At 35.4% G+C, this 72,089-nt stretch overlaps 4 protein-coding genes and 1 pseudogene across 5 annotated transcripts; 3 read left to right on the top strand and 2 right to left on the bottom strand.

Moving 5' to 3' along the window:
• Window positions 1–21,554: 21,554 nt before the first annotated feature.
• Window positions 21,555–22,031, top strand: LOC113750641. The gene has a single exon (XM_027294597.1). It carries the CDS (start codon window positions 21,555–21,557, stop codon window positions 22,029–22,031), a length of 477 nt encoding a protein of 158 aa, XP_027150398.1.
• Window positions 22,032–27,791: 5,760 nt separating this feature from the next.
• On the top strand, window positions 27,792–32,787 carry LOC113750186 (gamma-glutamylcyclotransferase 2-3). Of its 2 annotated transcripts, none has more exons than XM_027294148.1 (8): window positions 27,792–27,979; window positions 28,059–28,129; window positions 28,697–28,750; window positions 30,716–30,772; window positions 30,902–30,942; window positions 31,040–31,111; window positions 31,762–31,841; window positions 32,338–32,787. In XM_027294148.1, the coding sequence occupies exons 1-8, from the start codon at window positions 27,871–27,873 to the stop codon at window positions 32,403–32,405; spliced, it is 552 nt and encodes a 183-aa protein (XP_027149949.1). In that variant the 5' UTR covers window positions 27,792–27,870; the 3' UTR covers window positions 32,406–32,787. The 2 variants fall into 2 exon arrangements, with proteins under 2 accessions (XP_027149949.1, XP_027149948.1); XM_027294147.1 differs by having other exon boundaries at window positions 28,059–28,135.
• Window positions 32,788–44,541: 11,754 nt separating this feature from the next.
• LOC113749735 (kunitz trypsin inhibitor 2-like) lies at window positions 44,542–45,271 on the bottom strand. Its single transcript, XM_027293562.1, has one exon. The coding sequence runs from the start codon at window positions 45,182–45,184 to the stop codon at window positions 44,570–44,572; it is 615 nt and encodes a 204-aa protein (XP_027149363.1). The 5' UTR covers window positions 45,185–45,271; the 3' UTR covers window positions 44,542–44,569.
• Window positions 45,272–48,518: 3,247 nt separating this feature from the next.
• LOC113748728 lies at window positions 48,519–49,120 on the bottom strand (annotated as a pseudogene).
• Window positions 49,121–51,234: 2,114 nt separating this feature from the next.
• LOC113750639 lies at window positions 51,235–51,756 on the top strand. Its single transcript, XM_027294596.1, has one exon. It carries the CDS (start codon window positions 51,235–51,237, stop codon window positions 51,754–51,756), a length of 522 nt encoding a protein of 173 aa, XP_027150397.1.
• The last annotated feature ends 20,333 nt before the right edge of the window (window positions 51,757–72,089 follow it).

Here is a 72,089-nt window from a genome sequence, read left to right as displayed (position 1 = left end):
GGCAGAAATATCTTTTCAAAATTTGATTGGTGCAAATCACATTAATTGTGATGCCCACGAGTGACTCTTTGAAGAGGTCACAAATATGTCCCAAATATGGGATTTAAAGAAAAGAAAAGAAAAGAAAATAATAATATACAAATACACATGAATTAAAGGAATGCATCATAACGAGTGCGGGGAACCAAGATTCGTGACTAGATTTTTCTTTTTATAGAAGAAAATACGAGCGTGCTAAGGCCAAAAGGCCATACTCGTCCATATCCTATATTTGAAGGATTAATCTCCTAATTTTTAGTCAAACGAATGAACTAACATATGTCTAATTTCCTAAATTGAATGCAAGCCTAAATGTCATGTTTCACACATAGGGACCTATAGGAGAAATATTATGCAAAAATGGTAAAGATCCTAAAAAAAATAGAAAATATGCATGAAATGTAGTTATTGCTACACAAACATGATCTAGCGCGTAGACGGTCCCTAAGGGTCTAGCATTGGACTAACCCATGCCTACAAGTTCTCACTAACATTGGACTAGCAAGAAATCGAGAAAATAGGGCCACAACTAGCGTTGGACTAGTGTGGTGACGTCATGCATTTATTATAATCACATAAATCATATAAATATAATAAAAGCAAGTAAACACATAAATCACGTAGAACACATAGCACGTAAGCATAATACCTAGATGCAATGACCCTAAAAAAGTGAGTAAACACATAAACACACAAGCATGCAAGCACACACAAGCAAATAAAAGTCAAATAGAGAACTAACTATTACATTTGGGGGCCCTAACTACAATCTAAGGGGAGGAAAGACTAAAATAATAAAATAACTACCTAACTATTACATATTCTATCTAAATACGTGTCTTGAACCCCCTAACTATTACAATTTGGCATTTAAATGCCTCTCAAATAATCAACAATTAAATTAAATATACACAAAAACAAATAAATGAATAAATAAATAAAATAAAAACATACAATTACACACATAAAAACACATAGGAACACATAAAAGATTTTAAATAATAAAAGAAAATACCCCCCTTGAAGTAGTAGCTAATTGGGCTTGGATTTACCCTACTTAAAACTTCAAAATCAACAAAGTAGTCAATGTACCAATTTAATTAACAAATAAAAGCAATAATATGTAAAAAAAAAGGGAAAAACTCATGAGATTGAACAATTAAAGCATTTAAATGAAAGTAAATAACCTATATTCAAGAATTTAAAAACAAACAAAGACGTAATTGAAAAAATTATAAAAGTTTTAGGGCCATAGTGAATTTTTTAAAAAATACAAAGGTTAAAGTGCAATTTTTGGAACTTTCATGCAAGTACCGAAGAAGAGTTTCTGCAACTTTTCTTATGCTTTGAAACTTCAACAATCTCATGCGCTAATTCTAACAACCATCTCAAACAAGAATTCAACCTCAAGTTCTTATTAAGCTCATCATCCCAATATCTTATTATACATACAAGAGAACGGAAAAACTAGAATGGGGAAAGTTTGTAAATTCCAAGTTCATTCAAAAGATTTCCACTAGTTCTGGGTTTTCCCATGGAAGTTCACTTAACCAATTAACATTCATACGAATTTTGCATCATGAAAAAGAGAGCAGCAGTTAAAATCTTACTTCATGAAATAAATCAATCCAGAATCTCTCCAAAACAAAACTCTGAGCAACATCAACAAAGCTCCACAGAGAGACAAGAAAACAGCTTCTTGAGCAAATGAAAGAACAGGAAAAAAAGAAAAATGGAGACAACAAAAGGCAACAAGCATGCATAACTACAGGAACCTAAATCTTGTCAAATTTCTCATGCAAGCATCGAACAACAATTTCTGCAACTGGAAGCTTTTCCTAAACCATATCCGCAGAAACCTCGGGCCAAACAATCATCAAAGCTCATCATCATATCTTGCATGAAGAATGAAAATGAAACCTTTTCTCTATGGCACACCAAGGCTAAACCAAATATGACAATCACTAAACCAGAGATTCAAAGCTCATCACCTAAACACGTAACTCAGGTTTCAAACAAGAGAAACTACAAGATGATGAGGCAGCAAAATGAAGATCTTGATTCATTGTTGTAAGATTAGCTATTCCTTCATTTCCTTTCTCAAACTCATCAAAGACTAACAAAACGCAACAACTAATGCAAAGACCAGCGTTCAACTAGTGTACATGAAGATCTAAATGATAAAAACACAGTCACGGCTATCAAACATTGACAACAGCAAAACCACTCAAGATTCTTAGCGTATGAACTTGGATTCTCGCGAAAAATGGTGTAAAAACAATAAAAGAAGAAGTTAAGGTTACCTTGGAACCTTTGCAGAGTAGAACGAATGTGAAAATTACCCCAGAGATAACGCCAATCTGGAAACGAAGTTCAAGAGGGTTTGAGAGGGTTGGAGACATTTTTTCCTGATGATTTCTTAACAAGAATTGTTCATGGGTAACCAGAAATGGTGTAGAAAAACAAAACTTGCTCAAACTACCAGAAATCGAGTCGGAAATTGATTTGCAAGGAAGCTGATTGATCAGCCTGGTACCCGAAATTTTTCCAACAGAAAATTTTTCCTTCCCTCGTTGATTTCCTCTCACTTTTCTTTCTTTTGCCTTTCGTTTTCCTTTCTAATCTCTCCCAGGTTTCCCCCTAGATCCTCTCTTTCTCCCCTCTTTTTCTCTTCTCCCTTTCTTTCTTTCTTTCTTTTTTCCACCTGTCTAAAAGCTCTCTTTCTTTTCCTCCCTAGTTTCTTCCTTTTTCTGGTTTCTTTCTCTTCTTTTCTGTTGTTTCCTCCTCCTCCCTTGCTTGCTCTCTTGATCCTTAGCCGTCACCTTCTCTCCATCTTCCCTCTTTCTCTCGGTTTCTTGTTTTTTTTTTTCTCCCTCTCCCGAAACCCTTTTTTTTTTCTTCCTTTTTGCTCTGCCCGAACCTCTTCCTTGTTTCTTCCTAATTTCCTAGATTTTTCCCAATTCAACATGTGTCCTAACCACCTAATCTAGCAAGTGTTGTGGTGTGCAAAAAATCAGAAACACATGGCTCACTTGCATGCATTCCACCTAATCATCTTGCATGCATTCCACCTATTTTTTTATTTTTTTTGTTTTTTAAAACAAATTTAGGGTAAACAAAAATGCTAAATTCTTATTTGAAATTGCCTTGCAAATTTTCATTTATTTTGTAGAAATTAAATTTGAAAAAAATTAAAAACAAATTTTTGTAAGACTTTTCTGTTTTCAGAAATTATTTAAAAAGAAAATAAACCCTAATTCAATAAAAATAGCTAACTATCATTTTGCGACTTTTTGGTTAAATAAAAATAAGAATAAGAATAAAATTAAGAATAAAATTAAAATTAAATTAAATTAAATAAAACTGAAATTTTGGTGTCTACAACTTGCCCCTTTTTGTCTAAATTTCGAAAAAACTCGAAACAAAGACGTAAACACCAAATATTTACCTGTAGTTATTCTGCTGCGAACTGAAACAAGCAAACATATAAAGGTCAATGGGATAAAACTCAAGCCTGCCATAATATCGGTCAGTGGGATAAAAATCCCAACCTGCTGTAAAATTAGTCAGTGGGATAAAACTCGAGCCTATCATAACATCGGTCAGCGAGATAAAAATCCGAGCCTGCCGTAAAATTAGTCAGTGGAATAAAACCCGAACCTGCCATAAATTATTACAAAATGCCTTTTGTAGATGTTCGAAAATAGAGACAGATGAATTTCTTCTAAAAAGATTTGCCCCACTGTGATGTCATTGAACCTTTGGACTTGCAAAAGGGGAATAATTATAATGATAGGATAATGCCACCACTATCCGATCAATCTCACTTTCGAGAAATGTGTAAATATGAGTATTTGAACGTTCTTTCGCGATATAGTGAAAACTCAACTTTGCTCTGCGAACTGTATCAAGTTTTCTTAACTTCCAATGCTAATCAAATATGACATTTGGTATCCATATACTTTCAATAAAATACAGGGATTGCCATTTGATAAGTCCAAAAAGATAAATGAGACCACGAAACACAAGAAAAAATATTCTACTTACACAACAATGATGAAAATTCTGGTAACATGAAAACAATCATTTACCTTTATTGAAAGAAAATTGACTTTAGAGAAATGGACATGTGCACTCAAAAGTTTATGTTTGATGAACCAAAACACTTTGATTCTCGAACAAAATGCCACGTTTGACACTTTGGATATAATTTCTTCGGAGTTCAATGTTTGGCAACAGAACCACAATGTAAAGAGAAATTCCTATGAACTGAATTATCAGCCTTTCAAATCCAAACTCACTTTTCCTCATAAAATCCTACCTTAACGCACTTTCGGGTTTTCACTAATGCTAACCCCCACCTTTTTATTTTCTTTTTTCTTTTATTTTCATTTTCCTTTTTTCTTTTTCCTTTTCTTCTTCTCCTTCTTTTCCTTCTTCTTTTTTCTTCTTTTTTTTTCTTCTTCTTTTTTCTTTTTTTTCTTCTTTTCTTTTTATTTTCTTTCTTTTTTTTTAAAAAAAAATGCCCTTTCAGGTTTTCACCGAATAAACAAATCTTACTGATAGCCTTTATCAACTCTAAAATATGTTTTAAGAAATGATGGCATCAGTACGACAATCCTCTCCTTACAAAATTGGTTAAGATGTATTGATATCATTTGCCATGTAATTAGAAAATTTCCTAAAAGAAGTGATGCAAAGAATGGAAGTCAGGACTTTCAGTTTTTCGTAATGTGGTTCGATGAGGTGCTAAGAAAAAGTTAAAACTCGAATGCAGATTTTATAAGTGTTTAAATCACCTGAGGTCGCACCTTCATATTTACCCTACTTAGGATAAAACTAAAATTGCCCTGATTTATTCTCAACCAAGGTTCTTTTCTTTAATTTTCTTTTCTTTTTGTTTCTCTATCACTTTACATCTCTTGAGCCTTTTCTTTTTTTTTCATCTCTCTTCTTTTTTTCTTTTCAGCTCAAACTTGCTCCAGTGTGGGGTTTGCGATTCTCAGGGGTTACCAAACGAAATAATTTATTCTAAAGATTCAAAAGGGATAATTAGCGATAGAATGTTTGATTGGAAAGGAAGACAGCTTGACTTTCATTCCATTTTTCTCATTAACCCTGAAAGAAAACTCCTATTTATCAGATGAAGAATTTTTTACACATTCGAATTGATCGGTTGAGAGAAAACTTGTCCATCCATTTCTGCGAGAACAAGTGCTCCACTAGGCAATACCTTCTTGACGATAAAAGGGCTCTATCAATTTGGTGCAAACTTGCATTTGGCCTCCTCTTGCACTGGCAAAATATGTTTCAACACTTTGTCTCCTTCTTCGAATAGTCGCGGTTTGACCTTCTTGTTATAAGCACGGGTCTTTCTCTTTTTCTGTTTTTTATTCAAATGAATGTTAATTTTTATCTCCTTGACCTCGATCTCAGTGCCAATATTTATGATTTCTATTTTTTCTAAGTTCGATTTGAATTTCTCTTCATATTGTTCAAGATTCTTCCTCGTTATCGCTTTCGTTTTGAATTACTGATTCCATAATTTTGAATTCGTGATGGATATCGAGATTGCAATCATCAAATTCAAGAATAGTAATATCCAAAGGGTCAATGTGTTTTATTTTTGGTCATCTGGAAAAAGAATGAGATAGATACAACAATGCGTAAGTAAAACAATTGGAAAATGAGCACTGTGCATTTCATTGAATTTCAAATAAAGAACATAAACATCATAATATACTATTTAACATAAGACTTGTATTGAAAAGACATTTGATTCAAAACTATTTACTAAAAGGTAAAAGATGATCAATGCAAATGATTTCTTTCATAGTTCTCAATCAAAAGCAATCCCCTAGATTTACCGAAATTCCCTTCAGGAGGGAATATGATTTGCAGTCTAGTTTTGGATGGCTCTTTCGAGCACAAAAAGCTTCTAGACTATTCTGATTACTTCATTCTCCCCCACAATGTATTTGGCAAGCTCTTCAAAACTCCTCGTCAGCGGTAATGAACCCTAAAGTATTTTTATGCTCAGGAGAGGGCTTTTGCTGGCATTCGACCCTGACTCACCTCTTTTCCTTAAAACTATGTCTCTGGTGTCAATCATGCCTTGGATCTTATACTTTAGTACCCAACAATTGCCAGTAGAGTGACCAAGACTTCCAGAGTGATATGCACAAATGGCTTGAGGATCATAACTAGCAGGAATGCCCTTAGGGTAGGTTTTAGGAGGCACCACGCCAATTTACTAGCAGCCTTAAGTTGCTCGTATAATTGGTCGAGGTGTCAACCTAAATTGGTAAATGTACAGTATTGGATTTGGTTTTGAGTTTCATTAGTTTGAGGATAATTACAAGTTTGGTTATTTGGCTGATCAGGTTTGGCATTAAAAGAAAGTCGAGATCGAGTTTACAAACTTGGTTGAGAAATTTGAAAAGGTGGTACAAGGATGTTTGTTGGATCGGGTGAGGATGGTTGACAGTAGTGTGATAGAAAGGACGGGAGTTTGAGTAATACGGGTAGGAGGATGAGTACGTGAGTCGATTCTGAACTCTGGATCTAGTCGGGAGATCTTGATCCCAAACGAAAGCATTTTCTTCTTCCTTCTTCTTGAACTGAGGCTTCTTGCCACTACTACTCTGGCCTTGTTAAGCTTCCAATTGCAATTTTAAAGTCGACACGTTGACTATTTTTCCAGTTTTGACGAATTCGTCAAATTCCTCTAACTTGTTTACAATAGCTGTAAACGAGCATCCAGTCATTTGAAAAAAATTTTCAAAATAAGGTGGGTCATGAGTTTTGATAAATATTCGAACAATTTCGTCCTCCGTCATCGGGGGTTCCACTTTGGCAGCTATTTTCCTCCAATGCTTGGCATACGTCTTATGATCCTCTGACGGTTTCCTCTTGGTCCCCTCAAGTATGGTCCTCATCGGAGCAAACTCGCAATTGTACTCATATTGTCTTACAAAAGCGGTTGACAAATCCAACTATGTCCTCATCTCATCAGGCTTCAAATTGGAGTACCAATCCAGTGCATCTCCTTCTAAACTTTCGGGAAACAATCGAACTGGCAAATTCTCGTCATCAGTTAGCTTGCCTAATTTGTTTGCAAACATTCAGAGATGCGTCTTAGGATTGCCCATTAAGTTATACTTGCTAAATTTGGGTGCTTTAAAACCTACAGGCAGTTGCATATCAGGAAACAGACACAATTCATTATAGTCCAAACCTCTTTGTTTGCTCAAACCTTGGCTCTTCCTCATGAATTCTTCAAACCGATCCAATCTTTTTAACATATTTTTATCAATTGGCGCGGAGGATTCCCCTACTTCAACTTTTTCTTGTGCAACGGTGTCTAGCGTGAATGGTTCCGCAGTGGAATAATAATATGTTTCTTGAGGTTCATGTGGCATGTTTAGACTAACAGGTGGATAATTTGGAGGAACTTGAGGGTGAGGAGGATTGATCTGGATATTAGATGCATAGGTATGTGGGAGGCCATCAGTGGGATAGGTGAAAACTTCCTCAGGTGGATTTACGACATATGGAGCGAAAGAGGTTTGAGTATAGGGTAAGGGTAGTGGTTGCGGTTCAGGTTGACCAGTAGGTAAGAGATCTTGCTGGATGCCACCGCTGCTGCCAACAACCAACTGATCAATCATGCGCCGTTGTGTGGCCATCTCCATGCTTAATTCACTGAATTTGTTTAATACTTCGCTCAATTGAGCTCCCAAATTTGCAAGGTAGGGTGATGGCGTTGTTGCAGGCCTATCGGATGATTCAGGATGCGTACTCATGTTTACTCTGTTTCTCGAAACTCGCCTACGCGATCGTGTAATGATGGGATTTCTTCGTGTAGTTATATTTGCAATTACCTGAAAATTTAGGAAAAATTCTATTTAGATTCCCCTCTTGATTAACTGCTGACAAAAGAGAGAAAAAGAAAAAGACTCGAGTTAGTAAAAATTAAAGTAATTCGGATACATGTCCTATTGGGAAGCCCTTTTTATGTCAAGGATAGGTCTAACATGATGCAACACCTTCAAAGTGGGACCCGTTTATCAAATCTGTTTTTGACCACCGTTTTGCACAAAAGAAAAGTCATTTCAAGTTTCCAAATTTTTACTTTTATAAACATTATTTACATCATTTCTCGGAGACAGTCTCGTACAAAGTTATTAAACCTTTCAACCTATCTATTACAACATTTTTGGATTCCTAGTATAGGGATTGCTCATGTGTTCTACTTGATCGTACAGTTCTCAACATTGTCTTTTCAATTGTTGGTGTTTTTCTCGCATCTTTTCATATGCCTCCTTATGCTTCTCTGCCATCTCTTTGCTAGTTTTGATGGTCTCTTTTAGTTGCAAATTTTCTTTGTCCTTAGCTTCAATAATGGCCATCAATCTCTTGACCTCCTCGGATGGTTCATCTTGTGATTCTTGAGTACCAAAACCCTTAAACCAATCCTCATACTGCGGAGTTACTAAACCCTTTTGTTTGAGTTTCGGAATGTACTTGACGTGCTCGTCGTCAGACAATGTCCCATAGGTCTCAATAATAGGAATCTTTATCAGAATTTCACTTGGACACATCCCTTTGTAAAAAACAATGGTGAATTCGGTTAAATCAAATTTATATGGCAATTCTTGGATATGGCCCAACTGTCGGAGAAACCTCTTCGGATCATAAGCCATGATACCCTAGGTGCCTAACAATGAAATGAACTCTGATGCTTTGGTGCGAAATACTGATTTAACACAATTGGTCCAATCTAAAACCCATCTGACATTTTGATCAGGCAAGTTTCTTAAGAAATCCACATACTCAGATGCATTACTTGGTAAACCATTTCCATTAACCCTCTTGTGATGCGTGACTTTCCAATTTTACCCAAATATCGGCAAACTATCAGGAATAGGTAATCGCCTCATAAAGTGCTCCATATCCCATATATGAAGAATTAAATTTGATCCATGAAAGAATTTTTCACCCTTTTGACAAGTAGTGCAACCTACAAAGATATCGGTTAAGATAGTCGGAACAATAGAGCATTGCCTATCTTTATCCCTAGAAACAAATCAAACATGACTTTGGTAAGTTTAAAAGCTATCTTCTTGTCTTTCCTCGGGAAAAGGTAAGTTCCGGCCATAACCAATCCGTACACCCATAGTCTTTTACGCTCCCACATTGTTTTGGATGTAAATAAAAAATCTCCTAAGTGTCTCTCGAACCCATCTCTTAACACAAATCAGTCGAATAGAAATTTCACATCTATGCCTTGATCAAACCCTTGTATTACGGATTCCTTTAACCCAGTAAAATGACAGAACTCAGATTTGCTAGACACAAACAGAAATATTACTGTGGTACAATGAGTTAATAAATTAAGGAGGCCAGATATCTCCTTAATTGTCACGGTCATCTTTTTCTTGCCTAGTTTAAATGCGGAGCAAAAAAAGTCCTACAAATGTACCAAAGCCTCTATTAAGTAGCCGTCTGATTTGATATCTTTAAAATCTCCGATTGGTCCTAAGTGGGAGGCTATTTGTTTAATTTCACTAGGTAAAAGCAATGCGAGCCACCTCTGTACCTCAACCGGTGCTACTAATATTTGCTGGACTCGTCGAGGGCGTTCCCTCTAGAGACAAGAAATTGGTGTCAAGTATCTTATCTAATGGTCCCATTTTTCCGGTTAAACTGGAATTTAAACGTGAAAATTCCAAAATAGGGTTAAATACCCATGGGAATATAGGGTTGGTGTGAGAACCCTAAAATTTTCACATATTCTCAGCATTTTTGATTTAATTTCACTTTCCTTCTTAAAATGAAAACATTTTGCTATCCATTTCTAAGGAGGGTTTTCATTGTAAATGTGAGCGTGTGGTTGTGTATATTAAGTGTATTTGTGTGAGATTATATATATATATATCTTTGTTGGAAGTACGGACGAACGCGGCATGTGAACTTGGAAAGAAAAATTTCTGCTGAAAATGTTTTGTACCAAATCCGGCCGCAAATCCGGCCAGTTCTTGGCCGGATTGCGTGAGGGATTTGAAAAAAATTTGATCCGCCACTGCCTTGAATTCGGCCTGGAATTCGGCCAGAAACCGGCCTGATTGTGACGTGGCAGGTCCGGCAGCCAGGTTTGACCAGCTGTTTTCTTCTTTCTTATCCTACTTTTGGCTGAAATATCTTCATTTTTGCTCCTTGCTTGACCGGCTATCTTGAGAGAAAAACCAAGAAAGCTCTTCATTTTCTAGTTTCAATTTTTGCTCAAATCTTGAGTTTTAACTGGTGGAATTACAAACTACTCCGTACAAGTGCTAGCTACGAAAGATTAAAGGTCTTGGTGGAGTTGTTTTTGAAAGGGAAGCTCTAAGTTGCTAGCTTTCTAGAGTTTGAGGTAAGTTGGATAAGAATAAGAAAGTATCTCTTGCTTTAATAATGGTTAATTGGTGGTTGTTAGAGGTTAGTTAGGCTATTTTGTAAAAGATTTCATGATTGTAAGTAAAGTTGGATCAATTTCTGATTTATTGGGGAATTTTCTGATTTTATATGATTATTGTTAGTTGGTCATGGAATGATAACTTGATATGGTATAAAATGAAGCTTGTGCATATTAATTGTGGTTATTTGCGAAAAATTTTCGCAGTTGTGTGGAAATTGCAGTGTTAGGGTTTTAATTTAGGGGCTTTCTCATGGTTGGTTCTTGAGATTCCAATTGGTTGTACTTTAAGGGGGTTTAAGAGCCTCCAATATATTATATGTGATTATGATTAATTGCTATGAGAATTGGTATTTGATGGTAGGGTGAAAGTGAAGTGATTAAAGGGGAAATGTTGTCCGTTTATTTTCTTGTAATTTGAGTGAGTTAGAGTGGAGTTGGAAATGTGATTTTTGTGTCGAGTTGGTCGTACTTCATTGAAAACTACATCGGTTCTCTCGAAGGGGGTTCGAGGAGCTACATCTCTATTTGAACTTATATATTTTCGCTTGGCGAATATCATAACCGTTTTACTATTTGAAAACATGGTACCTCTTCAGTTTGAAACTTCAAATGTTTACTTACTCCATACCAAAATAAAGAGGTATGAATTAGGATTTTCTCGGCCACGGGAAAACTACTTTCAAGTGAGGTTTTAAGTGTGAAATTAAGGTATTTTGTCCTCCTTTTTCACATGATTTTCATCAATACATTTGTTATATAATATCTACTTAAATATATGTTGATTTTGAGCCACATAAACGATTCAAAAAATATTTCTTTAACCTATCTAACTGGATTCTAATTTGTCTTCGGTCCAAGTGTTTTCCGTTGGAATTTTCTATAACCCTTTTTAGTTTAGTTTTGTGTTTGATTTGTGAAACCCTTAGTTATTCCCATCCTTAGGTCCAAATGCCCTCTTTTCACTTTTAAAGTCATCTTTATACGTTCTTCGCATCGTTAGTCAGATTTTATTTGATTTCACCTAATTATTTTTGCTAGATGAACTGTAATATTCTCTCTCGCTTAATCCTAGGTTTCATCGGTGACTGAGAGTATTATCCGAGGGATATTTTGGGCGTTATTTTGCGTAAATAGGTGAGTGTTCTTATTTGTTTTGTTTCTCTTGACTATGTGGCTTGTTATGGATGTTTGATAACATGTTAAATGCTTTCAATGATTGTTTAAAATGAGTTTTCTAGGCGAGTGTGTACTTTATCGCACTCGACCTAAATGAATGTGAAATTGACAATGATTGAATGATTATATGTGCATGAATGTAAGCCTTTTGGTTGAACTGGGCCCTGCTCTTCGTTACCGATCGACTCGAGCCAGAAGCGGACTCGGTCGGGCGATTTGGTGACCCTGGGTGAATGTTTGGTATACTCGAGTATTACCTTGTTGTCGGGTGGAGTCCGACCAACGTCCGGAAGGGGGTGAAATGGAATGAATGAACGAGTGGTATTGTAAATGAAGGGTTTTATTTACAAAAATGCATTTTCAAATGATTGGAGGAATAAGGAAATGAAAGGAGAATTAATGAATGAATGGCTCCATGTAAATACGTATCCTTTTAATGAATGTGTTATTACTGCTTTACATTGTAAATGTTTCTTGAATTATTGGTTATCTATGGTTATTGCATTGGACTTCTTGTTTACTTATGTGTTCGGAGCCTCACTGAGATTTTGGCTCATTCCTTTAGTTTTGTTTTCCTTAGTAGGGGAAGGCGAGCAAGGACGAGAGCTCTGTATAGACTAGCCTAGTCTAGTTCTTTGAATTTTGTATTGGTTCTCGCCCTAGCGTTTGGCACGGGTTGGATGTTTGAAAAATTGAAGAACCTTTGTATATTTGAGTTTGTACTTTCTTTTGAGATAGATTTGTATATAAGTTTTGCTTTAAGTTGAGAATTGTTATATACTTGTTCTTGTGGTTTTCTTCTGGTTTTACTTGAGGTACGACTGAGTCCTGGCGAGAGTTGGGCAGCCGGTCCGCCGAACCCTTTGGTTGGCCTTAGGAGGAAGTGCGGCTGTCACAGTTGGCTTATTCTTAACATGGGATTCCCTAAATGACATTCCCTCTAAGGTTTATGCATGATGCCAATTTATCAAAGCGATTAAATATGCAATTTGAAATGAAAACATGACCTAAGGGACCCTTCATATGCTAGGGTGAGTCTAGAGTGATGTGCAATTATTAACCTACGAATGCAATACATCGAAATTTAAACGTGCAATAACCTATCTAAGAAGATAGGTTCTAAAAGAGTATCAAGTCAGAACTCTTATTTCTAAGGTTTATGAATGCAATAGACGAGAAAACAAGGAAATGTTAGTTCAACAAATAACACATAACACGTTGGGCAATTAGATGTTACAAAAAGCGAAAAAAAAGAAGAATTAGGAAAGAGGGGTGGGATCCCTCCCTTCGTGCCTAGTGTTCCTAGTTGGGTATGGTCGGCTCTATCCTAGGCGATTTCTAATGTGGATGCATGAGATTGGGCACACTAATACATCTAGACTCGATAAAACTTCAGGTCCCCACACCTTCAGACCAAAAGCGAAAGGTCATCAATCCCAAGGCCTAAGAGTCGGTGGTTCGAGTGATCCCTCGGACATTGCTACGCGCACGTCGTGCCACGGCCACATGTCCAAATGGATCGATTCTATTCCTAATTGGGTGTAGTGGTGTGACAACCACTAAAAGTAAAAAGAAATAACGGGTTATAAAGTAAAACGTATGCAAGTATGAAGTGCTCCTTTTAAATGGAGGGACTAAATACCATCGCAGGTGGGTAAAAGTTCTAGGGTGGCTATCCCTCCCAAGATGCAAGCGCAATGTATAAACATAAGTGAATGAAAGAAAATAAACACTTTATTCATCACATACACGGGTATCGAGACAATTGCACGTGTTAAATGCAAGAAATCTAAAAAAGAAAAAATGCAATCTAAAACCTCCAAATGTGATATAAAAAAGGTTAGAAAAAGAAAAGGATTGACTAAATCAAATGCTCGGACCCTCTAAAGTCCCCAGTGGAATCGCCAACTGTCGCGCTCCATTTTTTTTGAAAAATAAAATCACGAGTTATAAAAATGAATTTTTGATTAATTTTAAGTGAAAATGAGTTTTTGGTTTTTAGAGAATAAATAAAGAAAAAAGGGCCTGAAATGAGACTTAAAAAGTGCGACGATTTTGGCTCAAAATAATAGTCTAAAAAGGATTTTTAAGAAAAATAGAAGTCGCCACTTGATATTTTAAGGTGTACCAAGTCACCTAAAATGAATTTTAAATAAAAAGTAGAGAAAACCCTTTTTAAACGACTCTAAATCTTCGAAAATTAAGAGAAAAAGGCTCGGGAGTCACGGTTGAAAAAAGGGAAGGCAAGGATAAAATCCAAAGCACTCTTTCAACCTAACCAAGGCTAGTTGCGTGATTTAGTCGAAAAATTTTCTTAATTTAACCTATAAAATTTATCACATTTGGATGTTACTATATGGATGCAAACCTAGACCTAATGGATATCGGAAGGGTCGAAATATCTCTTCAAACTTTGATTGGTGCAAATCACATTAATTATGATGTCCAAGAGTGACTCTTTGAAGAAGTCACGAATATGCCAAATATGGGATTCAAAGAAAAGAAAAGAAAGAAAATAATAATATACAAATATACATGATTTAAAGGAATGCATCATAACGGGTGAGAGAAACTAAGATTCTTGACTAGATTTTCCTTTTTATAGAGGAGATACGAGCGTGCTGAGGCCAAGAGGTCATACTCGTCCATATCCCATATTTGAAGGATTAATTCTCCTAATTTTTTGTCAAGCGAATGAACTAACTTATGTCTAATTTCCTAAATGGAATGCAAGTCTAAATGTCGTGTTTCACACATAGGGATAAAGGATATACCTATAGGGGAAATATCATGCAACAATGGTAAAAATCCTAAAAAAAATAGAAAATATGCATGAAATGTAGTAGTTGTCACACAAACATGATCTAACGCATAGACAGTCCCTAAGGGTCTAGAATTGGACTGACCCATGCCTACAAGTTCTCATTAGCATTGGACTAGCGAAAAATCGAGGAAATAGGGTCACAACTAGCGTTGGACTAGTGTGGCGACGTCATGCATTTATTATAATCACATAAATCATATAAAACATAATAAAAGCAAGTAAACACATAAATCACATAGAGTACATAGCACGTAAGCATGATCTCTCAATGCAATGACCCTAAGAAAGCGAGTAAACACATAAACACATAAGCATGCAAGCACACACAAGTAAATAAAAAGCAAATAGAGACCTAACTATTGCATTTAAGGGCCCTAACTACAATCTAAGGGTGGGAAGACTAAAATAATAAAATAACTATCTAACTATTACATATTCTATCTAAATACATGTCTTGAACCCCCTACTATTACAATTTGGCATTTAAATGCCTCTCAAATAATCAACAATTAAATTAAATATACACAATTAAAACAAATAAAGTGAATAAATAAATAAAATAAAATAAAATAAAAACATTCAAAAAACATGCAATTACACACATAAAAACATATAGGAGCACATAAAAGATTTTAAATAATAAAAGAAAATACCTCCCCTTAAAGTAGTAGCTAATTGGGTTTGGATTTACCCTGTTTAAAACTTCAAAATCAACAAAGTAGTCAATGTACCATTTTAATTAACAAATAAAAGCAATAATATGTAAAAAAATGAAAATAATCATGAGATTGAACAATTAAAGCTTTTAAATGAAAGTAAATAACCTATATTCAAGAATTTAAAAACAAACAAGGACCTAATTGAAAAATTATAAAAGTTTTAGGGCCATACTGAATTTATTTAAAAATACAGGGGTTAAAATACAATTTTAGGAACTTTCATGCAAGTACCGAAGAAGAAGAGTTTCTGCAACTTTTCTTATGCTTTGAAACGTCAGCAATCTCATGCGCAAATCCTAACAACCATCTCAAACAAGAATTCAACCCCAAGTTCTTATTAAGCTTATCATCCCAATACCTTATTATACATACAAGAGAACGGATAAACTAGGATGGGGAAAGTTTGCAAATTCCAAGTTCATTCAAAAGATTTCCACTAGTTCTGGGTTTTCCCATGGAAGTTCACTTAACCAATTAACATTCATACGTATTTTGCATCATGAAAAAAAAGCAGCAGTTAAAATCTTACTTCATGAAATAAATCAAACCAGAATCTCTCCAAAACAAAACTCTGAGCAACATCAACAAAGCTCCACAGAGAGACAAGAAAACAGCTTCTTGAGCAAATGAAAGAACAGGAAAAAAGAAAAATGGAGACAACAAAAGGCAACAAGCATGCATAACTACAGGAACCTAAATCTTGTCAAATTTCTCATGCAAGCATCGAAGAAACCTCGGACCAAACAATCATCAAAGCTCATCATCATATCTTGCGTGAAGAATGAAAATGAAACCTTTTTTCTATGGCACACCAAGGCTAAACCCAATATGACAATCACTAAACCTGAGATTCAAAGCTCATCACCTAAACACGCAATTCAGGTTTCAAACAAGAGAAACGGCAAGATGATGAGGCAGCAAAATGAGATCTTGATTCATAGTTGTAAGATTAGCTATTCCTTCATTTCCTCTCTCAAACTCATCAAAGACTAACAAAACGCAGCAACTAATGCAAAGACCAGCATTCAACTAGTGTACACGAAGATCCAAATGATAAAAACACAGTCACGGCTATCAAACATTGACAACAGCAAAACCACTCAAGATTCTTAGCATATGAACTTGGATTCTCGCAAAAAATGGTGTTAAAGCAATAAAAGAAGAAGTTAAGGTTACCTTGGAACCTTTGTAGAGTAGAACGAATGTGAAAATTACCCCAGAGATCACGCCAATCTAGAAACGAAGTTTAAGAGGGTTTGCTGCAGAAATTTCAGCAATGACAAGCTCGTCATTTTGAGCTGCGATTTGAGAGGGTTGGAGACGGTTTTTCCGGATGATTTCTTAACAAGAATTGTTCATGGGTATCCAGAGATGGTGGTGCCGAAAAACAAAACTAGCTTAAACAACCAGAAATCGAGTCGAAAATTGATCTACAAGAAAGCTAATTGATCAGTCTGGTACCCGAAATTTTTCCAGCAGAAAATTTTTCCTTCCCTCGCTGATTTCCTCTCACCTTTCTTTCTTTTGCCTTTCGTTTTCCTTTCTAATCTCCCCCAGGTTTTGTGAGGACTCGAAAATTTTATTATTTAAAATCCCTAATTTTGACTTAATTATTTATTTATTTGGATTTTTGCCACGAATAATATTTTCTAGCCTTATTAGACCTAAGTACATAGTTTTATCGTTTCGTTATATTTTTAAAGTGTCTCGTTTCAAAAATTATTTTCTTAAAAGCTTGATTAGTGGAAAAGTGAAAACGTGTTTGAAAACTTTAGCCAATTGGGAGTACAATAAGCTCAAAAATTTGAGACATATACAATGGTTCTAAAATAGGTATTTAGGTTTAAATACTCATGTGATAGTTAGTGGTACGATCGTTATAAGAATTTCTCGAAGGTTTTACTTTATTGCGCCTAAATTGGAAATACATGTTTTCACGTGCGCGCTTAATTGAGGGACTTTGGACCATTATTTTGGAACAATTAAGAATGAATAATATTTATATGAATGTAAGTGCCTTAGAGGTTTAGTGCACTAGTGCAACAAACTTAAGAGAAATCGAGCACAAAACGCACGCGTATGCGCACTATTGGCGGATGACTTTTGCGCACTTAAACTATTAGACGTTAAGCTTTCTTTGTACGCAATAGAATCAGACCAAACATTTCATTTCTCCAAGCTTCCATGGCCAGCTAGCAGACAGCAAAGGAACAACCGAAACTTTCCAACATTTCCTCTACAAAACTCACTCAAATCATCACCAAATCTTCTCAAATTTTAGCACTACTTAGCCTAAGCCTTGGAGTTCATATCTAGCTAAAAAGGGGAGGCTTTTCACGGCTCACTTAGGAGCAAGGAGGGACAGAATTTCTGACTTGAACATCAACTAGAGTAAGTCATGATCAAGCCTTCTAACTTTAATTTTTGGAAGTTCTAGTATATCTTTTAGCTCTTAATTTCTTATGGGTTGTTGTTGTCGTTGAAAAAATGGAAGGTGGGACCTCTGTCTTGATGGCTGTTATGGTGATTGATGCTGTTTATAGTGGTAGTTTAGTGGTTAAAATGATAGATTTATGGAGTATTATTGTTGGAAACTCAAAAGTTGAGGCCATGACAAAAATTTCCGAAACTGCCCCTATTTTGTTCGGCCATGATAAGGCCAATTTTTGATGATCTAATGGCTTGAACCTGATGTTTATATGCTGTAGTAGATGTGTAAAAAGTTTCATTGGAAAACATTAACGTTTGGTTGGGCAAATGAATTTATTTGTGAACTAGTCAAGCTGAAAAACTGTTTTCGGATAACCCTGTCCAGCGGTAGCATTTCGACCATAACTTTGTCCTCCGACATCAAAATCGAGTGTCGTTGGTGGAATTTGAAACTAGACATCCATACCTTTCCAATGGTATAAAATGCACCTTCTGATTCCATGTGTAGGAGCCGAACCATTCATTTTAAGATAGCTGTCCTGTTTCTCCATTCTGTTGGAATGATTTGTAGAGGCAGCAACTTGAGGCTCAATTTCGAGCTGGTTGTTCGCCAAATTTCAAAATGTTTTCTTCTGAGAATTTTTAGCCCTATGAATTTATTTTCCAACGCCATAAACCATACTCAATTCCGAGTTAGTCGACTGAGTTGTGATCAAAACAAGAACACTGCTCTGTTTTGGAAAAACCTAGTTTTGGACAGATTTGAGATGAGACTTGTTGTGGTCTTACTAAATAAAATTCTTGGTGTTAAACACCTACCAAATGTACCATGAATGTCCCTTAGACTTTCCTTTCACATATGAATCATGATTGGAGGATTTTCTTAGCCAAACGATTGGATTTGGAAAGAAAAGGATTAAAGGCAGATTGCCTTAAGAATTTTTCCAAACTTCAGTTGGTTCGTTGACTGCCTTCCCGAAGGTATTTTTCTGTGAAACTTGATAGAGAGATACCCTTCATATAAGAGTAAAATACTGCCAATTTTGGTACCAATCCAATTTCGTTTCGATACCTAACTAAACTTCTAATGTTGAAAGTTCAAATCTGGAAATTCTTCTCCAGTCTTGAATTTTTCCCAATTTTGAGCTACCATATCTTGGTGCTCGAAACTCCGATTCTCGATCTGCTTGTTCTGTCCTAAACCTTACTTGCACCTCTAATTGAGCTATAAATTTTTCAAGTGCTGGTTTGTAATGAGTGAATTCTGCCGAATTTCCAAATTAGCGAAAAACCAACCCCGGCTCAATTCTGGGTGATCTGGAACAGCAACTTTAAGCTCATTTTTGAATACCTTCCATTTAGATTCATGGAACAGTGTCTTCTAAGAACTTTTAGTACTTTCAAAGATTCCAACGGTACCAAGTTTATCAATTTTTGAGTAGTAGAAAAGAAGTTATGATTTTTCAAAGATTTTACCAAAAAATCGAGAATTTTGGAATTTCAAAAGAAATCCGCGTGGGAAGTATTTTTCTAGAATCCGGCCAGATTCCGGCCGGATTGTGACGTGGCCAGTCCACTTTCAACTTCGGTCGTTCGTTTTGAGATTTATTCGCACGTACTCGTTTCCATCCAATGATTTCAAGAATAATAATCCGATATTACTCGAGTCTCGTACCTTTTTGCGAATCCAACTTCAAAGATAAACTCAAACGAAATTTCCAAAATATTTCCAGACCACATTTGTGTTCGATCTCCTCGTCTCTTAGGGACCTATAGTAATGGCCTTCTATTCGATGTTCAGGCACGCACGAGAACCTCCAAGAGGACCCTACCGTGGAAGTTTGAACACTCAATCCAACCTGCTTGCTTGCGTAACTTGGTGAGTGTCAAGTGTTTGACTACTTGAAGTCTATGGATTTGATTACATGCTTAGCCTACTTGATTTTTTTAAAATGGAGTCGAGTGTGTACTTTATCGCACTCGTTCTCATTTGAAAACAAATGACTCATACTTAACATGATTTACCTGGTTTACATGACTTGAAATACCTGCTTACATCTGTCAAATGCTTGAATACATGACATGGTATGTTATGGCTGCATACGTCGTTGGAGTGAATCTCCTCGACACTTACATGATACATGGGGGACGCCCAAACTCATAGGCCGACCTTGGAACTCGAGCCGGCATGGGCCTGGTCGGGAACCTTGGTGAGCCATGAGAATTACATGATAAGCTTGATCTATTTGAGAGATCTCGCTTGACATACTCGTAGAGTATAGCCTTCTAAATGTCGTGCGGGCCCGAAGCGGTGTGGGGTGGACGGATGAGAAGTAAGTGGTGAATTACGGATATAAAATATCAACCCGGTTGACGGAGAGTCATCGCGGGGAGGTATACGAATGACATCGGCAAAATGTGGAACTTAGCTCCTGAGAGCTACCATATCCTTGAATTGTTTTTGGTTATATTTTGTTGGCATTATTAATTACTTGCAATTTATTACTTGAATTACCACTTGGGCTTGTTACCTGAGCTATGTGCCTGCATGTGTGTTCTTGGCCTCACGAGCGTTTTGCTCACCCTGTAGATTTGTTTTCCTTAACAGGATTGAACTTGGCGAGGTATCGAAGAAACCTTTCTGATACGCTTTGTTTAGGGTTTCTATTACTTTTGACTATGTCTTGGATTTTGGGTTGTATTTTTGGAATCCGAATGTAACTTTTGGAGCATGATGTATATTTGGGATTTATGATGGTTGTTGAACACCCGATGTGGGGGTTGGATAACGTATGACTTTTATTAAACTTGAACGCTTCCGCATTTATTATATCTAAGTTATTGACCGTATTGTATGCTCCGATAATAAGTTTGAATGGAATTGCTTGAGTCCTGGCGAGAGCTAAGCAGGCGTCCCGCGGATACCCTTTGGTTCGTCTTAGGGAGAAGTGGGGGCGTCACAGGTTTCCCCCTAGATCCTCTCTTCCTCCCCTCTTTTTCTCTTCTCCCTTTCTTTCTTTCTTTCTTTTTTCCTCCTGCCCGAAAGCTCTCTTTCTTTTCCTCCCCCGTTTCTTCCTTTTTTCTGGTTTCTTTCTCTTCTTTTCTGTTGTTTCCTCCTCCTCCCTTGCTTGCTCTCTTGATCCTCAGCCATCACCTTCTCTCTATCTTCCCTCTTTCTCTCGATTTCTTTTTTCTTTTTTTCTCCCTCACCCGAAACCCTTTTTTTTCCTTCCTTTTCCTTCTCTGCCCGAAGCCTCTTCGTTGTTTCTTCCTAATTTCTAGATTTTTCCCAATTCAACAAATGTCCTATCCACCTAGTCTAGCAAGTGTTGTGGTGTACAAAAAGCCAAAAACTCATGGCTCATTTGCATGCATTCCACCTAACCATCTTGCATTCATACCACCAATTTTTTTATTTTTTTTGTTTTTCAAAACAAATTTAGGGTAAACAAAAATACTAAATTCTTATTTGAAATTGCCTTGCAAATTTTCATTTATTTTGAAGAAATTAAATTTGAAAAAAATTATAAACAAATTTTTGTGAGACTTTTCTATTTTCAGAAATTATTTAAAAAGAAAATAAACCCTAATTCAATAAAAGTAGCTAACTATCATTTTACGACTTTTTGGTTAAATAAAAATAAAATTAAAAACAAGAATAAAATTAAAATTAAAATTAAAATTGAATTAAATAAAATTAAAATTTTGGTGTCTAGAGGTAGTAACTAGAACTTTGTCTATTTTAGTGTGTGCAATAATTAAAAAGAACTTGAGAAGATGGAAAGACTGTTTACCACACATTGAGTTTGCTTACAATAGGTCGGTACACTCAAGTACACAATTTTTTCCTTTTGAGGTCGTATACAATTTTAACCCGTTGACTCCTCTAGATCTATTGCCTTTACCTATGTCTGAAAAGGTTAACTTGAATGAAAAGAAAAAGGCCAACTTTGTTCGTTCTTTGCATGAAAAGGTACGTAATAATATTGAACAACGTACAACACAATATGTTCAACAGTCTAACAAAGGACGTTGGAAAGTTGTTTTTGAGCCAAGAGAGTGGGTGTGGTTGCACCTAAGGAAGGAACAATTTCCTTCTTTACTGGAAAGCAAACTTTCTCCACGTGTTGATGGCCCGTTTCAAGTCCTAGAGCTCATCAACGATAATGCTTACCGATTGGACTTGCTAGGTGAGTATAATGTTTCCGCTATATTCAATGTTGTTGACCTGAGTCCATTTCTTGCAGGCAATGAGTTCGATTTGAGGACAGATCCTTCTCAAGAGGAGGGGAATGATGTGGGTCAAGGTCAAGGTGTAGCGTCCACAATTGTTGATCCAGTGAAGGTGCCTACGGGTACACTGACAAGAGTTAAGTCTAAATGATTCAAAGAATCTCTTCAAGCCTTGGTGTGCACAATAGAAGATCAAGAGCAAGACTATACAGCCATTAAAAGGCTCGGCCATGAAGTTTTACAAAGGACCGTGATGTTGATTCAAGTTCAAGATAGTCCATTGGCCCGAAATAAGACATATGTCTAGGGTTCGATCCAAAGTTTCTTTAGTCATTAGTTTAGTATGTTTTGTTGGAGATTTGGGCCTCAAGTAGTCATGTTTAGGAGTATATTAGTCCAAAATAATGTCGATTAAACCATGTTTGTTATGGATCGATCTAGATCAAGGAGTTAATTAGTGTCGGTCCATCCCATGGTAGCTTTTATATTCGTTGTAGAAGACAAATTTTGAAATTTGGAGAAATCAATATCATTTCTTGAGTGAACGATTCCTTTGCTCTTAGAAGCGGACTTGACCATTTTAGAGAGGATTCATTAATGTGATCACCAACTTGTCAGCCTAGAATCGCACTAGGTTGTGGCATTGTCTACCCTGCTAAATTCGTTCTTGAGTTGTCCTTGAACAAGTTTGGTTTCCGCTGTTTGTTTTCAACCTTGATACCAAGAATTCTAGGTTCGGGACTTGTGTGTTACAAGTTGCATGTGGAGTAGAACGCAAGTCATATCACCTTTGGCCTATGATTGTTTGATCCTCTAATTCCTTTCATTAGTTATTCATTGAAATCAACACAATTATTAAGTGAATGGATGGTTAATTTAAATCGAGGAACATGCGTGGCTGGTTTTCAAAATTGCCTCTGCAACTACATGAAAAATTTTGCATTTAACTGTGTTGAGTTTGTCTTTGCATCCCACATAGGGAGTTTTATAAATAAATCTCTCCTTGTGGTTGTTATAACTATAGTGGGTTTAAATGAGTTTAAGTATACTAAGGGCACCAACCCAAGAGAGTTTTAAGGGACTCATGCCTTGTTTTGAGAGGAGTTTTGGCTAGGTATCAAACAAAATGAGCAAGTTATGGACCTTTGGGCCATTAAACAATTTGTGCTATTCAGACTCTTTTGTGTTTACAATTTTATATGTCTTTTGGGCTTTGGAATTATTTTCTAGGTTTTGTACTTTCTCTTTTGCACTTTCTTTCTGTTATAATAAATATGCTTCTCTTTTGTCCGTGGACGTAGGTCAATTTGACCGAACCACGTAAAATTATATATTTCACTGTTTAATTTATTTGATTTGTTATTGTCTTTATTGAGTTGTTAAGAACCATATTATTCTTATTGGTCAATTTTTTGGAACCAGACCTAACAAGCTGAATTTTGGCTAAAAATATTAAAATGGCTAAGGAAATAAGTTTACAAACTGCATATGTTATTGTGAAAAGGTTGAAGGATTAAATATGTAATTTTCCCATCTAAAGACACTGGTAGTTGGTACGGATGTTTTGGCCATACTTGCCTCCCATCTGGCCATCTCCCTTCTTCTTTTTTGCAGCCTCTCTCACTTTCCACAGAGAGTGCCTTTTTCAATTTCCAATAAAGATTTCACTAAAAAAATTCAAGGAAAACTCATTCCCAACTTCATTTTAGAATGGCCAAAATAGTTGGATGTCAAGTTTATCCTTGTATACATCTTTTTTTCATCACCAAATTTTAAGATACTTATGAGTTTAATTAATGGTTTGACTATAGTTATTTAATAGATAATTTTATATATGTTTGATATAATTTTGCCCTTTTTTATATATGTTTGATAGCAAATAAATGTTTAAAATACTTTCCTTTTTTTTACTTTTGAACAATCGTGTAATAAATTTTTTTAAATTAAATTTTATATTAGAAATGAAAATTGAATATAATAGAATATATTTTTTTGACTTCATATAATTTTTGTTTTGCATTGCTAATTATATTGCTAACAAATACAAAACTTTAAAATAAATTTCCAAATTGTTGAATTAATCAAGTATTACAATTGAAGTTATTAGATATAAACCTTCAATTTTTCTTAAAGAAAAATCTTTTAAAATTTCACATAAATACGCATATAACATTATTATGTCAAATTTATAAAGATTATATTCCTTGCTGGCATCTAAATTTTTATTATGTCTAACATTGAAAAGGGACTAAACATTTGATTTTGACTTGTGTACCAAACACAAATGACAAATTTTTTTTTTCTTATCACTTTGGATGGAAAGTTATACTAAACGAAAAGATATTTCCATTTCTAGCTATAGACTATAGTCATGACGAAAGAAGGGATAAACGAAAAGGTCATATAAAGGTGTTTCTAACTATTTCTTCATGACAGTTAGATTTTGGTAATAAAAAAATAATATTACTCATATTAAAGTTGGTACAAATTTCATACTTTACACTAATATGAGATATGTATAGTGAAAGATTAATAACTTGAAAAACACTTACAGAAAGATAGAAATATCTACTTAACTATTCTCGTCACTTGAGTGGTCATGATATTATTGATTTATAAATGTGAGTTGAATGATTGGTGAAATGAATGACAAAGTAAAGGTATTTAATTTATCTAAATCTTTACTAGTACTAAGAGTTATGACCTATACTTTATGTCACTGTGTTTGGGAGCCTAATTAGCTACACATATGAAGAATTTCATTGATGGTATTGAAAAGAACTCAAGCAGGACATGAATGATAAGAATTTATTACTTATAACTTAGTTCCTAAGATCAATGAATTAAACTTCAGCGATGTATGACAAATAAGAAAGTTTTTTAAAATAATATATTATCTAGAAAACTTGAAATCATACTCCATAAGAAAGCCACTTAAGTTAATCCTATAGGAATTCGGATTCCTTAGATGCTTCTAAATATACGCTTGTAAGATATGACTTCTAACTAGAGGAGCTTGTTTTTGAGAAAATAAAAAAATGACAGAGAAACCATAAACTTGACCTCAAAGAGAGAACGTGTAAGGTTTTCTACTCTCCTTTCTTAATGACCAAACTTCTAGACAATATCTAAGATTTTGCTTCCTTATCTTCCTAAATCAGCTCTTGAGGTTTAATCTTGGAGAAAGGTTTAATCTTTGGATCACCTTGTTGAACGAAATAGAGGATTCTGAGCTTCGCGAACTCATTTTAGGGCAAGTACCAATTGAAGATGAAGTTTTGTTGCTTGATATGGTGGATTACTCCATTAACTCTACTCCATTTCTTGGTAGATTGTAGATCTAGAAGCTAGGGTTTAAGGATGGAAATTGGCAATCGGTGTGAAAAGGCGAAATTTGGAGATGGAAAGCGACAAAGGTAAGAGAGAGTAAAATGGTGGGTTTTGTTTCGTTGGTTTTGACCGATATTTTACTTTTTGTTAATGGCCACATAACACACATGTGGCCTTCTCTGTCTAAATTGAGAAATTTACCGTTTTTGGACTAAATGTTGCCAGAAATTTTTAATTCATGTACTAAATGTATTCTATTGAAAAGTTTGGAGATGAAATATGTGTCTGATTCAGAGTTTAGAAACGAAAAATAGATTTTTCTCCTTTTGTGCCAAAGGCCGAAAGTTTGATGGGCCAAAACACAACTAGTAGTCAACTCATCTTTTTTTTTGTTTTTTATAATGAAGTAGTCAACTCATCCTTTTAAGTCTTATTAGAGTGTGGCACGAGTAAAAGCCGACTACTAGTTTGAGTCCTAGGCTAGTCCTAAGGAACAAAAGGCTCCCAACTTTCTTGGTGTTGGCTCAAGGCTATTATAATTTTATTGGTTCTCTCAATTCCAATGTCCTCCATTTTTTGTTTCAATACTTTCTTTTTCCCTTTGATATTCCATCCAAGGACTTATTACAATCTTTTGTTAAAGCTTATTACTCCTCATACTATATCACAAAAATTAAGAAATTTCCTAAATGATATAGAATTACTCCAAGACAATAATTACTCCAAATGAAATTTGATTTTGAAAGTTAAAAACTAAATAGAATTAAACTTTTACACTTGAAGATTGGTTTAGTTTGCTAATTAAATTTATTTTGTTGTACCTCTTAAAATGCTTCATTTAAAATCGAACAAAATAGTTGTTATAACGTACTCTTTTAATGTTTGTACCATATGTCACAATGATAATCATAAAATATGACATTTAATTAAAAATTATATTTTACTGACTCACTAGTTGAACATTCATGATTTGCCCATTCGTTGAACTAATAACTCATTAATTTACTGCTTTAACCTTGCTCTTGTCGTCCGACCCGTGTCTTGATACCTATGTGCCTAAGAAAATAGGTCCTCCATTCCACTTTGATAGTTTTCATTCTTTTTTTTCCCAGAGCTAAGAAAAATTAGTTAACTTTGTTGGAAAAGTAAATCTAGCCTAATGTTTTCCTAAAATACCTTTACATTAATATTAGGAGTATGGCTAATCATTATATTTTTACATTAATTACAACAACAATACTAATAGAAGGTTACAATATTTAAGGCATGAATTAAAATAATTATTATATAAGGTAGGTTATACTCATAACAAAATACATTAAATAAGGATATTTTAGATAAGTTAAAAGTTAACTATATTTTTTAATTAGAAAATGTACTGTAATTTGGGATGGATTAAAAAGAAAATAAGACTAACAAAGTGGAGCAGAAGTACTTTGTTTCTAATAAATTTTATTTTATCATCTTCTTATTGGTCACTTCTAGATTTAACACAAATGTGTCATAAACTCCTATAACACATTGCAAATACTAGCCACATAAGTTGTAGGTCGTGATTATCCTTGTGCACATCTCAATGGCAGGCCAAAAGGGAAAGTTAGGATTATCAGGCGCCGATGTGCAATTATCCGGTATCACACCAGCAAAGCTTATTTTGGTTTTTCATCTCATGGCATCAAATGTAAGATGGAGGTATAATCAGTTGCTGTTTTGGATGAAACTAAGCTTTGTACTCATCATGCTTTTCATCTGGTCATAGTTGAATTGGAATCAAAACTCCAGCGGATATTGTGCAAATATTATCTCAAGCTCCTTGGAAGATTGATAGGTTCATTCTCCAAATAAAATGGATAAGTGATGTAAAAGAACTTTTCATTTCCATGTACTGAGGGATATAAATTCCAAAGCGAACTCATATGATCACATGGTAGTTCTACTTATGGCTATTTGTCTTCCCTAACCTCATTTAAAGGTAACATGAGATTAGACCCAATACATGTTACATATGCAAGGTTTTGATATCTTTCCTTGTGTATTCTATTCTTCTAATCAACAAACTAGTAGGAGTTCAAGACAAACTCCTACCATCACAAGCTGGTGTTTTTTCTCTTTTAAATGCATAATTTGTCTGACGAGTACACGTGCACAAGCATGTGGGCACATGTGCATCAATTATAGGAATTAACACATCTAAAGGTTTAAAAAAATATTACACTTTTTTTTACCTTGTACATGTGATGTTCTTTCATCACGAATGCATTACAAAACAAAATTGATCCAAACACTGAACTCCTTGGACATTAGTTGTGCCTCTAATCCCTTTGATTAGTTAATTTAAATTGAGGAACATGGTTGGTTTTCAAAATTGCCCTATGCTACTCCACGAAAAAATTTGCATATAGCTGAATTTTACCAAAAAATATTAGAATGGCTAAGAAAAAAAGTTTACAATCTACATCTGTTATTGGGAAAAAGTTGAAGTTCTAAATGTGCAATTTTCCCGTCCAAAGACGCTACTGTTAGTTGTACGCACGTTTTGGCTATATCTCCCCTACCAACCGGCCATTTGTCCTCTCTTCTTTTCTGCAGCCTCTCTCACTTTTTACAGAGAGTGGCTTTCTCAATCTCATTTCGTTAATCGCATTATAACCCAAAAACTCATGGCGATGTGGGTTTTTGGCTACGGTTCTTTAATTTGGAAAACTGGCTTCCACTATGATGATCGCCTTGTGGGCTTCATCAAAGGCTATCGTCGGGTCTTCTACCAAGGCAACCGTTTTTCCACACACTTTTTTTTTTAAAGGGTGCATTTTGATCAATTTTGTGATGGGTTTTGATTTTCTTGCAGGGAGTACTGATCACAGGGGCACTCCAGACTTCCCAGGTAGAACTGTCACATTGGAGCCTGCTGAAGGGGAGGTTTGTGTGAGTACTTCTTCTTTCAAGATTCTCTTTTTCTTGTTGCCTAATAATGTTAAAGTGTTAATTTGTATTAATTACCTCTTGTCTTGTGTAAAATTCTCTGATTCTATGGTAAAATTATCATTTGGGAATTGTTGTTGGCATGTTTGGTTGATTTTTCTTCTTATGTAAAAGAAGATAATGATATCCCTATTTTTTATTTTTATAAGAACTCGATGTGACTAGAGTGATTGTGAATTCAATCAAGAATAGAGTATTTCTTGTGAATTTGCATGGCCAAAAAAGTTAAGGGTAGTGCCACTCCTTTCAGGTTTCATATGAAGTTGCATTACAGTATTTTGGATCTGGAGAAAAGTTGATTTGTGGTTTTTTTGTCAATATTACAGAGACAGAGTAAGAAGTAGTAGAATAGAGTGGTTAACTGATAAAAAGTGAGTATTTCATTACTGTTAATTGGTAAAAATTGATTATAGAAGTAGAATTGTGGTAAATGTAATATGAGAACAGGCCACAGGGGATCCAGTCTCATTTATAATGTTAATGATGTTGATCATGCGAGGTTAGTGGGGTGTTGCATACAAGATAATCCGGAAGGAAGATCAAGAAGAAGCACTGACGGTATGTTTTTTTTATACTTTATCGTATGCATGTTACATTAGTAAGTATCAATTTTTGGCATTTACTGTTCTTTACACTGTCTTGTTGGAGGAAAAGGGGTCCATGTTGTATTCATCTCAAATTTTGGTTACTTTAATCAGTAATATGCCTCAGACTTGATGTTTAGGGTGTATTGATTTGTATTCCTACCTGTAAGTTTGGGTTGACAGCTCGACAGGTAGGCCTTTGAGTTAAATGTGAGAAAGCTACCTGACATCAATCTAATTTCTTTATGGAGATCTTCATTAAACCTTCAACTTTCAGAGGAGAGTTAAACCTTTGCAGAGTTCCTGGTTGTTGTGTTGAGTTAGCAGTCAAAACTTAAGGCTAACTTGATTAATAGCAGAGAAGAATCAACATCCTATCTGTTTCAGGATTGGGGGGGCTTTTGTTATTGCTAAAATTGGTTGTTTGATTTTTCTGGAGTGCCTTAGATCCAATTTTAGCGGTTCACATTTTATTTTCGACTTATCCAAATTGTTGAATATAGTCTTGGGCTGTATTGATCAAGTACCTTTACAAATTTTAATTCCTCAGGATAGAGCTAAAACTTCTTAATTTGTGCCTGGACTACGAAGGCTGCTTCTATTTCCAACTAATTTAATTATCTTAAGCATTTGCATAGTCAGAAATATGTCATTTGAAGAGCTTGCTCCATGCTGTCTGGTGCTTTTTTTTTTAAGGGCATACTTCTTGTTCTTCAAGCCCACCATTTTTAGAATTTCCTAACATGCAGTAGCCTGATCTAAAAGTTACTTTTGTCATCATCTAAAACAGTGAATGGAGGGCAGATGAACTTTATCTGCTTCACAATCTAAATATTTTTTTCCTCTTTGTGTCTTTGTTCCCTCATGGAACATAAATTCTCTTCTGCTCACTCAACCCCAACCTAACTCAACCTGACATAGTTCAGGTTGTTAAAAACTTCTTTTTTTTTTGCAAGTGGCTAAATGATCTCAGCACATCTTTTTTGGCAGACTTATCCTCTGTACATTTGTATCTATTAAGCATCTTTAGAATCTCCGAGCTTATCTGTGGGTGTTTTTTCTCTGTAATTCCTCCTTCATGCATAATACATTGAAGTTTAGAACTAGTTTGGAAATCATAACTTGACTGAGTTAACCAGATCCTGTTATTTTATTTTTCAATGTCATTTGAAATTCTATAAAGAGTGAGGAGTCTACTGATGATTAGCTGAACCTAGGAAGAGATCTATGGAAGTTTACTTGTTCAGGAGTGTATAAACAAAGCACCCAATTTCCTCTATTGCTTGTTATCCTTTTTGCCAAATGTCAATTTGCTATTGCTGCAGCTATCTCTTGAACCATGGTTATGGAGAACGTAAATGTGCATCAGCATTTATGGGACTGACTTCCATAGTTGTCTCCTCTTCACAAAGTCAACACCAAATAACTGTTGCTAAACCTTTTCCTTTTAGCTTGATAACCAAAAACTGACATTTCTTTAGGTGATTTGTCTTAAATGTGCGTTGTGCATTCTTTTCTTTTACTTAAGCAACTTAGTATGTGAAGGGAATCTAGCTCTATCCTCTTATTTTAGCTGTAACCTCTAAAGAAGACTGGGACAAATTTTTCTCAGTTGGAATCAATAATGCTGCGGTAATAAATTGACAATGAGAAAGATTGTTGGGCTTGACAATTCCTCCGTTTTGGAGTTGAAGTGCTTTTGGTAATTGACAACCACTTTGCTTTGATCATGTTTGATTAGGTCCGTTCAAAATGAAGAGCCAACTAAAGTTAGATATTTATTTTTTTATATTTCATTCATAATAGTTTTGCTGGCTTATGCTTAACTTTAAAGAACCAATTTTTGATCATCTATTACTTGACCAGACGTACATCAGTAATTTCTGGCTTCCCTTAACTTTTATATCGCACTGAATGTGTTTGATCACCTGACTTTCAGTATCTTGAAGTGAGGGAAAAGCAATATGACCAAAAAGCGCATGTTGATATATTTTCTGTAAGTCTAGTTTCTTAATGATGATAGTACTGATTTTTTGTTACTTTAAGCATTTGCTACTTTAGTAACTGACTACGCCTCTGAATAAGTGATGTGGTTTATCTTTTTTTCTCTCCAAATTTGTAATAGGATTGGGCTGCCACTGTCCCAGCAGTGTCTGGTGTATTGATGTAAGTTGCAGAAACCCTCTCAGAATTTCATGATTGCTACATTTTTTTAGTTAAAGATGATCGAGACAAAACTGACACTATCACTACTTATGCTTAGATATATTGCATCAGCTGACCAGAAGCTCAACAGGAATTACCTTGGGCCTGCATCCCTTCAGGAAATTGCAAAGTACATCTGTTCCTCATTTTTCCTGCATTTTGGGTTGTCTGCTTAAGCATTAAGCTCTGCTAGTTGCTTTGTTACTGCTAGTATGTTATATTTAGACATTGACCGGTAATTCAAACATTTACGGGTATGAAGGACTTCTATATGCTGCCAAACTTAATTAGACTGACACACATTAAAAAATCTAAGGTTAGAAGCTCTTCTATTTGAGGGAATTTGGTTAAAGCCCAGTGATTTATGGCCATTGATCCTCATCCTAGAAATGGGCTTGATTCTCACCCTTCTCATTCCTCATTCTTGCTTTGTCCTTATAAATCATTTTAGTTAGAAAATGATCCTGTTCTTCATGGAGTGTTGCAGCTATTATTTCCAGCCTTCCAGATCCTAAAATTTATCATCGATAAGGGATTCTAGGAGGGTTGAGTGAATACACTGTTCTTGGAAATTTCGATGGATTGTTTAAAGGCCAATATCTAGAAGGCATTTGGCATGTTTCTTATACCCAGACTCTGTTTTATATGTTAAATATTCATGTTTATTGCTTCTAGAATAGCCTCTATAATTTTTATCTGCTCTTGGATATTGCATGAGATTGGCACTTGGTTTTGAGTTTTGGAATCAATGCCTCCTAATATATTGTTGCTTTTGTACAGTCAAATTGTTCGTGCTGAAGGCCCCTCTGGACCTAACAGAGACTACCTTTTCCAGCTTGAAAAGGCACTTACTCTTTTAGGTAACATGCTTTTACTTCAAACTACCACGGAACTTATTCTCCTTTTTAGTCTTCATCTTTACTCACCTGTAGAAAAGCACATGCTCTCCATGGATTGGGACTGCCTGGGAAGTGTGTTTTGGTTATCATGGAATGAGAGGGATTGGATGGATTTTCAGGGCTTAAAGAAACATTCATGTATTAGAGCACACTGTAGTTTGTTTTACATGTTGTCTTTGGATAGACAGACAATTTGCATTGACTCTTGGATGCTTTTTGGTCGAACTTCAAATGTCAGTAGAAACATTTTGTATATGATGATTCTGTTTTAGGGGTAAAGTTGATTTTACTTGTTAAAAATAAAATAAAATAAAACCTGTCTCCTTGCTGCTGCTTCCTTTCTGACCATTTCTAGTTTTGTTTCCTATTTTTGTGTTTTGCCTATGTCAAGAAGACTAGTTGATCCTCTGTAAACTCTATTTTCTACAAATTGTTCTTATTGTTTGCCATATGATAGGATGTGAAGATAGACATGTCATTGATCTCGCAAATGAAGTGAGAAGCATTCTTTCAGGGCGGAATTGACCTCTTCATGATACTGTGGCCACCAAAGATGAATAACTTGGCTTTGAACTACAAATGATTTACAATAAAAAGTGTTTGGAACTATTCTTTAATGGCAACGGTTAAGCTTTTTGCAACTTAACCATGAACATGTCGAATTATACTGTGTATTCAAACAGAGAGTTCGTTGTCATCTTCAATACATTATTCTGAACGTAATCCCTCTGAGCAAAAATCCATCTATCACAATCGACAATGAGCTGATGGTTAAGTGTACTTAAAAGTTCTTAGGGAATTTGCTCAACTTTGCCTTTGATAGAGCTTAGCAGATATGAGTTGTATATGGAAGCTATAATTATCGAATGCAAAAATCTCAAACTTAGGAGTAGCTTTGCAGAACTTCTCTCATGGGTTCTTGGTCTTTTACGATTATGAAGTCTTTACATTACCCTTCATCATATTCATAAGCAGATATATAACTATTGCAGATGTGATCTATTCACAAATCGACATGATTTGGAAGCCAATGGAATCAAAATGGAGGCTGCCTGAACATTTCCAACACCACAAAATCTTTCTTCATCTTCATATATGTCAGCAGCCCAATCAAATAAAAAATCTTGTTTAAACAAAAAAGTCAAAATGGTACAGAATGGTGGACAAAAAGCGTTTGATGAAGAACGTCGCAAGAAACGAATGAAATGTTTTGCATATGTTGCAGCCTTCGCTGTATTTCAAACCGATGTTATGCTGGTCTTTGCCGTCGTTGTGATGAAGGTCAGGACCCCTAAATTTCGAGTGAGGTCAGCAACATTTGAGAATTTCCAGGTTGCAACATTGGTCACAAATGCTTCCTTTCAATACAACAATGAATGCAGAAGTTTCCGTCAAGAATGCAAACTTTGGTCGCTACAAGTACCAAGATAGCACCATTGAATTCTTCTATCAGGATTATAAGGTAGGAGAAGCCGTGGTTCCTAGGGGAAATTCTAATTTCAGATCAATCCAAAAAATTCACTGTTCTGGTAGATTTGTCATCTGCCAATGTACCAGGGAATGTACTCGGAAATGAATTGAGTCAACACGCTTGGATCCCTTTGACCAGCCGCGCATTGAAAGGAAGAGTGACACTAATGCTGATGTTCAAGAAGAATAAACCCACCAACGTGAATTGCTCCATGAACCTCAATATCTCCTCTAGGCAGCTCCAGGATTAGGCATGCAAATGATTCATCAAGTACCTTCCTAGTTAGTTTATCTTGATAGAATTGTTGTATGGTTATATGTATTACAGAAAATTCTTTTAACTTTTTATTGTTTTGGGTGAGCATTGTATCTTTTGAGTAAATTTTATGCATACTGATAATGTGTACACTATCACGATTAAATACAGGATATATATGCAAAATTTGAATTTTAAATTCAAATTCGAATATATATTCTGCATCCAATAGTGAAAGTGTATACATTGTCAGTATATAGAAGATTAATTCATATATTTTTAGGTATACTTTTGTGAGAAATTAGTGTATTTTATTCCAATTCGTGGTTTTTTTTTAAACTGTTTTACTATTCTATGGTTTAATTGTTCAAGTACATTGACACTTTTTTCTTTGTAAAATGCCGTCTACTGTTGAATCCGGTTTCCAATTCTAATTGAAGATTATTCCTATCAATTTTCATTCAGGTATGGCTGAAGGTTACTGCCATTCAAGAAGCAAAAGTATTGTCCAGGACATCGAATTTTCCACGATGCACTTTCAACTTTTGAAATACAATTTGGGATAATTTTAGAAACCTCCCCTGAGGTTTCTAACAATTTCACAAAGCTCCCCTTAATATTTCAAAATTACACATACCTCCCCTATTGCAGCAAAAGTACTCTACTACCCCTATATAGGATACTTAATGACTTTTTTTTTTAAAAAAATTTCAAAAATTTCAAGAAAAACTAAAATTGACTTATTCTATCTCTCTTTCTCTCTCTCACGCTTGCTCCTTTCTAACTTAGTCTTTCTTCCATTTCCTTTTTTGCTAAATTCCTACCACCCATTCTTCACTGTCTAATATTCTTCCTCCAATTCACCACCAAATTCTATCTATTATCCCTTGCCCTTATTTATCCCCCTCCTTCCCTTCTTTTTCTTCTTCTTCTTCCTCTCCTTTTATCTCTATTCTCATCTCTTTTTTGTAAATATGATTAGGTTCATTGTTTTTATCCTTTTAATTCTAAGTGTATTGGGTTTGATTTTTCTGCATCTATTTATTTTATCCAATTTTGGTTAATTATGGGTGATAAAACTTAGTGATGTCAAAAGTCAAGAATTTGAGGGATGGATGGGCTTTAGAAATGGGTGGTAGAAAAGAAATAGGAGGCTGCAAAAAGAAAAAGACGAAAGATCTGTGCTACTAATTGTTGATGAAGTGTTAGTTTTGGGTAAAATTTTGAGGTTGAGTTTTATCCAGTTTAGCACTAAGTGACGGATTTAATTGACTTGTGTAGTAAATGTAGGGGTTGGGGCCACTGGACATAAATTAGGTTATAGTATTTTAAGTGCTCGAATTATTAGAATTTATTTTGATTTAAATTGGGGTGTTTGCTTGGCTTTTGTGGTGAAGTTGCTTGGAAGAAGGTAATCATCATAGTTGAATTTTTTTCCAAACTTTTATTTTTGGTAGAAAGAGTTTGTTGCCTTTGGTGTTGGAAGAAAGGCAATCAACAAAGCTCTTTTATTTTTCCTTTTTATCTTTTTGACAAAAGGGTAGTTTAGGATATTTGAAGAAATTGGTAACCCATTGGGCCTATTTTGAAGCATAAATAGTGAAAGTAGGGGAGGTGAGTGTAATTTTTGAAACCTAAGGTGAGATTCCTGAAATTGTTAGAGACCTCAAGGGAGGTTTCTGAAATTATCCCTTATAATTTAGATATGTACTAAAGTTACCAATTCGAATAATTAGAACATTAAAACTTGAAGGTAATCAAGGAAAGAACAAACGGTATACATAGGGACTATGATAGAAAAATAGTATCCTATCCCTACATTCCATCAATAAGAAACACCAATAGCTAATTAACATGAAGAATTTTGATTAGAACTACATTTTTTTTTTTTATAATAAATGAATCAATGAAATTGCTGGAAATTTTCCAACATAATTTGATTTATATTATAGAAATCTACAATAATAGTAGGATAAATATGCAACAGAAATGATAGATCTGTAATTTAATAGATATAAAGATTTGAAAAATTATGAATAGATATGAAAAATATAAGAAATTCTAATAACATAAATAGCTGCAACTTTCCTTTATATATGTTCCAATCATGAGATTTGCTAATCAACTGTTTCAAACTCCAATAATGATACTCATTTGGAAAGAAAAGCATAGTAGTCTTGGCGGTGAATATGATAGCAATGCATACGCACCTGAGATGAGTCGGGTTTTGGATATGGAAGCAAAGATCTTATTTGATGACTTTAGAGGTCATTGAAGTTGTTTGCATGACTTCTTGTAAATGTTCATCACTTTATTTAACTCTTTAACAGAAGACTTGAGGACTGGGGCAGTAGATTTCTTTCAAAGACTTGCTGTGTTAAGTCCATTCATGGGCTTTATTTTAGGCAATTTATATTTAAATTTTGCCCCATGGCATTCAAATGAAATGCAAAAGGATAAATAAATAAATAAAATATAGTCGAAACTATTCCGCTCATGTCACTTTTCTACATTTAGTATTGACAAACATGTTTCAAGAGAGCATTTGCAGACAATGGAATTTTAATTAATAAGAAAGTAACATTTGTCTAGAAATTAACAATGACATTTTTTTATCCAATGGCAATATCACACATACTTGGAAGATTAATTATTTAATAGTTCATTATCTTTCTCCACATGTCAAAATGAGGTGTTCTCGCCAAATAAATACGCTTAACTGTACTCTTCAAATTAAAATGTGTCATGTCACATATTTTTTCAATTTGGCCAATTAGGAATGTATACCTTAATATTCATCTCATTATTAGAGGGATAATATGTAAGTTAATACACTTTTTATATATTTCCCTGTCTTATATGACTATATTGAAGTTGTTCATCCAATTAAGTTGCACCACATCATATGTTTTTCACAACTTGATCAATTAAGGATATACACATTAATATTTATCTCTTTATTAATAAATATACAATAAAGGCATAATATTTAATGCGGTGTAGTTCTTATATGTTTGTATGTCTTCAAGATGAGATTTCTTTTCTTTGAAGATGGAGATGTACATGTAATACACGTCTTCCAAATCCACACATTCCCACAATTATAATTAGGGCTCCCATAATGGGTTCATACACATATATTCAAACTCATATTTTTTGAAACCCTAAGGCTATGAAAGCTTCGAGTTTTGAAATCCTTTCTTCATTCTTTTTCATATCAAGACTTAATATATTCGAGTGTTTCAAGTATTCATCATATCAAGACTTGAATTCTTCATACAATTCTTCTTTCAAGTCTTCTATATCAAGGTTTGAAAAAGTCAACTATCGATTTAAGAACAATTTGTGAAGGCCTTGCATCATATTCGAAAAATAGAAGCGAAGGATACTCTCTACCACATTGATATTAAGTCATTGTTTTTAATTTATATAGTCAAATTTTTTTTGTATTTTTCTTGTCTCGTACCTTTCTATAGACTTGAAATTTGTTGCTACACCTATGACCAACAGTTGTATGATCAATCATATTTGTGCTAAAAAGAATTTTTTTTAAATTCCCCTTTTTGGAACTTTGAGGAACTTGCACACATAAGTAATCTAGATATACCTTATTTTTATATATTTTGGGCTTAGTAGTCCTTATGTTTGTTCGCAAGGGGAGCCACGTTGACGTGAGGGTGAGCAATTGACCCTCTGAGATTTGATGAAACTATTGTGGGATTTAAACTTTTTAAAGTTTTATAAATCTGATTAATATTTCTATCCATTAGTAATGTAAAATCTTTTCCTCTGGTTAAATTTCCCTATTTGATTTTAGAAATTTCCCTTCTTTATATTGATCATCCTTTTAAGACCGATAAAGTTCTCTCCTCTATCTATATTGACCTAAAAGCAATTTTTTTTCTTATGATTATCTTTAACACAGCATATAGAACCTATTCAAAATTAAACATTAGTGTCATGTTATCAGGGAAAAAAAGGCTTTGACCTTCATAATACAAGTTCAAAGTATATTCCTCACCAAAAAAAAGTACAAAGTATATTTCTCCTTTGAATAAAATGAAGGGAAGTATAGATAAGATTTGACTCCATTCTATCACATCACATGTAACAGTAGCCCCTCTTGTTGTTTAGTTGTTTGGTCTTGGCTCTGCAACTGATTATTAATAGTGGCAGATTTAGTGCGAGGACACTGCCCCGTAAAAAATTATTTTATTATCCACATAATTTTGTTATTGTTTTAATTTTGACCCATTAAATTTTTTGAGAGGTTATTAAACATATAACTAGCTTTGTTATTTGATAGGAATGGCTATTAAATAATCCAAAAGTCTTTTAATTAGTTATTTAGTTCCTTATTATTCACTAACTAAATAACTTGTGTGCCGTGTTTTCAAGAAAATAAAAATATATATTTCAACGTACATGGCAGTATGATAATTTACTAGACTATTTCTGCTTCTCAAATAAAATTATGTGGAGGTGGCCGGTGATCGTAATTATTCAAATAAAGTAAGAAGACTTTGTTTCATCTAAATATAAAATTTTTATCTTCCACTCCTATCCTAGCAAAACCATACCCTTTTTCTTGCTGTATTACAGAAACGATTAGCTTATCTTTTGAGCTTATTCTCAATTCCTTGGCTTTTCTCAAGTATATGATAATCAAAATTAGGTAAAATGCTAGTATTATGCTTGCATTTTCTGGTTTTGTCTATAGAGCATAAGATTACCATTTCTATTTTTATGAAATTTTGTAGAAAGTTGATGTAATAAAGACTAAATGGGTACTGAAGTAGTTTGTTGAGCAATAATTGTTTTATTATTTAAGTTCAGAAAAATGTTTTTTGTGATGAAGTTAAAAATGAGAAGGTTATAAAATATTATTACAAAGTTAAAAGCTATACATGCGAAATTGCAAAAAGGTACCATATATATATATTTTTTGAAGGAGAGTGGTTGTTTAATCATTTTATTGGCAAATACAAGTATACCATTTGTTGAAATTCATGAAACAGAAGTACTATTTCTACGTATTACTACCCTTGCCTTTGCCCCCACTGTAAAACATTCTTGATTTCGCCACTACTGACTGTTGGCATTTATTTGTCCTGGATATAGTATTGAATATCATGACCAAAAAGAGCCAAAAAATAATAATGATGATGATATCAAGTTGGAACAAGCAAATTCTACAGTTGAAGGCAAGTCCAACAGAAATTTTGTTCTACTCCTATCCCCGTTTGAATTGCTATTTTTAAAAATTTTTGTAGAAAATTGTATTATAGCAATTTGATATATATAAAGTAAAAAAATTGATTGAAAAATGTGAACGTAAATAATCACAATCCAACAAGCTAGGGCCCGTTTGGTCTCTGTTTGGTCTCCCTTTTTTTTAACTACTTCTGAAAGTATTAGGATGGTCTTTACATTTATTTGGTGAGGATATTGATCAAGCCAATTAACTTACTTGCGTAACAGAATTGCAGATTGAAATACGGAATAACAAGAAGCCAATTAACTTATTAGAATCCGAAATTGTTGTTGATAGATTTGATTCGAAAATATAATCGTAGCAATAATAGATGTAAAACTGAGTCAAAAGGTCTAGTTAGTAGGGGCGTTAATTGGCCTTTTTGATCTGGCCTTTATCAAGCCTAAGCTTGGCTTACAAATTATATGGATTTTTGAGTTTTAGACTTTTGGGCTTCGAGCTCATATTATAGGGTTCAAACTCATATCACACTATTATATGAGTTTCGGACTCAAATTGAGTTTGGCCCAAACTCATAATTAAATATATAATCATATATATAGGGTTAAATGCAGAAAACTCCTACGAATTATTGCACTAGTTGCATTTTGTATCCCAAACTATTTTAATAGGCACTTTACACCCTTAGTCAATTAGAAAATAGTAAGAAAATTAACTCCATCCAAATAATTGGTGAGATGACCAATTTATCCTCCATTGAAAGCCTTGTAAGTGACAAAAATACTTTTTTGGTAGAAAAAATTGTCACCTTAAATGGATTAATTTTCACTTCATAATAAAATTCTAATTGAAAACATGTAACAATAATATATATATATATATATCTATGATCACTTTGAATGACAACTAAAAAAAAGAAGTAGGAAAAAAAAAAGAAACAGAATACATTCAATTCAATAATTGATCTTAATAACCCTATTTTTACTACATATTTCAAGTTAGTCTATGTGAGAACTCGAAAATTTTCTTTAATTCTAGGCATTATTTTATTTCTTTGTACACGTTTTCTATATCTTCCTTATTATATTAATTTTATAGATATTTTTATAAGTAAATATAGTTTTTAAATCATTTTTCTAGTAGAAGTTAGTTCATGAGATATTAGGAGTGTATATTGGACGTGGGACCCGCTAGTGCGTTAAGTGAGATAAATTCGGCCAATTTGGTTAAGTTTTGCATAAAGGGATTAAATTACTAGGTGTTAGGAGATAATTAGAGGTTATCTAGATGGATTAACTATGGGGAGACAAGAAGATAGCTTTAAGCATAAAAGGTGCCACATGTCGCTTTCCTATTTAAATTTGGACTTTAACTACCTTTCTTTACCTTTACTAAAACATCAATTTTGACCCAAAATCATCTTCATTTTCACCCTTCTTGGCCGAACTCCATAAGAGAAAAGAAGAGAGCAAGCTTCAACTTTTGGCTTCCATTTCTTGCTTATATCTTGAAATCCAACCGATTAAATCTTAAATTTATCCACAAAAGTGACTTGCTAAGGAAGATTAAAGGTCTTGGTGGAGTTGTTTTGGAGGAGGAAACTTTAAGCTACTACCTTTCTTGAGGTGTCAAGGTATTTTGCTTAGAAACTCATTCTTTGTTCCTAATAATAGTAAATTAGTGACTTGTGGTGGCTAAATAGGTTGTTTTATGGAAGATTTCATGGATTCAAGTGGAGTTAGATAAATTTTAGATTTTTTTGGGTGATTTTTCTGTTTTCATATAATGATTATGGTTGGCCATGAAATGATAGCTTTAGATTGGGTAAAATGGAGCTTTTGTGTGTTAATTGTGGTTGCTTGCGGAAAATTTCAGTTTTGTGCGGAAAATTTCAATTTTAGGGCTTCTAATTAGGGTTTTACTATGGTTGGTTGTTGAGCTTTTAATTGGCTAAGATTGAGGGGTATTGTAACCCTAATGAGGTGTGTTGAATAGCCTATGATTTGTATGTGTAATTATGGTTGTTTTGGATGAATTTAAATGGTTGTTTGTAGGATAGAAAATCTGAAATTTTAGAGGAAATGCTGTCCAAATGTTTAAGGTATTGGGTTCTTTTGAGTTTAGATTGAGGTTGGGTAGACGTGAAAGGCTTTGGGGTTTGTTTATACTTTTAGCCTTAAATTTTATGTATTTTCCATTCCAAGCTATATTTGATTTTGCCTTAGTAGTTCATTTAAGAGGTATTCGACTTGTGTTCGAGTCTCAATTGTGTTTTTTCTATTGTTATAGGGCGTGTCGGTGATCCAAGGAATACATCGGACGGAAACTTGTGGACTTGCTTTGTTTAATTGGTAAGTGTACCATTGTATGCGTTAATGTTTAAATGGTTGTTTGTACTTGAATCTTTGGTTTGAATGACTGTGAACTCTGTGCATGAGACGAGAGTGTACTTTATCACTCTCGATCTCTTATCTGTGTGACTGTATACTGTATAACTGTGAATTCGTTACCTGTGCATGTTTGATGTCGTTTGGGGCTGAGCCCAACAACTTTACTGTGATATTTGAGCTCAAACCTCATTAGTCGTTAATCGGGTTGAGCCGGCAAGAGGTTGGTCGATTCGATAACGAACCATGGGTTTACTGTTAGTCGAATGGAGTGTTATCTCCTCGACTTTGTGGTATACTCGAGTATTACCCTCTCTGTTTCTGTGAGGTGTTCGGGCTCGGCAAGGGGAATGTTTGGTGGAAAGGTTTGGTGTAAAGTGGGATCTACGGTCTTGTTCGTGTCTTCGAATGTTGACAGAGGGTCAACAAGTTGAGATCAAGTACTGCAAAGGGAAAATTGGCTCTTGAGAACCGACGGTATCCTTTTCTTCTGGTTTTATTGTGGGATACTTTCTTCTGTGTTTAATGGCCATGTATAACTGAGCATGAATATACTTGTGAGTTTTGGATGTGTGACTTGTCCGTACCTCATTGGGCGTAAGCTCATCCTTGTTATCTTTGTTTTCCTTACAGGAACACTTTTGGAACCATGATTTTGAGAAGCGAGTTGAGCTAGTTACATATTCTTTTGTTTTTGTTTGTATAGCTCCTTGGTGGTTGGAAACCCTAAATGTATTTTGTCCCAATGTTTTCTTTTGATTTGTAATCCTATCAACGGGTGTATATAAGAGTGTTTAGTCATGTTTATATGGTATGTTTGGTTGGATTGGTTGAAATTGTACCTTCTCAAATGTTATATAAATTTTACTTGTACTTGATTTGAATCGTTTCGAGCTCATGGAAGTGTATTTTCGGCGTACGATTGCATTATAGGATTTGATCACTGTGTTCAGCTTAGTACTCCTGGCGAGAGCTGGGCAGGCAGTCCGCTAACCCTTACGGTACGCCCTAGAGGAAGGTGGGGCTGTCATAGTCTAGTTAAGAAAAGTTTGGTATGAAGGAAAAGTAAATAATTTAGGAGTTTATTGAAATTTCTCAGTCCAATATTTTGTTACTAATATGCGGTTTTCAGTTTCGGTTGGTACTACAACTTTATTGCAGTTATTGTTCTAGTTTCTTACGAAAATTTTTGGATTCTACTCCAATTTGATTCTTGTAAAGATTTCAAGTGAAATTTTGCTGATTATATGAAGTTACGGCATTATGATGCATTGAAGAAAATTGTGAGATTTTAAAATTGCAACAATAATCACTTAATATTTCCATATTTTGCCCCTATTTTGACCCCAATAGTCTTAATTCTCATTCAAATTAAAGCAGTATTTTTTTATGTGTTAACAATTAGACTTTTAGATATAAAGTGAAAATTAGTCTATTTAAAGTAGTAATCTTTCCCACCAAAATGGTATTTTGTTACTTATGTTTTTAATGGAGAATAAATTGGTCATTTCATCAATTACTTGGATGAAATTAATTTTTGAATTATGTTTTAGTTGACCAAGGGTGTAAAGTGCCTATTAAAATACTTTAGGAGTGTAAAGTGCAACTCAGATAATAGTTCATTGGGGTTTTATACATGTAACCCTTATATATAATATATATTTCATAATTATGAATTTATATAAATTTATATAAATTATTGACATGTTATGTCATAATATTGATAATTATAAATTATAGATCTTATTTTTTTTTACCTCTATAACTATACTCGTATATGGGCTGGACTTTGATCATATTTGAGGTTAATATAATTTAAGCTAGGCTCACATTTAGTTTGGGCCTAAGATTTAGATTCAAACTTTGTATAGTCCATTTAAAACTTAGACTTAGTGAGCTTTTTTCAGACTGGATGAACCGAGTTTAGGCTAACCTAACCTATTGATAGTTCTACTAGTTAGCTCCTCCTTTTAACCAACTCCGCTGGATTTCTTTAAATAGCTTTAATAGAAATGAAGATCAGCCGACAAAAAAAGTTGTACCTAGCACACATGGTCCCGAAAATTTATGTTGTGGTTCTCACATTTATTTTTAAACTTTAAAGAGTGAGAAGAAATATTATACTAAACAATTGAGCTCCAAATTATAAAAAAAAAAAAAAAAAAAAAAATTGAGCACCAATGGTCCATATATGCTCAAAAAAAATTTCTTTTGTCTTTTCAACGTAGAACGATTAAAATTTCAAGGATCAATTTTTCTTACACCATTGGTGTAAAGATTTTATTTTTCTACATTAGTAGGCCTGGATACTTGGCATATTATCTTTATTCAGGTTTTAAATTTTTATTTCTGCACACATGATATGCATCTAAATGTTCTTTTGAAAAAAAATTATAATTGAACACTATAAGAAAGATTAGACCAAAGCACATATGCATATAAGTATCAGATTTACACTGCGGAAAAGTCTATCGGCCGGATCCAGAAACCAAATAGTCCACAGTTTAGATTAGTGCTGTTCCTTCTCCATATTTGACCAAATTTTCGAAGTATGAAAAATGTAGTGTTACTACTATATGATTTAAATCTCTCTTCAAAACACGAGGCCCATATATAATAGTATTCAAATTCAAAATTCACATGTTTGTTTGGATAGGAGTTTATTTGGATAATTTATTTAAAATAATTTTTGTGATGTGATATATGTGAGATAAAAAAATGATTGAAAAGATAAAAAGGTAATTAAAATTTGTGAAGCAAATTATTTTATTTCAAATCTTCTCAATCCAAACACGTTTATATGCTGCTACAAGTTCATGATTTGTATTAACATGTGTATACATTTGCCTAAAATAAGAAAAAGAAATAATTGTGCATTTCTTCGTCCGATCCATACCATTATCTGGCACACTTAGGTGCAGGAATAGTTGATGTAACAACATTTAAATAACTTGTATTTCATTGTCAACTACTCATACAATTTTGTAATAGACATACAATTAATATGTATCAAATCCATGCGAACGTCAACTCAATATCACGTCTCTGTTTAAAGTTGTACAAGTAATAAAAATTGAATTACAATTTATCCAAAGAGTGTTACACTGTTCAAGAATGTTTTTACTGAGAAAAGGCTCCTGCTTGTCTTAGGTGTATGCAATAAAGACACTAAAATTTTCCATGATATCCCAAATACTATTAAAACCAAAACATGATTTACATGTAGATAACTTACATGTTTTGAACAAAGATCGAGTCAAATCTTATTCACTGGAGTTGTACATTCTTTCTTATTACTCATAATTTAACTTGAAACAAAAAGGGATAAGAAACTTAAAATCGAAGGGAACAAGGATAATATTCAATATTCAGCTTTCTTGAAGAAAACCCTGAATGGTACATCACTCAAAGCAAGACGTCTCCTCCCATTCTGCACAAATATCCCAACATCTCTGCAGATGACCTTACAGAAGTTACAAACAGTAGGACAATAAACGAGCTTGTAATCCTGATCATATTTTTCAATCTTGAACCAGTTGCTTATGGTTTCACGGCCTGGATTTCCTTCAATTCCGCCACTGACTATCACGTATTGTGATATATCTGCGTCAAATTCAAGCTTCCAGACAGTTGACTGAACACAAATTGTAGCAGCAAAGAACTTGATGTTCAGATCAGTTGAAACTGGGACCACGCCTTTAGTGGTGTTTACTGGTGTAAACGTTAACGGGAGGCCCCTTTTAACTTCAAACTGCTCCTGGATGACATCAAGAGGGCAAGTTTCGTTGTCGGCGCTGCCAAGAGTTAGGCCGCCACCGCGGCCGCGAATAACAGGCAATATGTAGTAATGGGCTCCGACGATGACCTTTTTTCCGTCGATGTCACGAACGGCATTACTGGCTGGTCGAGCGGCTGAAGAGGGGGATGAGGTGAAGAGAAGAAATGAGAGGAAGAAAGGTAGCAGCGTTTCCTTCATTTCTCTGCTGTATGTCTAGTGTGTTTGAAGTTGGCAGATTTATGAGAAATACTGAAATATTGGAGTATGAGAAATATTGGAGTTGATAGGGATCTACGGGTTAATATGTTTTTCCGGTGATAAACGTTATTGACTTTGGACGTGTCCCTACTAGTCTATGACACAAGGTTGAGGACTTTTGGTAGGTAAGAAAATTTCGTTTAGATTTTTTTTAAATAAATATATAATAATGATTTGATGTATGAAAAATAAAAAGATAATTAAAAAAATATAATAATAAAAAATAATTTTTTTAAAAAAATTTGTAATCTAAACCAGACAAATCGATGAACATTGAAGGAAAGAAGACACGTTGAGTTGGGCTTTGTCCAATCATATTATGTTGTTGTATTTTTTGCATGATTTAATTAAATTATATAATTTTGTTGTTAGTGTAAATTATCTTAACCGTGATCATGAAACAACAACTTATGTAAGCATACACTAAATTACTAGTAAAAAAGAGATAACCGAACAAAATTGGATCTACCCAAAGCTGCCTTTGAAGTTTGAATTGAGTATAGTCAATCAACACTTATTCATGACAGTAGTCAACCACTCTATTAATTGCTTTCTTTTATCTGACTGGCATATCTATTTATTATCTTATCCTGGTGTACATCTATAGAGGAATTACTCACTTGAATTAGATTTAAAAGTATGAGGGTTCTCTACAATCCTACCTTGTGATTGATTCTAGAGTCAGAGTAAGGTTGGTGATGGGAATTATGGAAATTGAATTGTTCTAAATTTTGATTGTTAAGTTTGAATGAGAGAAATTATTTTCAAAGTGGGCATAAGTGTTATTATGATTCTACAGGTTGCGGTGTTCACATATACGTCTATTGTCTTTGATAATGAAGGTACTTTGTTTTTTTTTTTTTTTATAAAACATTATAATTTCATTGAAATATGCACTAATAGTAGAAATTATATTATTAACTATATACAGATATCAAAAAATAGATTTGAGAAGAATGCATACTACAAATCCAAAGAACGAGTAAAAATTAAAATAAAATAATTATAACTTCAAGAACGTTTGTACATACTTTCAATCGTCAGATCTACAGATTAATTTAGTACAAATTCAGTACAAATTCAGATATCATGGTAAAATCTGCTATATAGAGTCAAAAAATTCCAAATCCGGTAATCAAAACTTAAAAGGAAAACATAGATCTAATAATTAAAGAAAATGGAAAAACTATTGAAAACTCTCACTATGAATCCTCGGACAGAAGAAAATGCCGGTACAATATTTGAATATCGCCCTTGATCCATCTGGGCATCTAACGTGGTTTGTTTACATGTTTGTGGGGTAGGTGTGGCTGGATAGGGAATATTGTGTGGAGGAAACAGTCTTTGAAGAAAATATTTCACTTTTTTTTTTTAATTTGAAGCAAAACTGAATCAAGTTTACTATGAGAGGTAGACTCTACATTTTGGTAGAACACTAAGGCCTCATCCCAAGTCTTCTTAGGCTTGGTGGTGCGGGAGGTCAAGGATTCGAACCTTGTCTCCCACAAAAATTGTCATAATATGTGACGGTATTCATTGACTAGTTTCGATGGAGTTTTTACTCACATCGAGCCCCTCCCCCTCCCCCTAGAATAGGTTAGATTAGGTTATAGGAATTTTATCGTATCGACAAAAAAAAAAAAAAACTAAGGCTTATACACAGAACCAAAGAAAAATAAAAAAAATAAAGAATGCTTGACAAGAAAGTCTCAGTAACAGTTTTGATCCAGGAAAAAATTGTGTAAATAATTTTCCTCCGATGAATCAGACACTTTTTTATTTTTCATTTTTTGATAATCAAATCATTCATTCATAAAAAAATAAGTTGTTACATCTTTCTAAGTGCCAAAGTGGTGGTATCATCACAAAATACAGAATAAAGCAGAAAACTAGATAGAACCTGTCCTCTCATGTCAATTTGACCTTTGCCCAATTTATCAGGCATTTAAACTGCAAGTTTTACCAAACTGCAAAGTGCAAATCTCTCCTTTTTGTAAACATTTTAGAAATATGTAATATCACGAGACCTTGACTGTAAATCTTGTACTAACCTTCAACTGTGGGTAATGAACATTTTTTTTTTGAGTCCTTCAATAACCTAAAATTTTCAGCGTGGTTAACAAAGGTGAGACATGAATTGGATCCAAATATACTAAGGCCCAAAAGAAAGGATCGATTAGCCTGCCTACAATGTCCAATAACTCGAAGTGGGTAGACCCAACTGTACCACCCCAGATCCATAGAAAGGGGACAACACGCGTAGTTCCTTCAACAAGTTGTTTGTTACAACTATACGCGTTCAGTGTTTGAAAAGTTACCATATCATTGTGGTCATAGATTTTTTGAACACTTGACAATTTTTTGTGAGAAGCTACAAAACGATACCACGTGTCAATTACAACTCAATTACAGGTAATTTTATTTATTGAAGGAGCGGTTTATTGCATGTAATTTAGATATGTCAGTTACAACTCAATAACATTGACCCGTCCAGATCTGCCCACTAATAATTTGTTCAAGTCCGCTCATTAAATTTGAATGGATTTAAATAAGTATTCAATTAAATACATTTAATTGGTGAATAGTGGATTGATTTTGGTTCACCCATTTGTATCCATTTAAAAATAATTATACATTTAAACTCAACTTTTAGTGAATGTTAAGTAAATAAATTTAAATTTTGTATCAATTTAATAACAACAAAATACCGTTATTTCTTATTAAACAACATCCGAAAAATAAAAGGAAATAAGTAGAATTTTAAGTGACTTATAAATGGATAATTAGATATACCCATATCCAATTATTAAATGAATATAAATGGATTGATCTAATTATGTCCATTACCCAATTATAACCCGCCTAAAGCTGCTCGAGTCACCCATTTTGACATTTCTAATGTAACATATTATTTTTACAAACTAAAAAAATATGCATGGTTAACCAAGACGAGAGAGCATTTGTAAGACTTAAATTACATCCATGCGTTCAAGGCTTAATTACATTACTTGTAATTATGGTGGTTCAAACAATTGATGAGATGAATTGAGGGGAAGTTGAAAATAAGTAATTTCTCCATAGGGATTTGAACCCAAAAAGCCCAGAAGGAAGGGATCACCAGATGAAGGCTTCTATATGATTAAATGATATAGTATTATTCACTAGACAAATATAAATCATACATGCTTCCTTATTATGTCACGCCCTTCACATGAAAAGGAGGAAGAAAAAAGTCAAGGATAAAATTACAATAACAAGTTAACATCTTCGTTTTTCAAGCTTTCTTGAACATAATCCTGAGTGGTACATCACTCAAAGCAAGACGTCTAGTTCCACCTTGAACAAAAAAGCCAACATTCTTGCATATCACCTTGCAGAATTTGCAAACCGTGGGACAAAAAACAAGCTTATAGTCTTTATCATCAAAATTTTCAATCTTAAACCAATTGTCTAGAGTGTCACGACCAGGTTTCCCTCAACTCCACCATCATATATGAATTGCTGCCCTAATATTTCATCATACTCAAGCTTCCACACAGTTGACTCAACACAAGTCGTTGAAGCTGAGAACTTGATGTTTAAATCAGTGGAAACACGAACAACACCCATTTTAGGGTTGACTGGTGTGAAAATCAACGGGAGGCCGGGTTTGACTTCCAATTGCTCCTGAAACACGCTGAGAGGGCAAGTATCCCCCGCCGGGCTGGCTAGAGTAAGGCCGCCACCTCAGCCACCGATGACTGGTAAAATGTAGTAGTCCAAGCCTGCCCTGAGCTTCTTTCCGTCGATGTCGAGCACCGGATCAGGCGCTTCAGCTGCTGACGAGAGGACAATATTGAAAAAAAGAAATAAAAGAAAGAAAAGGGTTTTCTTCATTGTAGACTGTAGTACAGTTTTGAAGTTTGGAGTTTTGACTTCTGAGAATAGATGAATGATTTGGATCTTGAGATATAATCACTCGCTATATGTAGATAAATCTGAGAAGATAACACGGATAAGGGCGATTGACTCCGGAGCTGTTCGAAATCCACATCGGTACGGAAAACGGCATGTGGGTGTTAAAAAAATATCTTAGATGAGTTTTGAATGACAAAATGTTCAACTAGCACTTGGTCAACTGTCTGTAATCCATCCTTTAAACAGATTAGCTCTGTACTTTTCAGTCCTTTAATTACTCAGTTCCATTAGAAAACATATAGTAGTTTAATGCTTTACGGAGATAATCTAGGTATTCATGTTTTAAGTAATTTTTGGGTCTCATAGAGAATGCTTTACAAAATTTAAAATAATTGTTTGGAATTTGCAAGTTTATTTTAAAGATTTTCGTTTTTATTAGTCGTTTGACGGGTGAAAATATCGGTATAAAGTGAAAAGAACAAAATAATAACTAAAAATGGCAAATTTGGGGTAAAGAAATCCTCCCTTGTCCCCCATCGTGTTCTAAAATCTTTCCCGCTTTCGCCCCATCGCCCGCTTCCGTTATCCCCGGCCCCTTGTCCCGTCCTCAATGCCCCGACAGTGTCTCCACGATTGGCTAATTCCAAATGACCATGGATGGATATGGAGGAATATATTACAAAAAAGATCTATTGGTAGACTGTAGAATAAGGTGCATCTTTGAAACAAAAGGGATAATTTGTTTGGCTTGATAATTGGCACCCAAAGGAGCCCTATTGACGAAGTACTCAGATGCTGTGGTGTGGCAGAAGAATTGTACGCAATATTAATTTGCTTCTGTACCTAATTCTATTGCTTTGCAAGGGGAATTTGACGACCAATGATCAATCGAGGCAATACAGTCTAGCCAGAAATGTGGAATGTGTCTTGTGCCATCAAGCAAATTAAGGAAACTGCTAATATTTATTCTTTGCCTGTTTTATGTCCTCCAATATATTCCCAAAGATCCAGCGCTTATGTATTATTCTTCGAGCTTACTCTTATGAACTTGGGATCAAGAGCTGAAATGGTATCTTATTCATGGGATGCAACAATAATTTTTAGGGCAGCTTAGGAGGTTGGCTTTATCTGCCGAACTACTCTAAGTTGACTCGTGATACAGGTGGACAACTAGGAGGACAACTTGCTGTTTATTAATAAAATTAGTGGACAACTTGGATGGATACAGAATCCATTTGTTTTTACCAAAGACTAATAGTTGGGAATTCTTAATTTGATGCTTTTCAGCAAGAATAGGTACACCGTACAGTCGTACACGACATAACAAGTGTTGTATATGTACCCACCCAAAAAAAAAAAAGAAAAGAAAACTGTTACATATTATTTTGGCCATTTAATGTCTATATATTTAATTAAAATTAATTCATACAGCAATAACTATAAAAATAAAAAGGTAGTTTATGAATGTATACTTTTCATACCATTAAAGCTTTTATTAAACAGATTATCGTACATGTACATAAGTTATGCCTAATTTATTATTTACCCGTATATAGTAAGCATCTATTGCCCACTTATCTCCAGACGATTTCTGAATTTAATTTCACTTTGGATAAAAGCTAATATTTGAGATACCCGCTAACTATGTGGACCATGCCAGGCAAACCCCATTATTAACGCATCAAAAAATGTTTAGTTGAATTAAGGTGAATTTTTAACCAAATAGAGTTCATTTAGTCTTTTGCAAACATACAATGCATACCTATTATACCAAATCAAAACTCTCATCTTAACAACTTGAATTACTTAATCCAATTCAAGTTGCAATTAGGAAATTCGCTTGGATGTTTCTGAATTACAGCCATGTATCTTTAGCCTCTATATTTTAACAGCAAGTGTGTCATGCATCTTAAACAAATTTGACCTTTTCAACATTTTCATGGTTATATATACCATTCCTTTTCCATGATAAGCACTGCATAAACTCACATAACCAATTGCTTCCTTATTAGTAAGCTTTTCTTTTCCCTTCTTCAACAACCCCTCCAATATTCCTAGTTAAACTTTTAATCCGTCTCATACTATTTTCCAGCATGGAGTGTAGGCAGTTCGAGGTCACTCTAATTTGTGCCAATAATCTCCCAGATGTTCGAGAGCTAGGCAAAATGAAAGTTTATGCGCAGGTTTCAGTAAAAGGACATTCAAATTCGGTCTGGGTTACCCCTGTGGATAGGGAAAGAGAGACAAATCCTTATTGGAATTGCAAGATTAAGTACACTCTCCCTGAGATAGCTGTGCAGAAGGATGGTGTTATTCTTGTTATCAAATTGTACTGTGAAAGATCTTTGTTGCCTGATAAATACGTAGGGGAAGTGAACTTGTCATTGAAGAAACTTTTCGACTGTGGATTTTCACAAGAAAACCTGGAATATGATGTGGATAGGAATGATGCTGATGGTATATTTGGCAAACTGAAACTTTCATATGATTTCGCAAAAACGAAGATTACAGTTTCTAAGAGTGAATCTAGTCTTCGGGGGCAAGTACTAGAAGCAGTTGGCCATGGAGTTTTACATGCAGTTATCCATGGAGCTATACATATCATTTTGCATTGAGTATTACTATCAGAAATTTACCAGAGTTATTTTCAGGTTGAGCTGTTTTTTGCTAGAAAGTGGTTTTGGGAGAATTTGAAATATTTGTATTTGAAATATCATTACAAGTCTGGTGATTGAAGAATAAATTAATGACATTTGAATTGCTTCTCACAACTTTGTCTCATTTATATTATATTAGCAAAGCATAAGTTGACATAGAAAATAATGAACACATATCTTGTATCAAGTTGTCAACCACAACTAATCACAAAATACATGATCCAGTGCCTAATTTCACAGGCAAGTACTACAAACATTTATGAAATGGAATTGCTAATCTAATTCACCCAAAAAAAAATATAGTAATATAAAGAAGATAAAGATTGGTGATGTAAAGAAGATTATGCTCTTCAAATCATTAATTAATGAATACTGCTGGAACAAAAGTCCAAACCTAATTTATTTATTACATAGCGCTGCTAGTAGATTTGTTTTGTTTGCATGAGCTCATAGCCCATTTTGCCTGTGTCTTTAGGCAGTTTACTACCCTGTTTCCTGCAACATTTAATCTCCATAATCAAAGTAATTAATCACAACCAAATATTTATTTAACTATCACAAAAATCCATTTATGCAGCACATAAGGGTAACTCGATTATCTCTTTTCAAAACTAGCTTTTTAGTTTCTTTTGCAATAATTATGCATTCACTAAAATAGATTTTTTAATATTAAACAAGAACACATAAGTTATTCTAAAAATTCTAATTTTTAAGAATCAATTCTAATCAAAATCAGTTGACAACAAGCCCTTTATGTTAAATATAATGTCCACGATTTAAGGATCACATCCACAATTTTAACTTAATCAACCAACTACCATATTGGTCAAAATTTCAGTTAGTAGTTTCATTTAGGTTATGTTCAATTAACTTATTTTCTAATAAACGCCCACATGTTTTTCTTACAAATGATTGAAATTCAACATCCTCCCATAGTAGATTATAACATGCGTTAGTCTTATTGGATGATTTACTACAACCAAAAAAGGCATTAGCGACGACAACTTTAGCAAGAAGTAGAAGGCTTGACGCTATTAAGAGGCTTATAGCAAGGAAAAGAACAAGACCTCACCAAAGATTGGAGCCATCCTATACCCAGCCTAAAATTTTCGCCAAAAGGATTGCGGGAAAGCTTCCCTCCAAATACTGATTCTAGTGGGCCAAAGTTTCTATGTTATTGGCGAGAAATCATGGGATTGCGGCTTATGTATCCCCTTTTGTGAGGATGTGCTCTTGCAAGCATGTTTGAGCAATGGAGAGGACATGGCCTTTACCTTGCCAAAACCAAATATTATCACCAAACGATGTCGGTAGGTCTTAATAGGATTTAAAGAAAAGAAAAATCCAGGAAAATAAGTAAAAGCCTCAACTTCCTAAATTACTCCTAGACCAGAAGCACAAAATCCTGTCATAATTAGAGATTTTCCTCGTTCGGGCATTTATTCAAATAGCTAACAGGCGTAGAAGAAACTAGTGTATTTCTTTTCAACTTGTACATAAATTATGCCCAATTTTTTCACCAATCCAATCCCATAACTAATTTCAATTCCAATTTTGCAAGGTCAACATGGCTCAAGCATAGAACATCAAAAAATATAATGACTCTTATGAATAGGTGACAGGTTGTCGATGCCTGTGCAATAATAAAATTAAACTTAATTGCCAATTAAAATAACCAAAACCCGATTCCAAGTACCGGAGCAGGGACTCTAGGTGTACAATGGGTTACTTGATTCACCCTGTACCCGAAGAATTTGCTTGATCCGATATACCCGAATAGGATAACATTTTCACAAATAATTATTAATTTGTAAACAGGGCAAGTAGGGTCGTATCCTCAGGAATTGAGAATATTTGTCTCTTTTGAAATCCAAAGTAACACGGGGGATGTTTTTGTATAAAGGATGACAATTAAAACAATTCAACTAAAAATAAAATAGCCAACTAAAAATTAAATGACAATTCACTAAAATTAGAGTAATAATAATTAAAGGTCTTAGCCAAGAAATAACATCAGCAATGGTTCACCTAATTGATCATCGATGCACAAGCAATTCCAATTATTTATTAATAAATAGGTTATAACTGTCAAACTAGCGATGACAGTCAACCCCTCCTTACTGTATCGGTGATTAAGGTACGCCCGTTAATCACTTCTCTAATTGAGAAATAATTCTAGATAAGCCCGTAAGATTTAATTCCCCAATTGCCTTACGTATTAGAAGAGCCATATTCTAACCAAATAATGCACTACCAGGGTTATTTTAAATTAGCCCGCGTATTCCCCTAACACAACCCAATCATGTCAGTTGTCACTATTTCAAGGCAATTAAACAAGTACGGATTTAATGCCCTAATTGACAATAGATTACCAAATTAACTAATTATCCGGATCCAAGACAATCGATTAATTGGGCACCCATAAGCACTGTAATCAAAGAATATGCGAATACCAATAAATAAAAGAAAAAGATAAAATTAAATCGATCTCACAATTTCTAGGTGAATCAAAGCCTCCGTTGTTCCTGGACTAGACAAAGGGGATTTAATTCATCCCGAATGCGAAAAACCCACACAAAATTGAAGCAACAGTCACGGCCATCAATTGGGTAAATTCAATTCGTTGGAATACTGACGAAAAAGCAAAGCTACAGGAAGTGATTAAATGTCTTCACTTCATCTGGACATACGAAGGAAGAAAAAGCTACTAAAAGACAAAAACGAAAAAGTCAAAGGCTCAGCCTCCGTAGTGCTTGTTCTCTGCTATCTAATATCTAGTTCCTACTCTAATTTCCCTACTTCTATCTAATGCCTAGCTACTGTGCGGCGTCCCCAGCGGTCAGGAAGACTTCAGCCTTTCGTTCTTTTTTTCCAATGCTATCTCCCGCAAATTACCAAAAAGGGTTGAGTCTTGATATTCCAAAAATGCCTTTGGACGCCTGCTATTTGAACTCCTTCCTGATGACTGCCAAATTGGCATTTGTTACGGTATTTTCGTTCTACTCCTTGTAATAAATTCAAAATTTTAAAAGTGAGTAGAATCTAACAATTGATCCACATCAGATCAGGTAATAGGGGAAATTAATAATAAAATAAATGATAAAATTGCAACCTATCAATTTCCCCCACACCTAAACCATGCTTGTTCACAAGCATGAGAACAGCAAACAAACACCAATATTTGACAATGGCTATTGCTCTATCTATCATATTGCCAAGTTACCAAGAAAAACATAAATCAAGCATCAGTGATCAAGATCCAAGAAACATCACCCCGGTTAGTTTCTCAACCACATACTCCTTCAAATCTAGATTAACTAATCCAAGAAAAAGGAATGGCGCACAACATTTATCAACAAATGGTCCAAATATTAACCAAAATCTCAACATTAAATCCATAAATCGACAAGCTGACTTCTATCACACACTAACACAACCTTCACTTGTTCTTTTTTTCACGTTTTCTATTATTATTATTATTTTAATAGCACAAAAGACTTAGTTTTTAGCCATTAGAGTCTTTTGACGCGATCTCCAACATTTTTCAGATGAAAGAGCCCGATTATTCAGTTCCTATCGCTATACGACCATGTACTCATAGAAATTACTACTTTTTGATGCGGAAATCGATACTTTTGGTGAAAACCTCCAGTTACTCAGTAGTAACGACTAGCGGAGTACAGTCAACTTTATTTCACAACCAGATAACACAATAACTCAAAATAACACAGTAAAAGAAAACAAAAATAGCAGCCGTTAGCCTCATTTCTTCAAATATGGAGAACTAAAGTTAATACTGGACCAATTCACATGAAAATACCAACAATCATTCCCTATATTTAGAAAAGTTAACAAAAAAATAAAAAAAGTCAAGTAATCACCGATATTCACTAAAGAAATATTTTTGGATTCAATCACATTAACTAGATACACTTTTATTATTAAAACTTGGCAATAGTAGAATTAGAGTCAACAACCCAACATCAAACCTTGGTATTCACATGAGAGCTAAGTACTAAAAAGAAAGAAAAAGAATGAACGAAAGATAAACAAATAACTAACTAAAAATAAATGACAAACATCTAAAAACTAAAAACTAGAAAAACTAGCACCACAACTGATCCCCCCCACACCTAAACGATATATTGCCCTCAATGTAGAAAATAAACATTAAAAGTAGGAGAAAGAGCAACAAAACTGCCCTGAAGTCAGGTCAAAGTGGTGGGTGAAAATCAAATTGAGGCGCAAGACCCACATGATGCATGAATGCCGCAAAATTCTGCACCATGCTATGCACGTTAGCATCGATGTTGGTCATCCAAGCCTCCAGATTCTGAACTTGCGTCCGGAGTTGGTGCCATTCGTCAGCCCTTGGGGGTGGAGGAGGCGGAGCGGAGGTAGAAGGGTCGGCATCATCGCCAATAGGGGACGAATGGGCAAATGAGGATCGAGGGGGGGCGCGAGGAGGTCCAGGGGGAGTGAATCGGTAGGAACCATCGACGTACTCAAGAACTCCCATTCTCTTCAAGCACTCCGCATTCAGAAATTCCATTTCAAATGCCAAATGAAGGTCATGATCCTGGAGATTAAGAACCCCCAGCTGTACTGCCAAGTGTGTGATGTAGGACCCGAGGATCAGGGGTTTGTTCTTTTTTGGTAAAACGGTCTTGAACTGTGCCCCAAATTCACCTTGACATTGTTCTTCATACATCAGATGAAGAAGAACTCGGGTCGGGAGAGTATACCCAAGCTATCTTTGCAACCCGAGTAACTGTAGGCCAGAAATCACTGAACATACCAGGCACTGGGGTCCTTAAGGTAGGAGCTCCTAGACCGAGAAGGGTTATAGCAATGCCTGTCGACAGACATGTCCTTCCATACCTCGTGGTAAGATGAGAGAAATGTCTTTACGTAATCACAGGCACTCTCAGCATATTCTCTAGTCTCCACATACTCCTGAGTAATGAACCCAAATGCCAGATTAAACTGGGTAATAGAGAAATTGAACTCCTGACCCATTAGACGGAAATGAATGACATTTGGGGTCTCAACAGTATATCTCGTAGGCAACTCAAACTCAAAAGTGGAGTAAAACTCCCGAATCAGCTCGACAAAGACGGGACAGAAGATATCAAGATAAGGGTGCCATCCGATGGCTGTAAACATCTGCTCGACCTCCTCCCGTAGCCCTAGAGCAGTCATAGCAAGTTTCTCACAATACTTGCAGGATATGATAAGTCTCTCACAGACTTGAGCGTATCGCTGCTGATCAACGGGTCTAGTGAAATTCAAATGCCCCCCAAAGTGAGAGGGGGCATTCACATGAGCACCCCTACCCCTACCTAAGTGAGTTCGGACACTAGAAGAGGAGGGTTGGTTGGTAGGTTCATTTACTGGAATGGAGGGTTGGGGTGAGGGCTGAGATTGAGAGGCTCTAGACCTAGAAGATGATTTTGGTCTCACCATTATTGCGAGCAGTCAACTCAATCAACAAGAAACAAATTTGCCAACAAATAGAATAATCAGAAATTTCAAGTCAATAACAACTCGACAACCACCAGGAAAGTCAATAAACACGTCAAGTGCCACCAGTGCTGCTCAATTATCAACCCAATCAATAACAGAAACCGATGATTCAGCAACCGTACCGACCCAGTAAAACAAAAGTCACAACTATGTGTAAGGCAACAATCAACTGAATAAATGCTGGTATCCCTTAACTGAACGATTGACTGCAAAACTAGTCTACCCAAATCTTCAACAAATGTCCCCAGGAAGACAACAATTCAAGCAATAGTAGTTCAGTAAGGTGACAATAGCACCGCGATAAAAAAGAAAAACACACAGCTTCCAATCAGATAGTCACCCAAATAGCAACTTAAGTCAACAGCCAAATTGTCACCAACAATTCAATCAAATGCTACCAGATTCGACAATCAAATCAAACGCCACTGGTTACCCAATTCAAGAGGCAATAGCAGGACCAATTAACCAAAGTCTCAACAGAAAACTCAAGGAAATTAGCAATTGAAATCGACTGGCAGAGCACTTGAAAGCAAAGAAATCAACTAATAATGTCATACTCAACCCAATAAGCACTGTTGGCTCTCAACTGGGCAATTGAATACAACCACAATAACAGTGAATCCCCCAAGCAATGTAACTCAATCCAACCAAGAAATAAACCCAATTAAAAACATTTGGATGCCGACTAATTCAACTCAATTCAACCAACTGGGCACTTAGATTGTCCCAAATTAAACCCAAGAAATTAGTCGCCAAATAGAGAAGTAGGAGTTTGAGATGGATGAGTACCACCACCGTAGACAGTGGCCAAACAAAAGCTTTGGTAGAGACTAATGGCGGCGCAAAGAAAGGAGACACATGTGATGGCGCTCGGTCGTGGCTTCGCATGGGAGGCGGACGGCGTTGGCAGTTGGCGTCGTTAGCGGCGCACGAGGCTGCGAAAGGTAGAGGCGGCGACGAACAAAGGCGCGGAGGAGGTCATGGCTGGTGGGCTTGCACGAAGTGGCGACGTGCTGCGATGTTGGTGACTGTGGTAGTCGCACGGTGGTGGCAGTTTGTGGGTTTCGACGAGCGCGAAGAGGGACGACGGGCTGTGCGAGAGATGAAGAGTCGTGACGCAATGGAAAGGGAGAGAGAGAGAGCGCGCGGCGAGGAGATAGAGTCGAGGGAGATCGTGGTGGAAGGCAGCCGCGTGAGGCAAGGGGAGAGAGACGGCAGTGGCAGACTGAAGGGGAGAGGAGAGAGCGCGCGACAAGGAGATGGGCGTGGCGCGCAGCGGCAACGCGTAGAGCAGCGGGCGGCGCGGACAGGGGAGGACGGTGGCATGCGAGCGAGGTGGAGGAGATGGCGGCGGGCAAAGGCTCTCGGTCGACAGAGAAAAAGAAACAGAGGAGAAGAAAGAAAGAAAAGAGGAAGAAAGAAAAGGAAAGAAAGAAAGAAAAAGAAAAAGTAAACAATTTTTCTTAATCAAAAATTTGTAATTTGAAGATCTAAGCTACGGTTAAACGGAAAGAATTTTTTTCCTAATTAATTAATTTTTATTTTGTAATTTTTTGTAATTTTTTTAAATTATATTATTATTAACAAAATTCATTTCGAAATTCAAAAGTAGAGGTTAACAATAAATCGAAATTTTTTCCTCGAGATTTGAATACTCACCTCTCCCGCGAACGTGACACGAGCACGTCAAGAAGGCAAGAATCCTTCTGACGATGAGCTCTCCATGTGACTTGACGCGGGCACATCAAAATGACAAGAACCCTTCTGACCAAGCACCAGGAAGGGGTGTTGTGCCATGCGCCCAGTTGACGCGGGCGCGCCAAGTCAGAGAGATACTTACGAATCATCAAAAACGAAAATTAAAGCCAAAAAGCAGTCAAATTTAAGGAAAACATATTTAAACATCAAACAAAATCGAACAAAAAATTAAAAGAAATTGAGTTGCCTCCCAATGAGCGCTTTTTTTTAATGTCTTTGGCTAGACATGGCAAGGTGTCAGTAAGTGGGACACAGCGGTGCATCTAGATTTATCGTCTCCACTTCAATACTTGGAAAGCCGTCGTAATAATGTTTGAGACGGTGTCCATTCACCATAAACTTATTGTTTGTCTTAGCGCTCTGGATTTCTACTGCACTATAGGGAAATACGTGAGTAACAGTAAAAGGTCCAATCCAACGGGAGCGTAGTTTACCTGGGAATAGTTTGAGCCTGGATTGGTATAGGAGAACCTTTTAACCAACTACAGAAGTCTTCCTAGAAATTTGCTGGTCATGAAACGCTCTACTCCTCTCCTTGTAAAGTCATACGTTCTCATATGTTTCGTTCTGAATTTCCTCCAATTCTTGCAAGTCCAACTTCCATTGGGCACCGACCTTTTCTAAGTTCATGTTATATTGTTTAATCGCCCAAAAAATCTTGTGCTCGAACTCTTTTGGAAGGTGACACGGTTTTTCGAATACCAATATGTAGGGTGAGATCCCTATGGGGGTCTTGTACGCTGTCCGATAGGCCCAAAAGTGCATCTTCCAACCTTTTACTCCAGTCCTTCCTATCGGGTTGCACCATTTTCTCCAAAATGGACTTAATTTTTCGATTCGATACCTCTGCTTGACCATTGGTCTGAGGGTGGTACGATGTCGAGACCTTGTGGAGTACGTCGTATCTTCGAAACAACGCAACTATGGTCTTATTGCAGAAATGCTTCCCCCTGTCACTAATAATGGCTCTTGGCATCCCAAAACATACAAAAATATTAGATTTAATGAAATCTGCAACCACTTTCGAATCATTAGTCTAGGTGACCTTAGCTTCCACCCATTTAGACACATAATCGACTGCCAACAAAATATATACAAAACCAAATGACGTAGGAAAAGACCTCATAAAATCTATACCCCAAACATAAAAAATTGCTACAAAAATCAACGGAACTTGGGGCATATGATCTCTACGGGCTATATTACCTACCCGTTGATATCGATCACAGGACTTACAAAACAAATACGCATCTTTAAATAAAGAAGGCCAGTAAAACCCACTCCCCAATACCTTATGTGCAGTTCGTTTTGGTCCAAAATGGCCTCCACAGGTTAAAATATGACAGAAAGTTAAAATTGATTGAAATTTAGCTTCACTTATGCATCACCTCATTACTTGGTCAACATATCTCTTTCACATGTACGGGTCATCTCAAATGAAATACTTGGCATCGTTCTTCGATTTGTCTTTCTTCGATTTTGGCCAACCAACAGGAAAATTACTAGTTACCAAGTAGTTAACTAGATCAGCATACCAAGGCAATTGAGAATTTAAAGAGAATAAATATTCTTCAGGGAATGCATCATTCAGTGGCTCGTCCTCCTCTCCGATTGGTATGCGACTCAGATGATCGGCTACTAGATTCTCTGAACCTCTTTTATCCCTTATTTCCAGGTCAAATTCTTGTAGAAACAATATCCACCTTTTGAGTCTCGACTTTGCATCTTTATTGATCATTAGGTACCTTAACGCTGTATGATCAGAAAATACAATAATTTTAACACCTAACAAATATGACCTAAACTTCTCTAAGGCAAAAATGACTGCCAGAAGGTCCTTCTCAGTAGTGGAGTAATTCAGTTGAGTCTCATTCAAGGCTCGGGACATATAGTAGATGATGTGAGCTGCCTTTCCCACTATTTGCCCCAACACAACCCCCACCGCATGGTCACTGGCGTCGCACATGATCTCAAAGGGTAAACTTCAGTCAGGGGGTTGGATAATTGGTGGCAAGGTCAATAACTCATTCAATTTGTCGAAAGCTTTCTCATATTTGTCATCGAACTTGAAGGCCACTTTTTTTTGTAAAAGCTGGAATAACGGGGCTCCAATTTTTGAAAAATTCTTGATGAACCTTCGATAGAAACCTGCTTGTCCAAAAAAAGAGAGCACCTCCCGCGCACTCACGGGGTAAGGTAAAGCAGATATAATGTCTATTTTAGCCTTGTCAATCTCAATACCTTTAGAAGATGCAACATGACCTAAGACTATCTCATGTTCAACAATAAAATGATATTTTTTCCAGTTAAGAATAAGATTGGTCTCTATACACCTCAACAAGATCAATTTAAGATTATCTAGACAAGTATCAAAACTATCACCATACACACTGAAATCGTCCATGAAAACTTCAATAATTTTCTCTACATATTCTGAAAAGATGCTTACCATGCATCTCTAGAATGTTGCAGGCGCATTGCACAACCCGAATGGCATCCATCTATATACGAAGGTCCCGAACGGGCATGTGAAAGTCGTCTTCTCTTGATCCTCTGGTGCGATTGCTATCTGGAAATATCCTGAAAATTCATCCAAAAAATAATAAAAAGCCTGATAAGCTAAATGCTCAATCATCTGGTCAATAAATAGAAGAGAAAAATGGTCATTTTTTCTGACAGCGTTTAATCTGCGGTAGTCAATACACTGCCTCCACCCGGTGGGTTTGCGCATTGGCACAAATTCACCCGTTTGGTTGGTCTCTACCGTCACTTTCGCCTTCTTTGGAACTACCTGAACAGGGCTCACCCATGGACTGTTTGATATCGCGAATATGATCCCCACATCCAATAACTTCAATATCTCTTTCTTCACCACTTCCATCATGAGAGGATTGAGCCTCCTTTGGGCTTGCCATACAGGTTTGACACTCTCTTCCAGCCTCATTCAATACATACAGATAGAGGGGCTGATTTCCTTAATGTCGGCGATAGTCCACCCTATCGCCTATTTATGTTATCTAAGGATTCAGATTAGTTTCTCCTCTTGAATTTCTGAGAGTGCAGCTGAGATAATCACCGGGAGTGTTGTATTGTCGCCCAAATATGCATATTTCAAGTGTTTCGGCAGGGGTTTCAACTCCAATACAAGTGCCTGCACCACAGATAGTAGTACCCTTTGGTGAGGTTCGAAGATGAAAATAGGTGAGATTTCATACCTTTTCGTTATGGTTGGCAACGAGTGTAATGCCCCTATTATGCATTTCAAATCTTCACTCCATTCTAACTCAGGAGTCGTCTCCAACTCGAGGTGCTTGGTTAAAGCAACCTCCAACTCATTTCTGCCAACAGTTTCAAACACTTCCTGAACCGCAGGGTCAATAGCACTCACAGAAAAAACAGAGCTAAAATTAGAGTTTGAGGGATATTTTATAGTATCAAAGATATTAAAATGAACAATTTTTTCATCAAATTTCATGGACAAGATACCCTTATTAACATCAATTTTAGTCTGTGTTGTGCTCAAAAAGAGTCTACTTAATAGCAAAGGTGAGGGTTCAGGGGAATGATCATCATCCATGTCAAGTACATAAAAGTCAGTTAGGAATACCAAATTATTAATTTTGACTAACACATCATTAACCATCAGGGTATGCATTAGTTCGGCCGACTAATTGAATTATTATCCCAATTTCTTTTAATGGATCTAAGTTCAGAGAAGTATAGATAGATTTTAGCATGACATTTATCGAGGCTCCTAGGTCTAACATGACCTTTCCAATCAAGGTGTTATCTATCCTACAGGGAATAGTAAACATACCTGAGTCCCCGCACTTCGGTGGGAGCTTCCTCTGGAGAACCGTTGACACATTCTTCCCCATAATGACTCTTTCATCTCCCCTCAGTCTCCTTCGATTGACGCACAGGTCCCTCAAAAATTTTGCATATTTCGGCACTTGTTTGATGACATCTAACAGTGAAATATTGATCTCTACCTTGCGAAACACTTTCAGGATCTCCTTCTCCTTATCCTACTTCTTCGATTTCTCCAACCTGCTAGGAAAAAGGAGGAGAATGAGTTTTGACCTCAACGAATGGGTCAGAAAGTACCACTGGATTTTTGCCATTGCTACTCTCCTTCTCAAACTCGTTCTCGATCTTTTCCTTATCCTTGTCCTTAGGGACTACAAGTTCGGGTCCTTGGACTTCCTTGCCACTCCTCAAGGTCATTGCGTTTATATTTTTCGGATTCAACTCAGGCTGAGATGGTAATTTCCCGTGGACCTGGGACTTTAAACGATTGATCGTTATAGACATTTGATTCATTTGACTTTGCATGGATTGCATCTGGCTCATTTGATTTCTTATATTCTGTAGTTTGGAGTTCGTCTTTTGTTGATGTTGTGCGGTAGTAGCTATCAGTTGTTTCATCATCTCCTCCAAAGATGAACTAGAGCTCGGTAGAGGAAGTGGTGGTCGAGGTTGATACTGATGCTGGTATCCTTGTTGTCTATTTGGCACAAAATTGGATTGCTTGTTCCCCCAATAGCTGAGGTTGGGATGATCTCTCCAACCAGGGTTGTAGGTACTTGAATAAAGATCGTATTGCTTTCTTGGCGTGGGTGCGTGAACAGCCATATTTACGTGTTCTGCATTTTCTTCTTGAACTAGCGGACACATCTCCGTAGAATGACCCAAGGCAGCGCATACCCCACATACTTTGGCTTGTGAGGCATTTTTCACAGCCAATTGCCTAACAAAAGATGTTAGCTCCGTCAATTGCTGCTAGATAGAAGATGTCTCTATCTCATTCACCTTGCGTGTTAGGATATCCTCCCTCGTACCAAACTGTTGCGAATTCTCAACCATTCCTTCAATTAGCTCCCATGCTTCTCGAAGAGTTTTATTTACCAATGCCCCTCCACTTGCAGTATCAATTATACTCCTGTCTTTAAAAAGTAGCCATTCGTAAAAAAATTAGATGAGCAATTGCTCACTTATTTGGTGCTGAAGGCACTTGATGCACAACTTTTTGAATCTTTCCTAATACTCATAGAAAGATTCGCTTGGGTGTTGTTTGATACCGCATATCTCCTTCCTTAGGCTTGCAGCTCGAGACGCCGGAAAGTATTTGTTAAGAATTTTTTCTTCACCTGGTCCCACGTGGTGATACTACCTAGCGGGAGGTAGTACAGCCAGTCTTTCGCGGAGTCCTTCAAAGAGAAGGGGAAGACCCTCATTTTTATCTGCTCTTCTGTAATTCTTGGGGGCTTTATACCGTTGCAAACGACATCAAACTCTTCCAAGTGCTTATACGGCTCTTCACTTGATAAACCATGGAAAGATGGCAAGAGATGAATTAGACCAAATTTTAATTCAAATGGAGTGTTATCATTCGAATTTGGAAAAGTAATGCATAAAGGCTGCTGATTTAAATCAGGAGCAGCCAACTCCCTTAGCGTTCGTGCATTCGCCATAGTGACTTCTTCTTAATTCGAGTCATTCGAAGTGTCACCAAACGAATCTGTTGATTCAACTTCTAGTTCAGGTCTTTGAGATGCAGCACTGGAGTGCTCTTCTCTGAGTTGTCTGGTCTTTTTTCATATTCTACGTGCAGTCTTCTCTACCTCGGAGTCGAAAATTAATTCACCTGTACGAGAAGAACGAAACATACACTCGAAAAGCACCAGAAAATTAGAACAAAAATGAACTTAAAAAGAAATAAATAACTGATGCTAGTCCCCAGTAACGGCACCAAAAATTGACAGGTTGTCGATGCCTGTGCAATAATAAAATTAAACCTAATTACCAATTAAAATAACCAAAACTCGATTCCAAATACTGGAGCAGGGACTCTAGGTGTGCAATGAATTACTTGATTCACCCTGTTTCCGAAGAGTTTCTTGATCCGATATACCCGAATGTGATGATTTTTTCACAAATAATTATTAATTTGTAAACAGAGCAAGTAGGGTCGTATCCTCAGGGATTGGGGATATTTATTTTTTTGAAATCCAAAGTAACACGGGAGATTTTTTGTATAAAGGATGACAATTAAAACAATTCAACTAAAAATAAAATAGCCAACTAAAAATTAAATGACAATTCATTAAAATCAAAGTAATAATAATTAAAGGTCTAGCCAAAAAATAACATCAGCAATAGTTCATCTAATTGATCATCGATGCACAAGCAATTTCAATATTTTATTAATAAATAAGTTATAACTGCCAAACTAACGATGACAGTCAACCCCTCCTTACTGTACCGGTAATTAAGGTACGTCCGTTAATCACTACTCTAATTGAGAAATAATTCTAGATACGCCCGTAAGATTTAATTTTCCAATTGCCTTACGTATTAGAGAACCCCTATTCTAACCAAATAACGCACTACCAGGATTATTTTAAATTAACCCGCGTATTCTCCTGACACAATCTAATCATGCCAGTTGTCACTATTTCAAGGCAATTAAACAAGTACAGATTTAATACCCTAATTGACAATAGATTACCAAATTAACTAATATTCGGATCCAAAACAATCGATTAATTGGGAACCCATAAGCACTGTAATTAAAGAATAGGCAAATACCAATAAATAAAAGAAAAAAATTAAATTAAATCGATCTCACAATTTCTAGGCGAACTAAAACCTCCGTTGTTCCTGGACTAGACAAAGGGGATTTAGTTCATCCCGGATGCGAAAAAACTCACACAAAATTGAAGCAACAGTCGCGGCCATCAATTGGGTAAATTCAATTCGTTGGAATACTGACGAAAAAGCAAAGCTACAAGAAGTGATTAAATGTTTTCACTTCGTCTGGACATACGAAGGAAGAAAAAGCTACCAAAGGACAAAACGAAAAAGTCAAAGGCCCAGCCTCCGTAATGCTTGTTCTCTGCTATCTAATATCTAGTTCCTACTCTAATTTCCCTACTTCTATCTAATCCTAGCTACTGTGCGGCGTCCCCAGTGGTCAGGAATACTTCAGCCTTTCGTTCTTTTTTTCCAATGCTGTCTCCCGCAAATTACCAAAAAAGGTCGCGTCTTGATATTTCAAAAATGCCCCTAGACGCCTATTACTTGAACTCCTTCCTGATAACTGCCAAATTGGCACTTGTTACGGTATTTTCGTTCTACTCCCTGTAATAAATGCAAAATTCTAAAAGTAAGTAGAATCTAGCAATTGATCCACATCAAGTCAGGTAATAGAGGAAATTAATAATAAAATAAATGATAAAATTGTAACCTATCAATAGGGAACAGAGTAAAAATAAAACACTACAGGACTGCCCAAGCTCTACCTCCGGCAATGAAGCTTGCTCCGACTGTTGATGCTTTGATTTTCATGAAAAGAAAATAAAAGCTCTTAGTCCATGTCTACCGTCTATGGGTTGACGTGCCGGTAAACGCTATGTTTTGAAATTCAGACTGGGTAATAACTCGGCAGAAGTTAGAGGTCAAGGGTCAATGAGTCTGATCGGTTAGTTCGGGGTCAAACCAAATGATGTCATAATTAAAATATAAATATATATTAATTATACATAAAATAAAACAAATAGAATAAACATGTACTTATAGTCATTTCAATTTTTCTGACATATGTCCTATATATTGAGATGTCAAATTTGTAGTAATCAACTTGTATGTTTGGCTAACTTCACATTTGTATATCTGAAATGCATATTAATGAGTCTCTAATTCTATAAGATGATGAATCTAGAATGAAAATTAATAATCATTGTAAACATACAAAAATTGAGGCTGCAAAAGGAACTTTAGGTGTGTAGTTATTATTGTGCAAGTCATTAAGGGATCAAAGTACAATATGAGAAAAACTTTAAGCTTAAAAGGGGATTCCTTATCAAGCCTTCTTCTCCGCCGTGAAACTTTCCAGTTTCTTATGTCCCCGTCACAAAATTTCCAACTCCAATTCGCTGTTTGTGTTCTGGTCCTTTTTTCAAAAAGAAAAGAAAGAAATTATCTTCCAATCCAGGTGTCCATCATTGCTTTCCTATCAAACAGAAGTGAAGGAAACGTCTTATTCATTGCTTTCCCTTCTATTTTTTTGCTTCATTGATGTTTCCTTATTTCGGATGGTGGTTTCACGCGTAACCGTTGCCCATCCACCGTTAAGATCAAACTTCTCCCTTTGATGGTTATGATATTTCTTTATGCGTCACGATTCACGGGATGAAAGAATGAATGCTGAGAGCAACATAATGAGCTCGTGAAAGGAAAGGTGAAATCCTATTGGTCTATGATATTCAAGTGTAGGATAGGAAAGTGGAGGTCTGGTGGTGGTAGATGCGATCAGTAAATGACTGAAATAGGTTTCATTGCAAAAATGGATGATGTTTTAGATCTTTAGATCCGCAAATCTTTTTCCTTCTCCAAGTTTTCATTTAAGTGTCGATGAAGCAACTTCCACATCATTGATTTGTCTGCAAATTGGGGAAGAGAAATTTTTTTTTTTTTTGGTTTGGATAAAAAATGCAAAAGCTTGGGAAGTCAAGATCCGGGTTTCCAAATCTGGTTTTTCCGATTCAACCCCGAATGAACCCAGTTTTTTACCGGCTTCCTGCCAACCGATTTTTTATAGCAACTCGGACCGAACACCTATCCGGTTCTTGGTTCAACCGATCGAATCGGCCGGTCCGATCCGAGTTTAAAAGCATAGCATAAAAGTGGTATGCACCGAGTGTATCTGGTGAACAGAGAGCTTAGAATTGCAGAGTGGTGTTTCCTTATTCACCTCCACAACAACGCTCCCAAGTTCCTATTATTCTTCTATGACACCCTAAATATTGCAAGTCAATCCCTAATAAATATTAACAATTCCACTCTAACACCCTAAAAATCAAAATCAATCCCCACTCTTTAATATTAACAGAGTGGTGATTGTTCCTTGCATGTTTGTGCAATAAGTAACTATGTTGAATATTTGTGAATAAGTGTTTGAGTGTTAAATACTTTCCAATGATTGTTAAATGAATTTTAAATGGGCAAGTGTGTACTTTGTCGTACTCGACCTAAGTGAATGTGAATTTTCAATGATTAAATGATTGAATGTTACTTGTGCATGAATGCAAGTCATGTGTACTTTATCGCATTGGCTGAATTGGGCCCTTGCCCTTCGTCACTAGCCTATTCGAGGCAGAAGCGGACTCGGTCAGGTAGGTTGGTAACCTTGGGGCACTGTTTTGGTGTACTCAAGTATGACTACGAAATCAGGTAGAGTACTTGCCAGTGAATGAAATGCAATGAATGAAATGATCACTATTGGAGTTTTTATTTTCAAATGTTTTCAAATGTCGAAGGTATAAGGAAGAGACTGAATGATTGAATGAGCTATTGTTACTTGAATGCTCTAAATATTTTTCTTGATTGGTTGTTATTAAAGGTAATATGTCTATGATTTAACTGCTTGAATGCTTGTTTGGGAACCTTACTGGGGTTTTGGCTTATTGCTTTAGTTTATTTTTCTTACAGGAATGGTGGTCTGGAGTAAATAAGCGTGCACTAGTGTGTATAAACCTCTTGTACTTGTACTTTTGGTAGATAGAATATATTTTGGATATTTGATGTTGTATCTTACATTTCACTTTTGGCTTGTAATTAATCTTGAATTATTGGTTGAATTGTAGAACTCTAGTGCTTATATGGAGGTTTGAACGGTTATTTTGAGAATTAATTGTAGTGAATGTAGTGAGTCCTGGTGAGAGTTGGGTAGGCGATCCGCCAAACCCTTGGATACGTCCTAGAGGGAGGTAGGGTCGTTACAGGTGGTATTAGAGACACCTTGCATGGTCTCTGCACGGGGTGAATTTGGGTCAAGTGGTGTTATAGTCCCGATTACGTGAATAAGTGTAAAGGACTAAATGCTCTTTTTAAGTGTAAGCTGTGAATCATGAAAGTTATAGGCATAAAACATTTATCATGATACTTGGAAAAGATTAGATATGTATGTCGAGTAGGAATCTCAAATGTGGTTGATTTCCTCTTGGGATTGGCCAACTCGAGTGGTGAGTTATCTTATTTTCGGATTCTTGTACCCGAATACCAATGAGTTGATACCTTTATGATGAGAATCGATATCACGAGTGAATTTGAGATAAGTATGGATGGCAAAAGTCAAGGATATTTTTTTTTGAATATTTCATGTCTTTTCTAAAAAATTTAGCATCTTTGCTATTATTGAAAGTTTCCAAATCTCCTTTCCCAATGTGGGGTGCGATAGTAAGTACTTTTGAAACGAACCATCAATTTAAACTCAAATGAGGATGTAAAGGATAAACAGTATTTGGATAGCAGAAAAGATGGCCAAAAAATTAGTCTTACTTCACATGACAGCCAAAGTAAAGGATAACTCATTGGGAGAATCCATTCCATTTTGACACTTGAAAATTTTTTCAATGTAGGGTTATGATCTTCAAGACTCTTATTTGAAACAAAATTGTACTTTTGACGGCTCAAAAAGGAGACCAAATGATAAAAACTGTATGGATAGATAAACGAAAGCCTAAAGCATCATCCCAAATTCTCAAAACAAATAAGAGTAATAACATTTTTACTTTCAACTAGATGTGGATTGAATTTGATTAGACGCAATGAACCTTTCCAAAGTAAAAATGTCCTACTCTGAAGTGTGTTAATCAGAGCGATTAATTTTTGAGACTTGATAGAGTTGGACAAAATGTGAATGGCAAAAATGAAATAGAAAAGTCATCATACTTAGTCTCTTGAGACAAACTAACAAGTTTAAGTGATCCTTTTTTATTTCAATTTTTGGGCAATCTCATTGAATTGTCTGAGCCATAAATCTCGTGCATGCGAAGACTTTAGAAAGCTAAATAAATGAATTTCATGCAAGAGATGACAAAATTGGGAATCCAAACTTAGTCTTGTTTCTTGAGATCCATCATAAAGTCTCCGTATAAGTTTAAAAAAATTGAATGCAAATAAATATATACAAAATTGTAAACAAGAATAGTCTAAATGAAAACTTTATTATTAGAAATGTTTAAAACAAGATTCTTGCTCGACTATACAAATGAGAAAATTTTTTTTTTAAGGAATTCCCTTTCACATATACACACGCTCTTTCTTTTTTTCTTTTAAGACAAAATGTATCAGAAACCAGAAACAAAGATTTTTTTTTATTTTTGACAAACTATATCACGCAATCTCTTAGATGTTCTAAACTGGCGCTTCCAAATGGATTATCCATGTTTTGCATTGCAACATCTACCCAAGAATTAAGTAAGACTTCTAATTTTTAAAATTTATCAAACCAAAATTATTGGCAGATATAGGAAAAACATTTTTGCCTTTTTGAAATATCATTTAAGAATACAGGAGAAGGGGAAAAAAAGAAAAAGACCCAACGTTAATAAGCAAAACTGTAAATTCTATATGCATGTTCTATGGGGGAGCCCTTTTATGCTAAGGATTAGCCTAATATGAAAAATGCAATTCTCTAGGACAGGCACCATACAATATCTAATGGATCCAATCAATTTACTAGCGTTCAACGGAAAAGCAATTTAAAAATTTGGCTAATTGAAACGGCAGGAAACATTTGAGCTAACAAAATGAGGACAAAGTCCGAATGGATTGATTGGTTTGGTTGGCACAAGAAGAGATGCCAAAAGTCAATTTAGTATAAAAGAGCTTACTCTTGAAAAGATTGCAATGCCTCGACTAGTTTCTTTAATGAAGCATGGATCGAAACCTTAAAAGAAAATAAACGATCAAATGAATTGAATTGAATTGATGATTCATTAAAAAATCGAATGGATTGCCAACTCATTTGTAGTCCTAAATTTCATAGTTCTCATTGCAATGCATTAATCTATAAGCTTTCAAAAATCAAGACTTGGTCTCAATATATTTATTATCCCAAAAATAAGGAATCATTTGTGAATTTCTTCAATTTAGTGTTCTTACGCAAGGGATTTTACCAACTTTGATAAAACGACCAAAAAGTGAATATTAGAAACTCATATTCTAATGTGCAAAAGCTACTCCATCATCTTTAATGCCATCATCATGGATAGGATCGGATTTTATTTTACTTTGTACACTACCCTTTTAGATGGTACAAAAATAAAAATGTGCAAGTCTCATTGGATTATATATCCGAGACAAAATGATAGTTTATTCCTAATACGGGATTCCCTAAGTGGCATTCCCTCTATGGTTAATGTATGATGACGATTTATTAAAGCGAATAAATGTGTAATATGATAATTGAAACATGATCTAAAGGTATCCCATTTAGATGCCGGGGTAAGCCTAAAAAATGACATGCATACATATACATAGTATTAATGCGATAGACTGAAATTTAAATGTGCTATTTACAAAAGGCGGTCTGCCTTAAGTGAGTATGAACTCTTATTTCTAGGGCTTATGAATACAATATAAGAGAATAAGATAATGGTTAGTTTATTTGTGTTACAGAATTAATATAGGAATTTATTGTGAATAGTTTGATTATAGGGATAGCTTAATTATAGGAATAGCTTGATTATAGGGATAGTTTAATTATAGGACTCTAGTTGATTGACAGTTAACTTTCCTAACATAGAGGTGTTAGTTCGTGTATATATGTGTAACATTTTCTCTCAATAAATTAGTGAAATATACTCTATCCAAAATTATGTTTTCATGGTATCAGAGCCCAACCATCAAGGTTAGGGTCTCTGTCCACTGCCAGAAAATTCATTAGTTATCATTCGCTTCATCTGGTTCTGTATAGCACACATCTGTGTTCTATTCTTCACTCTTGTTTTAAAGAGTTCAAATCTGTCCTTTTTTTCTGTTAATTCTAAACCCATGACAGAAACGAAATCCGTCGTTGCATCTAATGTGGTTCCTGTGATGTCTAAGTTTACGGACCACAAACTCAATAATTCTAACTATCTTGATTGGAGTAAAACAGTTCGTATTTATCTGTGAAGTATTGATAAAGATAATCATCTGACTGATGATCCTCCAAAAGA

Source organism: Coffea eugenioides, chromosome 10 (assembly GCF_003713205.1).
Source record: "Coffea eugenioides isolate CCC68of chromosome 10, Ceug_1.0, whole genome shotgun sequence".
In the NCBI taxonomy this organism is placed as follows: Eukaryota; Viridiplantae; Streptophyta; class Magnoliopsida; order Gentianales; family Rubiaceae; genus Coffea; species Coffea eugenioides.
This window is presented reverse-complemented; position numbering and strand designations above follow the sequence as displayed.

Coding starts and splice junctions, on each gene's coding strand:
- LOC113749735 (XM_027293562.1), bottom strand. CDS start 45,184: ATGAAGGAAACGCTGCTACCTTTCTTCCTCTCATTTCTTCTCTTCACC.
- LOC113750639 (XM_027294596.1), top strand. CDS start 51,235: ATGGAGTGTAGGCAGTTCGAGGTCACTCTAATTTGTGCCAATAATCTC.
- LOC113750641 (XM_027294597.1), top strand. CDS start 21,555: ATGTCTGAAAAGGTTAACTTGAATGAAAAGAAAAAGGCCAACTTTGTT.
- LOC113750186 (XM_027294147.1), top strand. CDS start 27,871: ATGGCGATGTGGGTTTTTGGCTACGGTTCTTTAATTTGGAAAACTGGC. Junction 27,980..28,058: donor TCGTCGGGTCTTCTACCAAG/GCAACCGTTTTT, acceptor ATTTTCTTGCAG/GGAGTACTGATCACAGGGGC. Junction 31,842..32,337: donor AAAGGCACTTACTCTTTTAG/GTAACATGCTTT, acceptor GCCATATGATAG/GATGTGAAGATAGACATGTC.